Below are 61,431 nucleotides of genomic sequence, written 5' to 3'. Positions count from 1 at the left end.
CACTTTTTTTTTTTACACTAATCATATCAATGCTGAAGTTTTATTTAATTATGCAAACTGTAAATGCTAAGCATGTAGGCTATGTGGGATGTGGTTATGATTAATGAAAATGGTGTATCATTAAAATAGAATAAACTATAAATGTTTACAGTAAGTTGATGTAGTTATTATTATAGTTATGCTTATTTGTTACATATTTATTAACATAGATAATTTTAGGACCTTATTGGGAAAAAAATGTTTAGACAACCTGCATATTTCTTCCTTAGTAAAATGTGCTATTGCAATATGTTTACCAATAACTGTCCTAGTTGTCATACTGTCAAAAAACAAAAACACAAAAACATACAAAAAAAAAAACAACACAATTATCCACTAAAATTATCAACCCATAATGTACACACTAGCAGAATTAATATTTAATGTACACAGTAATCAACTTGTTGTTTATTCTGTTCATATGTGGTTATGTTAGATAGGTTACTAGGCTTTACAGCCATATCTCACCTCAAACAAATAAACTAAGGGTATGTCTATTAATCAATCTCTTTTTATTGCTATCTGACATTTATATGGAAGCTACTTGGGACACTGCTGTAAAAAGTATATTTATTTAGGAATTACGTCACCTGGTGGTGAAAATGAGCTTTAACACCTTTACCAAATTAACTAGAAAAAAAAAATGCTGACGTTTGCTACTGAGTCTATTTGACCCTGATTAGAAATTGACCCAGAAACAGAATTATTTTTCTTCTTCTTCTTCTTCTTCTTCTTCTTCTTCTTCTTTTTAACCATGTATGTAGGCATGTACAAGCAGATAATAAACAGATCAACAGATAAGTGAACTATTTACAGGTATACAGGAAGTTTAAAAAAATAGAAAAGGTGATAAATCAACCCAAAATAAATGAGGATAAATCATACTGAGATATAAGAATATGTATATACAGTATGTGAATTGAATATGATTTGAGGAGACATATACAGTAATATATAGTACAGTACAGTGTCAGTAGATGGACCATTTTTATTAGTTGAGGTTCCATCCATCCATTTTCTGTACCACTTTATCCTACCGAGGATCGCAGGGATCCTGGAGCCTATCCCAGGGAACTCGGGGCACAAGGCGAGGGACACCCTGGATGGGGTGCCAACCCGTCACAGGGCACAGTCGCACACACATTCACACACTATGAACAATTTGGAAATGCCGATCAGCCTACAACGCATGTCTTTGGACTGGGGGAGGAAACCGGAGTACCCGGAGGAAACCCTTGAAGCACGGGGAGAACATGTAAACTCCATGCACGCAGGGCAGAGGTGGGATTTGAACCCCTAACCTCGGAGGTGCGAGGTAAACATGCTAAACACTAAGCCACTGTGCCCCTTCAATAGAGTATGACTTAAAAACACATCCAAAACTGCAAATTTTGCTATATAGTAGATTATACAAAATTATTACATCACCTAGGATAAGGGTCATATAACTACACTATAGGGCCAAAAGTTTGTGGACACCTGAGCATCACACCCAAATGTGGTTCTTCTCCAAACTGTTGCCACAAAGTTGGATGCACACAGTTGTCTAGGATGTCTTTATATGCTGTAGCATTACAATTCCCCTTCACTGGAACTAAGAGGCCCAAACCTGTTCCAGCATGACAATGCCCCTGTGCACAAAGTGAGCTCCATGAGGACATGTTTTGCCAAGGCTGGAGTGGAAGAACTCGAGTGTCCTGTATAGATCCCTGACCTCAACCCCACTATTAGTGGGGCGGTGGAAAAAACAGCCAGGCAGACTGAAAAGAATGCCAGTTCAATGTAGTCTGGTGGTTTGAAAATATTTCAGAGTTGATGAAGTCAATTCTACAGTCAACTGCGCATGAAGATGCTAAAAAAATCTTTCCCTTTTTTCATGGCCCTTTAACACTTTGATATCACTTTGCATGAAGTGGTGAGGTGTGCGCGAGACTCCTGCCCGCTCCTGAAGGAATTCAATTCAATTCAGTTTTATTTAACAATGGACATTGTCACAATGCAGCTTTACAGAAACACATAAATCCAGGATATACATTTTAAATATATGAATTTATCCCTAAAGAGCAAGCCAGAGGCGACAGTGGCAAGAAAAAACTCCCTGAGATGATATGAGGAAGAAACCGTGATAGGAACCAGACTCAAAAGGGAACCCATCCTCATCTGGGTTACACCGGACAGTGCGATTATAAATAATTCCCTTCTATAATTGTGTACTACACGGTCAAAAAGTGCAATTGTGCAACCAGGAAAATTCATTCTAGTTTTCACATGAAGTCTATGTTGAATTCCTGCAGTTATATTTGCTATCCGTTGAAGCTGAATAAACTTGAAATAAAATCTGTGCACTGTGGCAGAGTGAATTCCACTGTGTGAAAGAACGCGTTTGGAGCCGCGGGTTGCACATCACTATCCAATCCAACTCTGAATCAGATCAGAATCAGATCAGCAGTGCATGACAGCACGAAGAGGCTGATCCAGGAAAGCCTTCCCAGAAGAGTTGAGGTTATTATAATAATAATAATAATAATAATAATAATAACAATAACAGCAAAAACACAAAATCCTTCGGTGGGGTGGGGGGACACTAAATCTGAAATGAGATGAGCAAAAAAGCACATATGGGTTTGATGGTTAGGTATCCACAAACATTTAGCCATATAGTGTGTTTCTAATTAAATGCAGGTCCATTTGGATTGAGAGGAAGCCATGTAAATATCCTCCTAACCTCAAGAGGGCGCTACGAAAAAATCTCAGCTACTGGATTGAGCCTGTGAGCTATAGTGGTCACGTGGCCACGTTGCTTGGTGACGAAGAAGCCTGGCTCGACAATTTCCTGTAGCATCGCTGATACAAAAATCAAAGTTTGAACTCGGACATTATCAGTATACAACGATACTTTCTCGTGCATCAAGTGAAATTTAAAGTAAACTTAGGATTAGTTGATTGATTCGCTATGTAAGACTAGGATTAGAGGATTTACAGAGAATTATGGAGAGCTATGTTTTCATGCGAGTAGTGGGCAAGGGGAGTTACGGAGAGGTGAACCTGGTGCAACACAAATCTGACCACAAACAGGTAAGACGAGATCGGATAGCTCCAGTCTAATCACCTCTATTGTGTGGGTTAGACATGATTTCTGTTGTTATGGCTGTTGAACTTGCCTGATGCAGCTCTGATGGAAATGTCAGATGTAAACATATTGACAAATGGTCCAGCTCATAGTGTGTAGCCACTAGTTTATAATTTGTTTCATGCAGTTATACACAGAGTAGAGATCATCTCTATATAATCTATATTCAAATATTTCTTTATTTTATTCTTTTAACCTTTATTTAACTAAGAAGTCTATTGAGATCTGTCCTAAATCTGTTTTTTGAAGGAGACCCTGCCAAGAAGGCATGCTATTACAGAGTAACAAACTTAAAAGTCATATACAGGCACAAACAAGCATAAAAATCTAGAAAAAAAATATATATGAATAGCAATGACACTCTTTAATTACACATTTTTTTTATCAGATCTTTAAACACTGTAATGCGTCCTGAAGATTATTCTATGACCAGGGCGCAAAAGCCGAAGCCTTTCTGCCAAGTTCGGAACAAATCCTGGGTACCCTATAGACAACCCTCTAGAAAAGCGAGAATCATAACTGCTGCTCGTAGTTAATAGAAGGTTACACAAATAAGAAAGGAGTTTTCCCGGTATAGCTTTGTAAATAAAATATGCCAGTGTTGCTGGTACAAGGCCGTGTTTCTTTCATAACCCTGTTTTTTTTTATATAGCATTTTGTTAAGGGCATTCCTGCTACATCCGAGCAGGACTCGCTATCTTGTGCTTCGTTGATATTTACTGCTCCTGGCTGAGTGTCAGTATTTATTATCATGTTATATTACTTATAGTGGTCATCTAATGTGCCGTTTTTTTTCCTCACCCAGTACGTCATCAAGAAGCTGAACCTGAGAACATCGTCGAAGCGAGAGCGCCGGGCGGCTGAACAGGAAGCGCAGCTCCTCTCACAGCTCAAACATCCCAACATCGTCACCTACCGGGAATCATGGGAAGGAGACGACTATCAGCTTTACATAGTTATGGGCTTCTGTGAGGGAGGAGACCTGTATCACAGGCTGAAGCAGCAGAAGGGTGAGCTGCTGCCTGAAAGACAGGTGGTGGAGTGGTTTGTCCAGATCGCCATGGCACTGCAGGTAAGAGAGCGTCCCTAATTATTTTAATACCGTGTTGGAAAGCCTGAAGTCACAGCTTTACCACTGAATGTTTGATGAAAGTTTGTTTTAAATCCACTGAAATGGAGCGTTGACAAAGTCTCAGTGTTACTTGTATCTATAGAAATTATACCATATTAGAACAAGTGCATTAATATAAACCTGTCAGAGATGCTGTTAAGGAAAATGAATCAACACCTAGTGACCAATCAGATTTGAGATTTCAACAGCATGCATTATACAATCAGATCCAATCCAAGCTATTAATGGGTAGCACACTGATTTACAATGTTTCTTTTCTTGGTCTCTTTAGTATTTACACGAGAAACACATCTTGCACCGAGATCTGAAAACGCAGAACATCTTCCTGACCAAGACCAACATAATCAAAGTGGGCGATCTGGGCATCGCGCGGGTTCTGGAGAATCAGAACGACATGGCCAGCACCCTGATCGGAACGCCGTACTACATGAGTCCTGAGCTTTTCTCCAACAAGCCGTACAACTACAAGGTATCACACACAATACACTGAATTACCTGTGTCAGGTAAACCTCCCATATATGTGCACAATTACTGACTGTAGCCTGTTTATCGCTCTGCATAATATATCAGCCTTCCTCTGTCCTGTCAATCAACAGAAATGGATCACTGATAAGCAGGTGTTATATGATCGGTGGTCCTTTTTCAGGACAAATAAATCGACTAATAATATCCAGCCAAGAGCAGAGATGTGGTCAGAATCTGACACTGATGAAGAGTAGATGACGATTAACACACACTTTGTAAAGAAAAATAACCTATAGTCTCTAACCAACAGGATAGAGCATTTAAAGCCCCAGGAACACTCCCAAATAACTAAACATGTATTTCAAAACCTCATTTATTCAGGTAGCCATTTTCTCTTCTATTAAACATAAAGTCGGTTCTCTTTGTGCAGTCGGATGTTTGGGCTCTGGGCTGCTGCGTGTATGAGATGGCGACTCTGAAACACGCCTTCAATGCAAAAGACATGAACTCGCTCGTGTACCGCATCGTAGAGGGAAAGGTAACTTCTGTAACATTCTATAACAATTTGTATTTCTGCTGATGAGACATGTTTCCATGGCTGCACCATTTCTATTTTACTGTACAAGTCTGAATGACTGAGTTCTGTAGTTTGGTCAACACACTAGAATTGTTTTTGTCTAGAATTGTGACCACATAAGATTCTGGTACTGAAAGAATACCATGGGAGGAAAAAACCCAGGAAAACTGACAATGAAAGATAGTATAAAATGTCTAATAAGCAAGGAATAAAACATGACGTGCCATGATGTTATGCTATGATACCCAGAAGTTAATTTTTTTTATATAAATTCACATCCCGAAGTGTTTCCTCTTCTACAACTTTCCTCTTCAGTCTCTTGAACTATAGCCAAAAATATTTAGCTTGTCATGATACTGAGAAACTGCACTTTTGTTGTGTCAGAAAACCTAATCTTACAGCTTTACCTGACAGTTACAAAGTGCTCACACTGGAGACTCCTTCCAGAACTACTAAATAAATAATACTCTTCAGAGAAAACATTTTTAAACTGTTTATGTGGATCATCCCTCAAACAAGTATATAGAAATGATAACATAATAAAATAAGCATTTTAATATCACCAAATTAATATCATAATATATTCTATTATTTAATAATATAATATTCTCCATGGGGAGTTCAGCAGCAGCCTAATTAATCCTGGTACTAATAAGTATGTTTTTAAGTTTTTTAGTACCTCAGTACTTCTTCACTACCAGAATCTCTGCTTCCTGTTCCCCAGTTGCCTCAGATGCCGAGTAAGTATGATCCTCAGCTAGGAGAGTTGATCAAGCGAATGCTGTGTAAGAGGCCAGACGACAGACCTGATGTCAAACACATTCTGCGGCAGCCCTACATCAAACAGCAGATCGCCGTCTTTTTGGAGGCCACCAAAGAGTAAATACATTAATTATGGTTAATAAGCATTAGTCAGAAAAATGTATAGAGTGTGTCCATTTCTTATAAATAGCTGTTTAACAGGAAAACTGCCAGATCCCGAAAGAAGGCAAACAGCAAACCTAACAGAGACACGCCCGAAGTGCCTGTCCTTCAAAAGCAGGAGCCAAAGTGCGCCAACCCTGAGCTGAAAAGCAGAGGAAAAAGGGTAAAAAACACTCCAAAGATTTGTATTTGGGATTCAGTTATTGATTTTGCTACAAATTATAGCTAGCTGATAGAAATAATAGCTAGCATCACACGTCAGACGTGGGTATTAGTCTACTGTTCCAGTCAAATCTAAAAGTTAAGTAAGGAATAAAACACTCAGAGTGGTGTTGTTATAGGAAAATAATCAATGATGTGGTGGTGTGATGTGGCCTGATGTGAAGAGGTGTTATTGTTAACACAGTGAGTTGATTATTTTCCTGCAATAGCACATCCCAAATGTTTTATTCTTCTTATACGACAGCAATTTGCCAATGAGTAAATTTTTTTTTATTTATTAAAGAATTTGCACATTGTACTTTTTGCCCATTTATAGTTACCATTAATGTTGGGGAAGGTTACATTATAGCAGCTATAAATATTCGTTCCATCACTTATTCGTTCCATCACTTTTTCTTGTAGTTAGTAACTCAAAATATGCAAATTACTACCAAGACACCATAATGTCCTGTGTCCTAAAAAAAAATCTAAAGGAACAGTTTTAAGTCTGACTGTAACAAAGCGCTGACACTGGAGATTCCTTCCTTAGAGAAAGCTTTACCAATAACAACGATTATACAGTTTCTTTGTTAAATGTCTACACTGTGAATCAGCTGCTACTGTAATTATTATAGTCAGAGCTGCTGTTATAGAATAATAATCAACACCTTCTGACCAATCAGAATTGAGAATTCAACAGCGCTGGGGTATAAAGGGCAATACATATGATGTATGCGTATAGATGTATCATTATATCGTTGATCTATGATGTATCTTTTGGTCAATTAAATGAGCTGATGATAATGTTTAACAGTCAAGACATAGTGGAACTCATGCTGATAAAGCACTAATAATGTCACATTAAAACCACATTCATCAAACAATCAGCAAACACATAGGTATTGATGTGAAATTTTATTTTTCAGTCGGAGGAAAACCATCAATCCAAACATCACAACGGCATAAAGGATAATATTCTCCCAAACCCACCACTGCTCCCAAAATCCCCAAGTCAGGACGTCCTGAACTCGACAGGTCAGAACGTAGCAACCATCAGCAACATTGATATTGACATCCAGCCTCAGGAACACAGAGACAAACTCCGGAAAGGGAAACCTCCTCGACCGGCAACTTCACCGACCAAACGGACAGAGAGAGAGGAGAAAAAGAAAGAGGACACTGCCGTTCCTCAGCCACACCCCAGAAAACAAGTATCAGGTGTCCTCATCGGAAAGGAAGAACACTCGCTCGTTTCAGACAGTTCGAGTGGAACGGTACCGCCAAAACACACGGAGAGAATCGAACCTGTAAAAGACGGTAGAGCTCCGAACGTTAACATGTCTGTGCAGGAGGACACCATGAAACTGCTGCAGCAGGCAGCGATGGAGGACGTAAAAACTGACAAGCAGGACACTACGGAGGCCAAGGAGGACCATAAAACAGAGGCAGAGCATCATTCAGGAGACAGAGGGGTATGTTATACTCTGTAATGAAATGAAGGTTGCACATTTGCAATGAAAAAAACATTATCACTCTTCTTCACTATGTTTCAGACTAGCTTGGAATCCACCGATAAGCTGCTGGAGCCCTTTCTTCCAGTGGAGCTGATGGTAAGAAGAAATGTTTTGTATTATTTTCTGAAAACGGAATGTTTTATTCTACTTACATCACAGCAATCAGCTAACAATTTCTTTTATTGTTTTATTTTTATTTTATCCATTTATAGCTGTTGTAGAAGTTTGTCCCAGCAGTCACTTGCGTTACATCCCTCTCTTTTTTCTCCGCCTTAAAAGATATTTTGCTGAAAGGCTTTACTGGACAAATACTAGAGTCTCCTTCAAATCTTAGATAAATCTTGACCATAGCGACTTGTCAACGATTATACGTTATTCTTTAAGATCAGCCTGTTTTTTAATTGTTTTATTGTTACATTAGGTGATGTGGAGGGTCCGCCAAGCAAGTCCCTGTACTGAAGCGATAATAAATAACTTATTAGAATGCGCACATTAATCAACACCTTCTGACCAATCAGAATCGAGAATTAAGCAGCACCATGGTATAAGCGTGATAATTTTTTACCATTTTTTTTATTGATTTTTAGCGGTGGAAATTATGTATATTTTAAGCATAATCACAGTGTTTTTCTTTTCAATTCTTTTCAATGTTTTAATTTTCCACCAAAATAAAAGCCCCCTTATGCCATACCAAAATTTTTTTTCTCTTAATTTCTCACTGATGTGTATGTATGTATGTATGTATGTATGTAGTCGCTCATTTGTTTATTTTTATATTATTACAAGTCTAATTTAGTTTATTTAAAATACACGTATGTGAGAGAAGAGGCTATTATACTCATTTTAATGTTCATTTACAATGTTAGAATGGTAAAGATGTTTTAAGTCACTTAATTGTGATGATCAACATTTCAGCAAAATTATCTATCCATTAAGTTCTTTCTTTAATGTTAAATATGATTATGAACAATATGTAGATTTATGTATATATAGGCCAATTCCTTGCTTCTCATCACTTCCTGTATTGTTAGATGTATTCCACTAAATCATTTATAGGACTGTGACATTAGAGTTAATGCTTGCTGCTTCAGCTTTTAAGTTTATACCTGTGCATTTATGCTTGTACATTGATTATTTTCTAATATAGTCTATATATAGTTTAATTGAATTGGCAATTAAAGAAATTCTGATTCTGTAACAGGAACCTCACAACCCAGAGCCGTCTGCAGCTCCTTCAGAAAACAGCAAGGCTCCTCTTCTTCCTCCTTCCTCTTCCTCTGAGCCGTCCATGTCCCGTCAGCGCAGACAGAGAAGGAGAGAAGTGGCCCACGATGAGAGCAAAGTAAGTGATGAGGATGGCAAAATCATTTCCCTTCAATCGTGGCTCATGAATCTTTTTTAACCTATTTTTCCCATTTCTTAGATTAAAGCAGCCAATTCCAGGCCTCTGCCTCCACTTCTGGAAAATCCCCCATCTGTAGGCATAAAAAGGAGAGAAGCAAGTGAAGCTGAGATGCCTAAACACCCTACACACTCCCAACCTGATCACCAGCATGAATCTGCACCACAGGTGGGACTCGCTTCAAGACGAAAAAGAAGAAAACGTGACTTGGAAGGCTACAATAAGTCAGATACTTTAAAATTTAAGACAGTACTTCTTATCCATGTTTTTTTTTTTTTTTTTTTTTTTCCAATGGTGTAAACATTGCCTTGCATAAGTATTCACCCCCTTAAACCTTTCCACAATTTGCAGTGTTACAACCTAGAACTGAAATTGATTAATTGGGATTATATATCGTGAATCTACACTAAAATAGCCCATAATATAAGTGAAAAATCAATATAGTTTTGCAACATTATTTACAAATACAAAAATTAAATGGTGATTGCATAAGTATTCACCTCCATTGCTTTGAAAATCCTGAATGAGTTCTGGTGCAAGTAGCCTTCAAAAGTCACATAATTATTTTATCTTAATTGTAATATAACACATAATTATCTTATGTATTATTATATATTTATTTATAGGAAAACAGCAGATCAGGAAACATTATCATTTGCCCATTTAAATGACATAATAAAATTATTGTCTGATCAAATTTTAATGTTTTCAATACAATTTGAATTTCCATGCAAACGTTTATGATTAACTTTTATTCCCAAGGCTATGAAAACACATGCTTCCTAAACTTCTTGACCAAATATCTCATTAACTGGCAGTAGAAGTCCCCAGAAATCTTAACAGCATTTTTTCCATCAAGGCAGAAGCTTATGCTTAAAATTTGCTGGAAAGTGATAAGATTAACAGTAAAGCATGTCAACCCTTTTCTGATTTCATTCCCACTTTTTTACATTTACTACTGTTGTTCTGGTTTGTTCTTATATTTAATGGGGTGCTGTTTAACAGATTTTTTTTTCATGGGTCATGGGCTGCCTAAGAAATGTCAAAGCTAGCTAAATATCAAAGACAAGAAAATAAATAAATAAAAACAAATCTCTTTTCTGAGTAAATAAAATCAGAATAAATAATTTTAATGTATTTAAATATTAAATTCCTTATGTAAATTAACTACGAATAAAGGGGAGTTAAGGGAATTGGGATTGGGATTGGACTTGGGCCTTTTCTGAGCTTTTTTGTTTAATCTGTTCTGTTTCACTTGTAGAATCGGCTTCTATCAGCCCGAGAGAGGAGGCGGCTGAGGCAGTCACGAGAAAACCAGAGCGAGTCAGGTATATTTCTAAACTGAATTAAAATAATTACAGTTATGTACACAGTCTTTGCCAGGAGAAATGTTACTGTATTCAAACTTATCAGTCTCATGGGTTTAGCTGAAAGTTATACCACAGAACTGCTGTATTCTCAATTCTGATTGGTCAGAGAGTGTTGATTAATTTTCTATAACAGCAGCTCTGACAGTAGTTGTAAGGCACACAGGTTTATATTAATGTGCTCGTTCTAATATGTTATCGCTTCTAAAGTAGCAGCTAAAACAATGACTTGTATAGTGGACACTCTACATAAATGTATTTATAAAATGTCTGTAGTTGTTGATATGGTGGAGCTTTCTGTGAGGAGATGTTCACATTGTTTCAACTTAATTACAAACGGATAAAAAGTTTGACGTGTTATTCATTAACAGATAAAAATTGTTAGTGTTTGTGTAGTGTATTAGAGGAATAAAACCCTCCAGGACATACTATTACTGGAAAATAATCAACTTTCAGGTGGTAACAGTAACTTCACTTCACATCGGGCCGCATCACCTCACCCCATCTTGGATTATTTTCCTATAACAGCATGCCCTGAAGTGTCTTTTTCCTTACTTTAGCACTATAACCTCAGTTTCAATCACTGTAGTATCCAAAACCTGAAAATGTCCCATTTTTTTCTCTGCTCCTCCTGTTGAAAGGCAGATGAAAGCTTTTCTTTAGACACTAACGATATTAATTCATGAATTTAGAGAATGAAAGTGAAAGACAGCAGGTGTACCATGTAGGAGTGTGGATGAAAGGGAATAATGGTTTGGGTATATTTTGTAATGGATGGTCTCTCGTTAAAGCTTCTTGTCTCATTTAAAGCAGCTCCTGCTGTCAGAAGGGCATCGTGTGATGTTGCCTCTTTAAATGCCAAGCACACGGACCAGCCCGATTGCCCGAGACCTGCCAGTGTAGCTGCTGAAACACACAAGGTGCGATGACTAACTGTTAGAAGTGGGTTACAAGTATGTCTAAACAATGCTGACTTCCTGTATTTGCGATTTTCAGTAGTTTACACTGCATTTACACGTAAAAGGTGAGAAGTCACTGATATAATCTTCACTTTGTTTCTTATGGGTAAGCAACGATCATGAATCAATGAATTTCCGGGTTTCATGATCGGAAATAAAAAGATAGCCACCAAAATAGTTTATAGAGTGTGATATAAAATTAACCCAGTGTTACTTTTGTTTAAACGCATTTTGATATATTTATTTTTTTAATCTAGTAATGCCTACTCAAACAAATGCATTCCTGCTTCAAAGTTACATAGCTAATATGTACGAAAAGAAAGTTGAGTCTTTATACAATTGTCAATTTATTTTTTTGTGCGTGGGAAACTGAGCTGAAACAGCATTTCTAACGTACTTTATCTAATTTACTGATAATTTTGCTTCTTTCTAGAAATAAATTCTTAAAGTAAGCAAAACTACTTACCAATCCAAGACCATTTCAAGACTGAAATTCGTAACAATGTATAGAAATGGGGTAATGAGCCTATATTTGTTTTATTGCAATCTCATAATAAGAACTATTGGATAAAATTGACATTTCACTTGATAAGATATAATTTTTTTGCCATGTTGGCTCCAGCCATTGTAATTACATATGGCTTCTATGTAGAGGGTTTCACAAGCTATCGGATTAATAGTGAAACTGGCTTTAGAGTCGTTACCAGAATCCTTTCATGATCTCTGTCCTGGAACAGGAGAGCAAATCGTCATGGCGTCACTCGGATGAGGAGGAGTGCAGCTCATCCACCAGCTCCACAGAGCGCTCTGAGGGAGACTACAGAGAGGGGTGAGGGGGTGTCTAACATCATTTCTATGGATGTAGCAAATCAATCAGTTACTAAATCTGCCATTGTTCCACAGCAAGAGTGAGACCAACGAGATGCAAGACCTGGTCCAGATGATGACGCAGACATTACGAATGGACGCCAGAGACGTCCTGTGCGAGCAGGAGAGCTCACGGCGCAACTCGGCCATACTGCCTGAGTTCAAACTGAATAGGAAGTACCGAGACACACTGATGCTTCATGGGAAAAGCAGAGAGGGAGATCGCGACTTCCATCTCAGTGACTTCCGCTCAGGTTAGGTGCACAAAATGAGCTTTAATTAAAACAGAACTGATCACACAGTGACTTGTGTAAAATGGAAATTTATGTGTTGATCTACGATGAAGATAGAAGGTATCCTAAAAAAAATGTATATATACACATATATATTTCCCAGGATAGCCCTATAGATTTATTTTAGGTTTCCTCCTTTTCTCTTCTAACTAATCAGCAAATCAGATCACTGCTTTGTAAGAAAATTAATTGGTTTGACACAAATCTGGTCCAAGCCCTAAAAACGTTTGTTAGCAGGAAGGAAACAGAACCTCAAATCCACTTTTACTTCAGTATCATTCAGTTTTGCTGATTTTTAGGAAGCTTAATTCTCCACTCCGTATGCAGCGTTTAGCTTATGGATCCCATCCCTCTATCCTTAGATGACTCTTCAGGGCCGGCTAAGATCAGGAGAGCTGTGGAGCACTTGCGCACAGACGTGGTTAAAGGGCTCGGAGTGAAACTGCTAGACAAAGTCCTGGACATCATGCAGGAGGAGGACGAGGACAAGCGAGAGGCAAGTCAGCTGCTGTTACATATGCTGAAAAGATCATTTGGTTCAAACATTAAGCTACAGGATGGAAGATTTTGGAATTTTGCCAGAATTCAAGGCTGTGTCCCAAACAGCATAATGCACAATAATAAGTATTCTATTAGTCACTAATGCAAGTTCTCTAGATCACAACTAACTTCACACCTGGGCAATGACACAAATTCCACAACGAGCATAAACCGGCTAACTCTCTTTACCTTAGCCATTCAGCAAGAAAAAAAAAAAGCTAAAACTTCCCTCGTATTGTGGCACCTGCCAATCACTGTGTAGTTGCACTTCTTTCATGCCGAAACCTGACGACGTTTGATATACGGACCCCAACCTATATCTATTTAGGACATATCTGCAGTAGTCTGAGTGTTTTGCAGTAGTCTTAGCTGTTCATTTTTTTTTTTTAATTAGACCATATATCATGAGATGATGAAAGTGGCTACAGGATTATTCAGTTAATTAAAATCTAATAAACAGTCTGGGATTTTTTTTTTTACCTTTTTATTGCACTTGTAAAGGAGTTCACTTGGATTTAAGTACTTTATCAAAACAAAAGTTTGTTTTCCATCTGCTCTGTTGCCTAACATTATTAATAACTATTTCAGATTACCTTAATGCAGGTCTACCTCTGTATTGGCACTTAATTTATATAACTTTTGATTTCTGCAGGTAAAGTATAAAATGCTAGGGAAGCTAACGTGTTTTCATGATTGTGATTTCTCTTTCAGGTCTTGCTGCGGCAGCAGATGGGGGAAGAGAAGTACAAAACGTATGCTGTGATGGTGCGGCAACTAAAATTCTTCGAGGATGTTGCGTTCAAATGCTGAGCAAATCCAGTGACAAGCAAACACTGATCATGACTCCACTCGTGACAGCGGACGCTCACGCTTATATTTTAATGCCTTTGTAAATATGAACTGATGCACTATCACATGTATTTATGCAACTGAAATGTCCAGCATTTAATTACTGCTGTTCTGCTGATTGTAAACTTCTGATCAGTTCTATATTGAAAGTTAAAGTTTTCTACTGTCTACACAATATATATTATGTTTCTAAATGTCGGATGATTTATAATAAACACTTTGTTTCAGTATAATACAAATAATCTTTTTTATTAAGCATGTGTGGAATTTTACATGAAAACAGTGAAGTGAGTTGTTGAAGCCGTCCATGTCCGCTGCACGTACGTGTCGTCCCGCAGCCCAAACAGAGCAGAGCACGCTTCTACTTGTGTTTCTTCTTCTTTAAGTTCTCCTGAGGCTTTTCACGGGTCTCAGGCGTCTCCTGTACGATAGGCTGCCACGTCAGAGGGTTTCGTCTGTACATGGGCCATGGAGGCAGTGTGAGCTGCAACACAAAAAAGGAATAAGGGGTGTGTGTGTGTGTGTGTGTGTGTGTGTGTGAGTGTGTGTGAGTGTGTGTGAGTCTAAGAAAACAAGAACGAATCAAAAATGTACACAAGAGACAAACTAGAGCCATCTTTAGTACAATATCTTAAATATAATACAAATATTTTAGATTTATCTTATATATATTTTTTATATTTTTATATATTTTTTTTTGTAAAGGAAATATCTTCATGATTAAATGAAACAGACAAAGAATATATACTGATCAGAAACATCAGCATTTACATTTATGGCATTTGGCAGACACCCTTATCCAGAGCGACTTACATTTATCTCATTTTTTATACAACTGAGCAGTTGAGGGTTAAGGGCCTTAGTGCCGCAGTGGCAGCTTGGTGGTGCTGGGATTGAACTCATGACCTTCCGATCAGTAGTCTAACATCTTAACCACTGAGCTACCACTGCCCCTCAGCACACACTAAACCATATAGGAATTTGTTAAAAGGGCCCTTAAACACATAACACCATGTCGTGATATAGTCGAGTGCAAAAGTTTGCATCCCCCGTTGTTTATGAATGAAAAAAAATAGAGACATGTTTCCTTTTTTCAAATTCCAGTAAGTTTAAAAAGATTTAAGTTTTGCCATGAGCCTCTCATCTCCAAACCTGATCTAAAGAAGCTATTTTGTGCAAAGCAGATGCAAACATTTGCACTTCACAGTATCCTGCCATTATTTTTTGTCATATCTCTAATCCACAATATATACGGTCATATTTGATCTACATACTAAATTAAGCAAAAAACTAAATAAATAAATAAAAAATTACTGAAATGAAGCTGCTTACCAAACAGGAGATGGCAAATCCGGCTAACATTATATAAACAGTCCATCCAAACTGCTCAATAATCAGACCGTAAATGAACCCAATGACCTGGAAATGGACAAAACGCATAAGAGATACACTGATGCTGACACACAGAAGTCATTTGTGTGTGTGCGTGTGTGTGTGTGTGTGTGTGTGTGTGTGTGTGTGTGTGTGTGTGTATATATATGTATGAATAGAGTAAAGGATGATGGTATGAATGTTACTTACAGCTGAGACCAGGATGACGCCTTGGAAAATCTGCTCTGCAAGTTTCTGACCTTTATAGTCCTATATAATCCAAAATAACAGAAAAATGAAACACTTCCTGACATCTAGATTAATTTAGATACAGAAGGTAGAAGTGACAATTTTGTGACACGTCAAACATTTTTCAGAATTTTGAATGAACTGGATTTATAATATCTCTTCTGTATCTAAAATATATCTAAACTGTAGCAATAGTAAATCAAAACAAGAGAAAAAAAATGTATGAAAAAAAGTCTTTCTCCTGAGTGTCTTCACAGTGAAATACACATTTTAATTTTTAATTCAACATCAAATGACAAGTTTGTTTTTGTTTCGTGTTTTTGCGTATGTAAATTCATGCATATGCCTCATTTACATAAATAATTATGCAAATTATTGAAACAGTTCCCCTCCAATCAAATCAATCAATCAATCAACACGTCAAAGACACCATGCAAGGTATTTTCTTGATTAAACAATAAAATAATTATTTCCCAGCAAAATTTAAAAAAAAAAAAAAAAAAAAAAAACGTTTTCACGGTGAAATAAATATTTTTATTAGAACAACATCAAATGACTAGGTTTTTTTTGTTTTATTACGTATGCAAATACATGCATATTTAATTAGCCGAGCCCAAAATATGTAATTTCTTGAAAGGCTGCAATATAAAAATGACTTGTAAGAATATCAGCAATGCTGGTAAAGATTAATTGTGATATTTGTTGTTTTTACTGAAATAAAAATCCCCGAATTCACCTGCAGCGACCTGCTTTAAAAGGAAAGATTTGGCAACAGATGTTAGACGTTAGCAGTTAATGTTTGTAAGGCGAATATTAATTACATGTCTTTATATCGCTTTGGTAACATGTGGTACTGTTATCACTGTGTAGAAATAATTTTACGGTAATAAATTTTACGGTAATTAAACTGTACAGTACATTCTGCGTCTCTCCACAAAGCTGCTAACGGCTGCTAGCTAACGGCTGCTAAATAATAACGATGCGATGTGGCATGATAAGCTAGCTAAGTAACAGATATTTATCAAAAGAACAATGCTTACCATGTGAGTTGGGATGGAATTAAACATGGAAAACATTTTGAAATTTAAAAAAAGACAGAAGAAGCCTCTAATAAACAGATTAAACTATGAAAGCAGGATTTCCGGTCACAAAACGGCGTACGTAGATTTGAGAAGGACCCGAGTGTTGAGTGAAAGTGTTGAAGGGGGTTCAAACTGCGCCACGTTTGCGCATCACTAGCGGCACTGCGCCGTTTTATGCACAAGCTTTAATAAAGCCATTCCTTTGAAAATTCTATTTATTTGCTATGTAAATATTTTATTCAAGCTAAAATGTTTACTATACTAGGGGGATTTTTTTTCTAACGAAACAACTCAAGTTAAAAAAAAAAACATTTTTAATCTGGCAGTACGATGGACACCTCGCAGACACTAGGGAACGGGTGAGGATTGGGGATGAGGATTTGTAGATTATATGGATGCTACGGGAGGCATTTGATTCACTGCTCGCGTGTCATGAGATGATGTAAGGATCTGGGGAAGTTGTGTGCGGGATTTGTGTGTTTTCTAGAAGAAAAGCGTCGCGTGCTGCATCGGCTCAGATTTGCTGATGTTGAGTTGGCATTTTGGGTGAAAAGCCCAGAAGGACCCCAAGCACAGGTAAATCAGTGAACAGTGTGTTAATTCTACCTGTAGGTTTGTTTAAGAATGTTTACAGCCAACGAGCATGTTTTCTATAGTAAGTGAGCATTTTGCAGCTGTGCACGCGCACAAAATCTAGCTCTTTTGGCTACATCTGGCTCATTTGCTGCCCCTTACTAATAAAGTCATGAATAATAAATTAAAGGTTCAAAAGTTTTCATAAGAACCAGCCATCTTTTGCACATACAGACAATAACTTGGTGTATTGCACTAGTGCTTTTCTTTGTGCTCTTGCTTGTATTACTGTCCTTCAATAGATTATTTCATGCAACTGTCACTCATTTGTATTTTCTGCATTTGGAGAATGCTCTGATGTACAGCACCAGTGCTCTTCTATTTTAATTTTGCACATGTTCTGATACACCTATTTACTGAATTATATACACTATAGGGCCAAAAGTTTGTGGACACCTGAGCATCACACCCATATGTGGTTCGTCCCCAGAATGTTGTCACAAAGTGTGAAGCACACATTTGTATAGAATGTCTTTGTATGCTGTAGGATTACAGTTTCCCTTCAGTGGAACTAAGAGGCCCAAACTTGTTCCAGCATGACAGTGCCCTTGTGCACAGAGTGAGCTCCATGAAGACATTGTGTGTTAAGGTTGAAGTAGAAGAACTCGAGTGTCCTGCACAGAGCCCTGACCTCAACCCCACTGAACACCTTTGGGATGAACTGGAACGCCGACTGCACCCCAGATCTTCTCGTCCAACATCAGCGCCTGAGCTCACTAATGGTCTTGTAGCTGAATGATCACAAATCCCAACAGCCACGCTCAAAAATCTAGTAAAAAGCCTTCCCAGAAGAGTGGAGCTTATTATAACAGCATAATGGGACTAAATCTGGAATGAGATGCTCAAAAAGCATGTCAGGGGTTCACAAACTTTTGACCATGTAGTGTATTCTCTCTATCATGCTGGTGGAACGTCAATTTCCTCCATGAGAAATTAATAAAAGTTTATCTTATTTTAATGTTATGTTGTTTGTATGGACTGATTTGTCTGATTTCCTTGAATCTAGGTAATATGTTGTTAATTTCATTTTCAGAGCAGAAGTACAGCTGTAGATGTGATGCAGTGTCCTGCTTAATCTTCAGGGTATAAATAAAGCAACATGACACTCAGGCGAGGTAATCAAGAATTCATTTTCACAGTTTCCTTCATATTCGTTTAACCCTCAGGTTTTGTTTATTTCCTCCTGGTTTAGGGTTTTTAAAAGTCAAAATCAGCCAACTTTCCCTTTTTTCTCTTTCCCTCTTCATAAAAAGTCAGTAGAGAGAAATCTTTTGAAGCCCAGCCTCCCAGAGTAGGTGTGTACTAGTGATGTGTATGGAGTTATAATCATGCCATTGCAGATTTGAATTTCTAACATTTTGAATTTGTATCATCTGAAATTGAATTTCGTGGTTCGCAGACGAGCCATCTAAAATCTGAAACTGAATTTCACACTTAAGGGGGTGCGATTGAACGTTTGAAATTCAAAATGAAGTACATTTCTAAAAAAAAATCTATTAAAAAAAACTCTGTCACTATATTAATTTGCATTTTAGATTCACTTTTAGTGTAACATCTGTGTAACTTGAAGGAAATGGAGGATAGAATCCCTCTGTGTTGGGTCAAAATTGATTCAAACTAATGAGATTCAGATTCAGAAATTATATATATATAGTTTGGGATATTTTTTTCTTTCTTTTTTTTATAGGTATAGGCAGCACTTTTACTCTTACTGTGTGTTTGAATCAAAATGCCTCAACCTTTTTTCATCATCTGAGCTGCATTTGAATATTTTTGAGTCCTAATATAGACGAGTCGGCTCTTATTTGTGAACCGAGTCAAATGATGTGACTCACTGAAAAATAGAATGTACATTTGAAAAACGTGATAATTTATATATGACGTAGAACAGTATATATACGTAGAACAGTATTACTATTTCAAATAACTTGCTGTAAGTCAATAAAACAAATCAAAATTCTGGATATACACTTGTTCAAAGTGACTATAGACAAATTTGCTACATGTTGCTAACAAATTTATTAATCTTGTTCTATATCGGGTGTCTCTGAAACCCAAAACTGAGCTTCTGTATAATCTTCATTAATCTTCACCAGTGAATTTCTGAAACACGTTATCAAGTCAGTGTTGGCGCTCTTATAAAATTATGAAAGGTAACTAAGTATAAAGTTGATTGGATGTTTTTTTGTGTGTGTATTTGTTTCATTTCAGTGAATGTGGTGATCCTTGTCCTGCTCTCGATCGCCTTTTTAATCATTGTGCATCGAAATCTGCTGAATCTCAGTGACTTCCTGAAGCAAGATGGTTCAGGTACTAAATCTTAACACCTGTGAGTCGTCTTGTTCTGTTCAAATGCATACGCTTTCCTGCACCGTGCTGTGAAAAGTCATTTCCTCTGTTAGATGCAGCCCCGGGTGCGATCCTGCCCTTTGAAAGTGGATTCTTTGCGGAGCGTAAAGTCAGGACAGGGGAGGAGATCCCGGTGGTGATCACGGCCTCTGAGGAGAGACTGGGTGCCGCCGTGGCTGCCATGAACAGCATCAGCCGAAACAGCAAAGCCAACGTGGTCTTCAGCGTCGTGACGCTCAACGAGTCTGTGGAACATCTCCGGTGAGTGACAACTTTTATTGATATAATATCAGTAACTGTGTTCTACACATTAAGTTTGTTAGTGTGTATCTAATATGTAGCCATCTTGTGTCAGGACTTGGTTGAGCAAAACAGACATCAAGCACAAAATCATCACATTTGAACCAAAAATCCTGGAGGGAAAGATTTCCTTCAATCCTCAGCAACTGGATTTGGAAAAACCGGTAATTACACATATCTCTTCTAACATGTTCTATACATGTCATGGAAATTCTTCATCTTAAACACGTTGCTTTTTCCCCCAGCTCACTTTCGCCAGGTTCTACATGCCGAACTTCTTACCTGACACGGAGAAAGCAATTTACCTGGACGATGACGTTATTGTGCAAGGTAACCATTACGTTCATGACCACTTCATTTGTGTTTAGCGTCTTACTGCTAGGGTAAAAAGGGTCAAATGAAAGTTGTTGTTTTTTTTATCACAGGAGACATCCAGGAACTTTTTGACACGAGTCTGAAGCCTGGGCATGCTGCTGCTTTTTCAGAAGACTGCGACACTGTGTCTTCTAAAGGCATCATTAGAGGAGCAGGAAACCAGGCAAATATCAGTCAGATCATAATTAAACAAAATAAATAAAAAAAAAAAAAACATGAAGCTGCGTGAAATTCTCAAGAGAACTGATGTGGATGGACAAAAAAAAAAGCAAGCCCCCTGTTTTGGTTGCCAGGAAACCTAACTGATGAGACTAAAAATAGGTAGTTAATATAATGTAATTCCATATGATGAAATATTTAGTTTATTAAGTGCATTAAATACAGACTGAGGGAAACAAGCGAGTATATGATCATGTGACGTGTTTGTGACCTCGACAGAAATGACTTGTCAGTGTTTCGGCTATGAGCTGTGGTGTCCTGTCCTTACATCTCATGTAAAAGATTAATAGTTTCTTAGCTTCTTTTATTTTCTCTCATTTAACCACAAGGTAACATATTATACTCGTTTTGCTAACAGAAGAGTTCTATGACTGCTTCGTGCTGGAATTTTTATGTTTCCACATACCTGTGTGCTTCCAATTCTTAAAAAAAATCACGTGTCACGTTAATTAATCTGCCAAGTGAAAACTCGTCAGCCAATGTGTGTGGTGCAGCAGGCAGTGGGGTTTGGAATAAGTAGTGTGTGCTGTAATTACACCATCGAGGTACATTGCACCACCATGAATTGCGTAGTTTTAATGTAACCAATTGTTTTGTGTGAGTAGGGTTTGTTGCTGAATCTACTTGTCTCCCAGGCAGCTATGAAGAAAAAAAAACAGCCTTGACACAAAGGCTGCTTGTACTGGGCTACTGATTTGTCCATCTTAACAGTTACACTTGGAAAACCAAGTTTAAAGACCCTCAGCTGTAACAGCTCTGTCCTGGGATTGTCCTCTGTCCTCAAATTCTTTCTTTTTTTTTTTTATTTTTTATTTTTTTTTAAACAGAACAGTTACATTGGCTTTCTGGACTTTAAAAAGGAAACTGTTAGGAAACTGGGAATGCGAGCAAACACGTGTTCTTTCAATCCCGGGGTCATCGTGGCAAACTTAACCGAATGGAAACACCAAAACATCACCCAGCAGCTTGAAGTGTGGATGGAGCGCAATGTCAAGTGAGTGGCTTATAACTCGGTAACTCGTAGCTGCTATAGTGGAACACTGTAGGACGTCAGGCTTAAGGTCTTAGGGTAAATAGTCCTGAAGAATTAAGTGTATTTTAATCACAGTCATGATTTTTGTCTTGCTCAATTATCAAGCAACATCCACTGAACCCAAATTTATTCATGTGTTTTGCTTTGAAAATTATACTTTGTCTCTAAATTCAGGAATGATTAGTACATGTATCATGTGTAATGACCTACTGTGGTATTTCAAATGTGCAGTTTTAGCATTGTGGAAAAAAGGCTTGGTTATGATTATGGACTAGAAATACACCACAGAAAAAAAGGAGAATTGTGATGAAATGCATTGATTCCATTGCATGGCTGAATAATTTACCATTTTGTACATCCTTAAATAATTATTCTGCACTCCATCAGGGAAGATCTTTACAGCAGCATGCTAGCAGACAGCTTCACTACACCACCGCTACTTATAGTGTTCTACAAGCGCCACTCCAGCATTGAGCCCATGTGGCATGTCAGACATCTCGGTGAGTGTTTCTGATACTGAAATATCTTAAATACTTGAAATTGAGGAGGCTGAAACTGGGGAAACTGCTTCTTCTTGCATATTCCATGTTCAGGCTTGTGACTCTTTTCTAATCAGTGATGTTATTTACAGTTTTAGTTATTTACATTTGAATTCTTGATTCTGCTTGGTCAGCAGGTGTTGATTCATTTTCCGTAACAGCAGCATTGGCAGTAGTTTGGCAGCAAGGCACAACATAACTATCACCAGATAGCTGAACAACAGACTTGTTTTTTTTTATTATTATTATTAACAAGTTAGTGTTGGCAAATTGCTGGACTACAAGAGGAATAAAGAGGCACTTCAGGACATGCTGTTATTGGAAAATAATCAACTTTGGGGTGGTAACAGTAACTCCGTTTTGTGTCAGACCACTTCACGTTACACCGTCATTGATTATATTTTTTATAACAGCACACCTCTCAGTATTTTATTCCCTATTCCATTAGCCAGTGGTATAGAAGAGTGCAATCAGGGCTTGATGGATCCATTTTATTGACTGTGATCTGATCTTTTCAGGAGCCACTGCATCTGGAAATCGCTACTCATCACAGTTCATCAACTCCGCTAAACTCCTCCACTGGAACGGACATTATAAGCCGTGGGGCAGAGCCTCGTCGTACACCAATGTTTGGGACAAGTGGTACATTGCAGATCCCACTGGTAAATTCCATCCAATCAGAAGACACTCGGGGGACCAATAAAGACTTGAATAATCCTAACACTTTGCACAAATATCTAGGTTCTCTAGGACGGCCATTTGTTGCATCAGAATCGTGTACTGAACAGCATTTTGCGATCCTACAAATCCTAAATTATAATGAACGACTTAGGAATTACGCTTATCTTCGCTGCTTTTCCAGCTGCATCACTTTTGCCCGGAATTCTATATCCGGTGGTTTTTAAGCAGGTCCACAACTCAAAAGCAGTTGAAGCTGTTGGCAATTTGGCTTAAAAACTAGTTGACACTAATAATAAAGTATTAATGTGGCATTGGGTGTGATGGATGGAAGTTCAAAACAGGAAATCGGACAGTGTCTTTAAATATACTAAGTATTTTATTTCTTCTGTTTCCATTTTGGCTTCTGGGCACAGTTACAGTGACTTAACACTTCACCTGAGCTAATCAAGTATTAAAAATGCCCTCGATATGGCAATATGAACAACGGCATCTCAAAAAAGTATTAAAGAGGCATCTGTTCAACATTTCATTCCACCAATGCCAGCTCAAAGCTTGTCAAAACTAACTTCATATATATAAGATCATATATAAGACAAGAACACTAAAATGCTACCTCAATCCTTATTGCCTAGATTCAGAAGGTCCAGCATTTTTCATCTTACTTTTACTTTAATCCATTTGGTTAAGTATACACTTGTATTGCAGTGGTAGTCCACGGACATCAAAAAACCTGTTTTTTTTTTCTTGTGACTCTCCAAGCATGAAACAGAACCACTTAATTTTGATTTCCACATGTATAATTTTAAAGCATGTTTTTTTTTTTTTTTGCTGTCTCACAATGATCTTGAGCACATTTCATATCTTGACTAAGAGTCATTTCCATTTCAGCTTCAATGTTACTTGTCTGGAAGCGTGTGCCAACAAATTTGTAAATAGGAAAGCAAATAATTCTATATTTACTTATTAAATAAAGTAACATTGTTAATTTGTTGTGTGGTTATTGTTTAACACTTTGCATGTTGTTACTGTTCTTCAGTTGTAAAGAATCTTCACACAGTACAAAGGTATTAATTATGTAAGTAATAAAACATGAGGGGATGTGTGGAAAACTAGTAAAAAAAAAAAAATAAAGATGATTTTCCAGTAACAGCATGTCCTGAAGTCTTGGATTTCTTTGTTTAAAAAAAAAAAAAAAAAAAAAGTTTAATTTGATTTATTATTAGACTTGCATCACATGGAGCAGCTGCTGTACAATTTCCTTATGAATGTGTTTATTCAAATCCATTAATATAAAGCTGTGTAATTAATCAACACCTTCTGACCAATCAGAATTGAGAATTCAACAGCACTGTGGTAGAAGTTTTATTTTAAGAAGTAACATTCAGTGCAGTTGGTCTTTCAAGCAGTTGTTATGATAATGAGAATGTTTGCTTGCATGGTTGTAGATATATGATACAAGCAGTGGACATTTCAGAAGGTCCCTCAAACTTAAAAATGACAACTGACACTTAAAGTACAGAAAATTAAAAGTTAGTTTAATAATCCGTCATATATACAACTGGTTCTGTCAGACCGACAGAAAATGTGTTTTCAGCCAGATCTTTCAGTCAGTGGATTACATATGCCATAGATATATCACAGTTCACACAGCGGCTGACTCTTCCAGGTGAAATCTGTTCTTTGTGGATGTGACAGCTTATACAAAGTCCGTGCTGAAATCATAGGCGTCATCGTCATTCTTGTGCGCAGACAACAGATCAATGTTGACAGAAGCAGGGTTTGCATTTCCTTTCTTCTGTTTACCTACGAGTGACAAGACGGGAAATTTAGCCGCGTCAGGTTTAAAAAAAAAAGAAAGAAAAAAAAAAAAAAGTCAAATGGCTTATCAAATGCAGAATGTCAGCCCTTACTTGTTAACAATCAAGCCCTTTTGGAATTTAATCAGGTGTGTTAATAGTACGTGATGGAGTAAAAGAAAAACTTTTACTACTTACGTGATTTCTGAGTTTGGGTCTTCTTTAAGTCTGGGGTCTCAATCTAAAATGTGTTTCAAGCATGAGAACGAAAGAAATTAGCTAAGGACAAGACTGCAGAATCCATAAACACGACAGGTTGTATTAAGTACTGCAAGTTAAAGTTGCCAGTGATGCAGAAAAGATCAGTAATGTTGATGAGTTCAGAGTTGGATTAGAAAGTCATCAAGTATATATGACACAATGGACTCATCATGACTCATCACTTGCACTCAGACATGTCTTGCGACTGAAAGTGCATTTAGCTAGCAGTGAAAATTAGGTTATAGTGAATTTTTACACTTTGACCAATCTGTAAACTAAAACTGGGAGAATTAAAAAGATTAGAAATACATTTAACAGACTTTTGATGACTTCCCATTTATTTAACCTTAGATCAGGAATTCACAAACTCAATATGTTGTTTTAGGGTTTTGCTCTAACTATAATACAAAAATGAAAAAATATATTGTTTCATATCAATATAATGTTAACATTTCAATCTAACTAATTCACTTTAAGTGTATTGACACTTTATCTTTGAAAGTTCCCCAATATACCATTTGGAAAGTTACTATAGGCTAACTTTTTTTTAATCCAGAGAAGAGACTAGTTAACACACTAGGGCCTTTCGCACCGCGGGAACCTTTTCATAGTACCTGAACTAATTGTGGAACTACCCACTTTTTGGCGTTTTCGCACCTCCGGAACTGGGTGCGATTTTAGTACCGGACTGCCTTTTTCGAGAACCAAATTAGCTCCTACTCCGGAGCAGGGTCTAACCAGCACAACTGGTACTATCCGTGACGTAAGTAAATGTTGATTGGCCAAACGCGTATGAAAACGCCCTCACCCGCCGTGATTTAAAACGCCATGTAAACATACTGTAGTGTCAACTTATTTCGCAAGTATGGAGAACAGTGATAGATGGACGCGAGACACAACAAAAACACAGCTCCGATCACAGCGTCCTCCATCCTCCGGTTGTTTACGTCGTTCTTCTTTGTTTCCGTTGTTGAACGCCGCGCACAAATGACGTCGCTGTCGACCGGCTTACGTCACTTCCTAGTGCCCACTGTCGGTGCGAATGCAACCCTTTAAACGGTACTGGGAAATAGTTCTTGCAAAATCGCCCAGTACTTTGATACTGTAAATTTAGTTCTGGAACTAAAGCGGTGCGAAAGGCCCTATTGGCAAGAGGAACATAGCATGACTGACATGAAGCTTACCAAGCTAGGATCTATTTAAAAGATTCTTGCATTTCAGGCATTTGATATAATGCTACCTCAAAGCAGTTTACATTTACAGTGAATAATTCTGTTTGATGTCTGTTAAAAATAAAGAAATTAAGCTACAGTCTGGGTTGTTATATTGTGAACAAGCTGCCAGTACCCAGCTCTACTGTTAAATCTGTCCAAGTACCTCCTCACTGTCCTCCATTTCTTCTGTTTCCTCAAAAATGTCCTCTTCTTCATCATCATCATCCTCATCCTCATCATCTTCCTCATCATCATTCTCATCATCATCCTCATCATCATCCTCCTCTTCCTGCTCCTCTTCCTCTTCCTCCTCCTGCTCCTCTTCCTCCCCCGGTGTGTGTTTTTCTTCTGGGATTTCACTGACATTCAGAATTCCAGCAGTCAGGCCCTTCGAGTTGAACACTATAGTGGTCGACAGTTTTGGATTTCGCACACCTAAGGTGAAAAAAATTGAATTAATATCTACAACAAGCAGCTTGACAAATTTGTCATGAAGCAGTAATCTTTGTAAATGAATCACATTCTAATGTTATTGTGCACAGATATCATAACTAAAAAGATAGAGAAAACAGGACATGGAACGTACGTTTAATAATCTGCGCGTTGCCCATTTTCATTCTGTCCAAGTCCACACCTGTCTGCATTTCTGTAACCATGGCTTCAGTGAGGTGCGGAGGGAGGCCGTCTCGCTCTGGTACTTTGCTATAGAAGCTCAGTTTAGCTCTGGCAGATAAACACACACTTCAAATCAGGCAATTATTATTATATACTACATTATGTTACTACGTGTAGTCAGATTTGTCGATTCTCTGTCATTCTTTATACACGAGTGAATATGTGTGACTGACTTTGCTACTTGTCACAGAGCATTTATCTTAATATTGTTTTAAAACTGATCCCTAAACTTTACAGTAAACACAATACTACTAAGAGTGAAATTCAAAGTTAAATATCTAACAACAAAGCATTATTGTGCACTTCTTGGGACACATCCTTGTAAAAAAAATAACCAACTCACCCGGTCCAGTCATTGAGAAACACAGTTGCGGCCTGCTCCGTGTTGGGAAGCGCACCTTTCTGCAGCAAGCCACGCTTCTTGGCGAAGAAGGTTAAAAACTCCAGCGAGTTTCTGTAGTCGGGGACGTTGTACTGTAGCATGATCTGAAGATGAAACGTTCAGGCATAATTTATCTGGATGCAATGATACCATTTAAATCATCCCTAATCCTTCTACTGTCAGAACATTGGAAAGCGTGTATATATCCAAATAGCTGGAGTAGAATAAACCAGGAAAATTCAGTTTCTCTCAGATACTTGGATGTCTGGGAACTGGATTTTGCACAGACAAACAGGCATGTCAATCCTTCGTTTCTACTCACATGCTGCTGGTTGCACTGTTTCAACACAGACTTGACAGCTTCGAGAGGATTCTGCTCTTTATCGTCCAGCTGTAGACTCCTCAGAGCCAGCTTCTCAGCGGAGTTAGACGGAGCTGCCACTATGGCTGGGCTGTCGATCATCTTCACCTTTTTAGAGATATGCACTTCCTGCATACATCTGGATAATAAAGCAATAATACATGCTCAATCCCAGCATTTATTTACCAGTGTGTTTTAAAGATGTATACTTTGAAGCTCAGTGTTGGATTGAATTCAGACTCCATGGTCATGGTCAGATCAATACAGTTCATCATGCTTCATCAGATTCCCACAGATTCCCACAGTGTACAAACAAACAAACAGCAAAGGTTCCCAGTCCAGGCACAGACTCTAAAAAGCTAATTTAGCTCCTAATAAAAGTGATCCAGGAAATTAAAGGCTGTAGAAGACCAGCTCCCTGAATCATGTATTAGAATCTGCAGGGCCAAAACCAACAGTAATTAATTAATTAATGTAATTGAAGAGGTTTAGGAATGTTTACAGGGTCTCCAGTGTCAGCACTTTCTAACAGTCAGACGTAAATCTGTGTGCGTGTACACACACACGCACACACACTATTTTCTGTTCCTTTATAATTATTCATCACTGTTCAGTGATATGGTTTTATTTCTAATTTACATGTCCTAGACTGAATTGGGAATCTCTGAAGTTCAGCTGAGATTACAGTAAATAAACTCACTTGGTCAGTCCTCGCTGTACTCCAGCATTACACGCTCTGATGCCTTTTAAAGTGTTTATGATGCTGCTCTTTCCAACATTAGGGAAACCTGATCAAATGCAGATAATTGCTATTTAAGGAGTGCTTATTCCACTGAAAAGAATTCCACATCAAAACAAAGAATTCAGAGTTGGATTATTTGAGTCATCAATGATTTGTAAGTAACAAAACTCGTAGTGTCCAACTTGATGAATCAAGAATCATAACGAGTTTACAGTGTTAAATTCATGACTTACCGACAACACCGACTTTGAGCATAGTCTCACTGCCTTGGTTGTTGGCCAACTGGTTGAGTATCTGCATGAGAGAATCACAGCCGAAGGCCGCTCCTGGTCTGTTCTGGTCAGCGGTACTGTTGGCAGCTCTCTGCTTCTTCTCAAGCTACAACAATCCAACAAACAAAAGGATTAAGGTTAGAGGAAAAGGATTAAGGATAAAGATCAATGCTCCAAAACTCAAAAAAAAAAAAAAAAAAAAAAAAAAAAAAAAAAAAAAAAAGCGTTGGGAGTTGGTAGTTCGTACGTACCACAGTCCTGTCCTGGAGGTGTGCAGATGATTTGAAGACAAATGTAGGACACTGTGCTTGAAGATATTGTACCCACTTCTCCAGATTGTCTTTGGGCACAAGATCTAATGGCAAAAAGAAAGAAAACTCAGTCATTTTCTTTCTTTCTCGGTTATCTTAAGTCTCAGCAGGAATCATGACAACGCACTGGTTACATACCGATCTTGTTTAGTATAAACAGCAGCCGTTTCTTCCCCTTGTGTTTTAAAACCGCTTCCTCTAGCTGAGTACAGCGGCAGCCCATAGGGTCCCTGGCATCCAGGACTTCCAGTATCACGTCAGAGGCCTCAATAACCTGAGGAGGATATAATATAATGAGCACAAACAGCACACAGATGGCTGTCTTGAAATATAATTTGTTCCCTATATAATAACAATGTTATAATGGCTTTTGAAAGATCAGAGCGCATCTGAGCGAGTTTCACCTTATTCAATTCGCTGCATCGGAACCTCTTTGAGCTTTTCTCTTTTGCGACAGCTGCCCTCGCTTCCCTCTGCGCTTTCACTTTCTCCTCCTGGAAAAGTAACAATGATGTCACAAAAACACCATCACAATCAAAAGTGATCTCTTACATTTACTTGGCAAATGTTTTTTTATCCAAAGTGACTGACAAGTAAGGCAAGTTTTACACAAAGTGACAAAGGGGCTGCAGGAGCACACAAACCCTACATTCATGGCACTAGTGTTGCTTGTTTTTTATCTCTTGTGGACATGTCACTTGTTGCTGTTGCTGAAATTGTGGCTCTGTGTCGTGCATGTACATAGAAAATACATGGTCATCTGTCGCTTGCTACTGGGAACATAGGTGTTGCTACTCCTAAACCTAATTATGGTTATGACAAAGCTGCACTTGCAGAACACATGACCGGTACAAAACAAGTGGCAACATAATGTCGTAATTCGGCTTATTAGAAACTATAGTGTATTGGCTTCATTAATACACTATAGTTTCTAATACTCACAGGAATTGATTAGGAGTAATAAACCTCTCTGAAATTGGGGTGGCAAGAATAAATTTGTGGTTGGTATCTGTCACCCTGTGTGACCCTGTGTGACCACACCCCTTCACATAACCATTAAAGGACCTATTTGCCTTTCAATAATCTTTACCTCTGAACATCACTCACCTTTTTCACTTTCCTTTTCTTTGCCTGCGTGTCCTCACTGCTTTCTTCTTTGCCCTTCTTTCTCTTCTCAGCTCGTTCCTTCTGCTTCGCTAGTCTGTTTTTCTCTTTCAGCTCTTCAAGCTGCACCATGCAAAGAAAAAGAGAGGTCAGTTAGAGGAACGTGTGGAACATATGATTGGTACAAAACGAGTGGCAACTTTATGATACATAACACACACACACACACACACACACACACACAAACACAAGTCTGACATGTCATTCAGGACCACCTCTTGCTTTCTCTGCTCTGCTTCTCTGAGGACTTCCTCCTTAAACGGTGCGCTGTTCGGGACGCCAATGTCCTTCTTGATCTTGCGTCTGATTCCGCTCTTCTTCGCCTCTTTCCTGAGTTTTCTGTGATGTTCTCGAACCTAGCGGAAGAGCAGAGAAAAGATCTGAAATGTCAAAACTGCACTCACGTGGATGTCTAGTGGTCATATGGTCCACAGTGTAAGATAGTAGAAAGTATTATTTCATACTCTAACCCTAAGAAGTGCACTTAGGTAGGGAAAAGGGTGCATTTGTGGTGTGACATAAAGCACAACATGCTGAAACAGTAGCAGAGGCGAATTATCAGTGAAACTAACTACATAACCACATTATATAAGCAGAGTTCTTACCTTTTTCTGGATTTTAAAACGTTTGGCGCAGGTCATGCGCTTACTCGCCTTTTTTAACTCTAAAAAACAAAAGACATCATTTTATGTACTTCATCATTAGCTTCTTAGCTTAGTTAGCTTATACTGCATCCTTGACTCTCAAACTAAAGACGGCAAGAAATAATTAAATATATAACTGATTTATAGATAAACAAAGAAATGTAATAAATATAATTAATTATTAAATCATTCTCAGACATTTAGTTTTGTAATTAAACATTGTATATGTAACCCCACTTACTTGGTCGCTTCATGGTTGTCGTTGCCACGCGCTTTCCTCGCACGCGGAGTCTCCGTGCGAAAGCTCGCTCACTATCTGTTTCCGGTTCCGCTTGCGCTCGCGCTCGTGCTCGCGCTAACTGAGTCCAAATGCGTGTGTTTTTCGCACCTGTATTGCGCCGAACCCCGCCTCTATAGGACCAGGATTGGTCTACAAGCAGCACTGAACATTACTTTAGCTTATTATACAGTCCCTGGTTTATTATTTATTGAAACTTAAATATAAAAAAAAAACAATTATTTATTTACTTTGCATTTCTAGAAATATTTTTTCAAAAGCTTGCATCTCTTTCACTCTCTTTTTTATTTTTTAATTTTTTTTTATTTTTGTCATTTTGAAGACCCGTAGAGAACAATTAGATTTTGTAAAATTTGTTTTAATTTAATAATTTTAAATAATGTTTGATTCCCTCAGTGTTTTGTAATTTTGTGTGTATAACGTCTTGCTGTTTGTTGTGATGGTACTAATATGCCATATTGTTTGTAAATTCCATTTTCATCATCATCATCATCATCATCTTCTTCTTCTTATTCTTCTTCTTTTATTAACGACAACAACAACAACAACAATAATAATAATAATAATAATAATAATAATAATAAGTTGGCATTTTGTCATATTAGGAACTACACATTCATCACTTGTTGTTCCTTATAATCTATTTAATAAAGCCATTTAATAAATAATTACAATTTTTAAAAATAAATACAGAAAAAAGTCAATATAACATGCGTTCCCACTTTATTTATAACCATTGTTTACTTCCTATGGTTGCTATGGTGATAAAGGGTGAACGACTTCCTAACTGCCCAATCACATGCCGGCTTGTCAGTCCGAACTGATTTAGCCAATCCGCGCGCAGGAGGCGGGACGTCTCGGTATACGGGTGCGAAAAAATAACGCACTCCAAATGGTTAATTTTTTTTCCCCGTAATAAATCAATCAGGCTTTTGCGAATGTTTTGCTCACATTCGCAAAGAAGGCTGAAAAGAAACTCCAGGTAAGGCTCGTGTAGCGCGGAGTAGGTTTTTTCCCCGCCACTTCAGCTGTTCACGGTTAGTTAGCATCGCCGGTGTTGAATAGAAAAGCGCCGGTGAAGAACAATCATCGGCTAGCTGCTAGCTCGGGCTACGTCTGAAGATGCATACTAGCCTACTGGAGAGTGTGCGAGTAATAAATAGTACAGAAAAAACGGCGCGTGCTTTGACATGCTATGTAGGACGTTAGTGTGCTGTTTTGGACGTTGCCTTTGTGTTTGTGTACCGTAGCGACGCTGTTGAGGACCTGTCACCCAAACACTTCACCTCAGCCACACATAACGGTGCTGCAGTCCTAATTCTCTCAGCTCTCTGCAAAACCCGGACTTATTAAAAGGTTTATGAAGATTTTCTGTGCATGCATTTATCTTTGCAAAGTAAATATGAATGCACGCATGCATGCATGTGTGCATGCTTGCATATGAGCGGTTATGGCATGCATCACATATAAAATCTAAAAGACTATGTTTAAAAAAAAAAAAAAAAAAAACCTCCTCCAGTTGTGTGTCCAGGAAATGATACAGAGAACCATTCAAATAAAATGGAACAAATAATATTAAACACAACACAATATTTCTATTCACGTGAAAAGACACTGAGCTGCACTTAAAAGCTTAGTGCAATAGTCACACCAGGATTCATGCAAAGCTCAGAGTACCAATATGATACCTAGATCAGATTATCTATACTGATTTGATTGTGGGTACAGACCAAAAGAATAAGGTTGGGGGAACAGAAATGAGTGTCCTCCCCAAAGGAGTTCGACAATTATTGAGAGGCTCGGAAGTAGAGCCATTGCTCTTCCAAATCGAGAGGAGAGAGTTGAGGTGGATGGGGCACCTTACAAAGATACCCCCTGGTCGACTCCTGCTAGAGCTGTATCAGGCACGCCCCACTGGAGATATTATATCTCGCAGTTGACTTGCGAACATCTGGGGATCCCCCCAGGAGAAGCTGGAATCTGGAATCTTTTCAGCATCTTGCCACCTCGAGCCACACCAGGATAAGTGGAAGGAAAACGAAAGAGTACTTGAGCTGATTCTTTGCAAGCTTCTAATTTTAGTGTCTGAAAGTTTCATTTGCTTTTCTTCTAGGAACCTGAACCTTCACCTTCACCATGGGCTCTAAGCGGAGGAGGGCCACCTCCCCGTCCAGCAGCGTGAGCGGTGGAGACTTTGAAGACAGCCAGCCGGCGCCGACCTCCTCGTCAAGCCGCAAGAGAAGAAGAACAGCAAACATTCCTACGGTTGATCCTGTGAGAAGCTCAGTCTTGGGCTGGTTTTCCTTATGCAAAGAGGAAATGGAAAATTCCACCATTTTTCCTTTATTTTATGAACACCTTACTGAGTCTCCACCTATTTACATTGCACCATTTAATGATTCGAACGAAAAATTTTAAAAAGAAAAAACTTTTTTTTAAATTTGATCTACTTGATCTTCATCTCAGATTGAAAGTGATGCAGACTACAGTTTTATTTTTCATCAAAAGGATTTGGTAAAGATATCCACAAGCCTGTGTAAAAACCTGATCGTGAAAGTTAACATGTTGTACTTCTTATCCGTTTATAGTTACATTCCATTAGTTAGTTCCCATTATGACGTTCTCTCAAAGTTATTAAGACACAAAAAATCACAGCTTATGTTACCGAGAAACCGGAGGTCGCAAACTCCTCTGTCCTGAAGACTTTTCCGTGGCGGAAATCATATTGTTACAAAATGCTGACACTGGAGACTCCTTCCATGAAAGCCATCCAAGTCTCAGTGTTAGTTGTTAGTATAAAAATAATAACAAGTTAGATTGAGTGCTTTTATTTAAACTGGACATTTGAACTACTGTCAGAAAATTAAGCAACACCTAACCAATCAGAATCAAGAATTCAACAATGTTGTGGTATTTATTATTATACGTGATTGTGAACCATCAGAGGTATCTGCATTTGAGAGTGTAACAGCTTATAGAGTATATAGATGAAATGGAAAAGCAGGTACGAGTAGTACATGAGTGCAGGAAGGAAGGGCTTTTAAGCCTTGTGTGTTCAGGAGCTGTTCAGGGAGTTTTAAGGGTAAATGTGGCAGTCTTTCTACAATCTGTACATTTTTTCCCAATATAACTCTGTCCTTTTGCTCTGACTGGTTTTATTTTGGCAGATAGATACTCGTTTCCTTTGTCTTACACATGCTGCCTGTCTTTCACCCCATAGATTGCAGTGTGTCATGAACTTTACAACACGATCAGAGACTATAAGGATGACCAGGGCAGGATGCTGTGTGAACTCTTCATCAGAGCGCCAAAGAGGAGGTGAGAGGCACAAAAACAAACGAACAAAAAAAATTTTAGATCAAGTCAGTCTGGTCGAGCTGAAACATTAAACTGTGTCAGACACAGACTGAAACTGTACCCTCAGGATACTTTACACTGTACTGGAAAGAGTGAACAGTAATCCTCAGCAATTTCTTCCCCTCAGGAACCAGCCTGATTACTACGATGTAGTGTCGCAGCCTATCGACATGATGAAGATCCAGCAGAAGCTGAAAATGGAGGAGTACGACGATGTGGAGCAGCTCACACTCGATTTCCAGCTCCTCTTTAACAACACTAAGACCTACTACAAAGTAAGCTGTCGTTCTATAGAGGGTCTGTTAGCTACACTAAAAAAATTTATATCACATAAAAAAGGCTTAATATTGTGGTTCTTGTCTTTTTTAATTTTTGATTATTACAGTTTAAATAGTTATTTAAATAGAGTACAATTAATTATGTTTTAATCATAATCAATATATATAAAATAAACGTAATTTAAACATAACACTATGGGTAAGCTCACCTAAAGTAAAACCTGGCTACTGTAAGATATCATGTATACACATATGGCCAAATCCCAAATTATTGGCACCTTTCATGAAAAATATATGAAATGATTAACACTTGCACCATAAACCACAATGGTACAAAATCTTAAGTAATCATTTTTTTCCCAGAAAACACGAAATTTCAAATTTATTCATATTTGAATAAACAAACTGTAATAAGATTGTTTTGCCTTTACATTGGTTTAATTATTTCAGTTTTAAGCAAAATAATTGTGATTATTATTTGAAATAATTGTTAATATTATTTATTATTATTTGATTATTTTATATTATATTAATTTGATATTATTTTTAAATAACTGCATCTATTATTTAATCATTATTGTGCACCCCAGGTTGGCAGAGTGAGTGCTAGATATATTTTCTTCTTATTTTGAATATGGGACATAAAACGATGTGCTATGACTAAATAAAAAAGCCAACCCTCTCCTTTCTGTCCAGCCTGAAACCCCAGAATACCGAGCTGCGTGTAAGTTATGGGACCTTTACATTCGCACCAAGAACGAGTTTGTGCAGCGAGGAGACTATGACGAAGATGATGATGACGGTGATGATGCGCGAGAAACTCCAGGAGGCGCCATGGAGGACGAGGCGAGACTGGACAGAGAATATTTTCAAACTGTGTTTGTGATTATGTGAATAAAACAGAGCTGTTTGAGCTCGAGTAATGAATTGTGTTCGGTTCTTCCTCAGGCTGCAGCTAGTCTTAAGGAGGTTTTGGAGCAGCTGCTCGACACGGTGTTGAGACACAGCGAACACGGACGACTCGTCAGCGAACTCTTCCAGAGACTTCCTTCTAAAATAGTAGGAATATAATATAATATAATATAATATAATATGATATAATATAATATGATATAATATAATATAACATAACATAACATAACATAACATAACATAATATATTTTCACTGTTTTGCTTGATTCATTTGCAGCAATATCCGGATTATTACGCTATTATCAAAGAGCCAATAGATCTCAAGGCCATTGCACAAAGGATACAGGTATCTGTAATATAAATTTCCTGTAACATATTTAACAACATGTAATTTCCACTGATATGATATGTATTTCTCTTCTAGATCAGTTACTACAAAAGCGTGAATCATATGTCCAAAGACATTGACCTGCTAGTCAAAAATGCTAAAACATACAATGAGCCTGGTTCACAAGTGTTCAAGGTAATGTATATGTATGAATACATTATAAACAAGCAATAAAACAATAAAGTGCTGTGCAATAAAGTGCTGTGGTATAAGAGGAATAAAACGTTTTTTTTTTTTTTATTCAACACCGTTTTATTCCTCTTATACCACAGCACTTTACCACATAATTTATCAGTTATAGTTTTATATTCATTAAAAGAATGGCATTGTACTTTCTATCCATTTATAATTACATTTAATAATGATATTAATGTCTGTAAAACAAGTTAGTTCCTGTTATCTCTTATGTTACAGCAGCTATAAACAGTTGTTCCTTCACCAGCCTCTCTTTTTATCTGTTGTAATTAATATGACAAAAAATGCAGCTTGTTATGTTAACGTGAAACCAGAAAACGCAAAGACCTCTGTCCTGAAGATTTTCCCTTTATGGAAAACTTACTGTTACAAAGCGCAGGCACTGGAGACTCCTTCCATAAATGTTAAATAAATGTCTCCTTAGAGAAGACGTCACCACATCAATGATTATTTGTTTTTCTTTGTTAAATAACATCTATTTTTAATCCATTTATTTATAGGCTTAGTTTGTGACTGTTTGCCATACAAGACCCTATAAATTAATTGTTAATATAGAAATAATACCATATCAGAATGAGTACATTAACACAAACCTACGATTTAAAACTTGCAAAAGTTTTTCTAATTTCTGTTATAGAAAATTAATCAACAGTGCTGTGATATAATGTATAATAATGAATCAGATACTTTGATTGCTAAATTGTTCTTTGGGCGAAGCAGAATAATCTGTCATAATGAACCTACAGGATGCAAACACGATCAAAAAGATCTTTTCCCAGAGGAAGATGGAGCTCGAGCACATGGAGCCTATAAAAAGCAGCATCCGTATCAGGTTAGTCCCTCCATGTGTTTCTATTCTCCCTGTAAAGTAAGAAGCAGACAGAGATTGACTAATGCAGTAAAACTTTGTTTTGGCTTAATTAGGAACAGAAAATCTGTGCATGGAGACAGACTCTCCTCAATTACGATGGCTTTACAGTACGGCTCAGAGAGTGATGAAGACGGCATCCTCACAGGTACCAGCCTCCTGATTACTGGTTATTATTGGTTTATAATTACAGCAGGGCATCTTCCTACAAAGGATGTCTTTGGATTGAAACACATATTTACTTATAATTCAGTTTCATACATTACACATACAGCTGTATGATTTCTACAGCTTGTAAAGGACCCTTTCACATTTCACATTTAGCTGTCTAGCACAGTATATTGGAAATTAACAATTGGAAAGAGAATTAGAAATTAAACAATACGAGCTTAAAGTGCAGACTTTCAGTTTTCATTTGAGGGTATTTACATCCAAATTGGGCAGATGATGTAGGAATTACAGCACTTTTTATGTGTGCCACCACCATGAGTAACTGGACAATTGGCTGCCCAGTTGTTCCATGGCCAGATGTGTGTTATTCCGTCATTATTTCACTTACAAGTAAACATACAAAAGGTCTAGAGATGATTGCAAGTGCGGAATTTGTATTTGGAATCTGTTGCTGTTTACTCTCAGTATGAAGTCCGAAGAGCTGTCACTGCCAGTGAACCAAGCCATCATGAGGCTGTAAAATCAAAACAGACCCATCAGAGAGAAAGCCAAAACCTTATGTGTGACCAAATCAACTGTTTGGTACATTCTCAAAAAGAAAGAATGCACCGGTGAGCTCAGGAACACCAAAAGGCCCAGACTGTGGTGGATGACAGAAGAATTCTTTCCCTCTTGAAGAAACCCTTCACAACAGCTGGCCCTCCAGAACACACTCCAGGAAGTAGGGGTATCTGTGTTAAAGTCAACAATCAAGAGAAGACTTCACCAGAGTAAATACAGAGGGTTTACCATGAGATAAAATCCATTGATAAGCCTCCGAAGAGCAGATTAGAGTTTGCCAAAAATTTTTAAAAAGCCTGTACAGTTCTGGAAAACATCCTATGGACAGATGAGACAAAAATTACTTTCTCCTGACAGAAAACATTAGCTTATCAACAATTAGACATTTCTATTTTAAATTACAACACGTTAATACACATCTGTGATTATGTGGACCACAGCATTATTTTTAGCATTAGAATGAGTGCATTAATATAAACCTATGATTTGCCATGCAGCCGGAACTACTGTCAAAGCTTCTGTTTTAGAAAATTAATCAACACCTTCTGACCAATCAGAATGGAGAATTCTACAGCACTGTGGTATAAATATCTATATGTACATTATGAACTTTTTCAAAATATTTATTTGCATTCTGTCTAAAAGGTCAGATGACCAAATTGTCCTCTCTTAATTACTGTAAATTTCTGCATGCAGTGAGACAAGGCAAGTCAGTATGAATTCAAATGTCACATCCACAAGGTTGTAATTGCGGTTGTAAAAGAGTTTCTTAAGCTTTTGAAACCTTTCCGATTATAAGCTCACATCAGCCACCGCTGAGTTCACTCTCTGTGTGATGAATACTTTTCCTGTACCTCTCATCCCAGGCTCGGTGCATTATGACGAGGGAGAATCAGAGGCTGAGAGCATCCACTCCAACATGGACATGTCCAATCCCATCTTCCAGATGTACGAGGCTATACGAGGAGGCAGGAACAGTCAAGGGCAGCTCATTGCTGAACCTTTTCTTCAGCTGCCGTCCAGGAAGGACTACCCGGACTACTACCAGCAGATTAGCCAGCCCATCTCCCTCCAGCAGATTCGGTATGGTAGGGCTGAAGATGGAGAATATAAATAACACAGCATAAAGTAGGAATCATAATTACACTACCCACATTAATTTGCATTAGCTTGAATAGGAACTCATATATATTACTTATTATAGTTGACGCCTGTTATTCAGGGATGTATTATCATGCATAGCTGTTGATTGTTCCTATTACCTCTTTATAGTAATGCTGTTGTAAGCAGAAAGCAACCAGAAGCATTGCTAGACCAGCTTCTGCCATCAGAGGGAGCCAGAGGGAACCGTCTTAATTATAATCAATTGCAATCAGCTCAACCTGTGCCTTTGTCTGTTTAAGGAGATCTCTCTACTTGTTCAGTGCTTATTGTTAAGTCAACCTTGCTACATGCTGGTGCTCAGTTTCCAGCTGGTAAACTCTGGTAATATTTTCCTGGGTACATCTTGGTAATTTCTCTGGCTTTTCTGGCCAACTTTCAAGTACCCTAAGCTCTCAGCTTTATAGAAATCCAGATTTAGATTTAGATGAGCAAACCAGGGAAAAACTCCCTGGGATAACACGAGGAAGAAATCTTGAGAGGAACTCACCCTCTTCTGGGAGATGCTGGCTAGTGGGCTAGTGCAATTATTCCTCACCCATCATCAAATATATGAAATCAGTGCCAAGTATGTTGAAAGGATCTTCAGTATGAGTCATTTTTAATTTCATTAGAGTTTTTAACTATAAATCTCTAGTACTCAAGTCATTTACTGGGTAATGAATAAGACTTGAATGTAAACCTTTAAGCAAACCTCCAGATCTGAGTATTTATCTAAAAGAAAATCCATTACCAAAAGACATGAAGCAAATAGGTTTTACACCTAAAGATTGAGACTGGGTCTGCATCCTGAACGCTAACTTAAAAAAAAAAAAAAAGAAAAAACCCAAGGAACAACAAGAAGGAACTCAGATATTGTTTGCTCAGATACTGAGATGCAAGACCAGTCAGTGCTTTGTATGTTATTAGCAGTATTTTTTAATCAATGAGAAATTTTACTAGGAGCCAGTGCAGTGTAAATAAGATAAGGGTAATATAATCAAATTTTCTGGTTCTAGTAAGGACTCTGGCTGCTTGCAGTCTGGAAACTGGAGCTTGTTTATGCATCTCCTGGAACATCCATACAGCAATACATTACAATAGTTTAACCTAGAATTAACAAAATAATGAACTACTTTTGCTGCATCATGTAGTGTCATATTTCTTATCTTAGCATTAGTTTTGAGATGAAAAAAAAGGCTAGCTTAGTATTATTATCCACATGAACTTCAAATGAGTGGGATAAAGAAGGGATGAGGAAAACCCATAACATCCCCCCACCAAAAAAATTCAGGAAACCACGGAACATGTGGAAAAACTGAACCAGCAATGCTGACCGCATTAAACGCTGATTTTTATTACCCATCTGAGAAAGAAAAACAAGAGGATTGTGATCAGTGTAAACCACAGTAGGACAGGAATGGGAATTGAGAAAGACTTCAAAATGTAGCAGTGCTAAAAGTAATGCCAAAGTTTCTTTCTCAATAGTGCTATAATGCATCTGAGAGTTATTGAACTTTTTGGAGTAAAAACACACCTGGGAGTCTTCTTTGATCAACACAGCACCAGCCCCAGTGTCACATGCATCAACCTCTGGTTTGACCAAAAAAAAAAACGACTCATAAAGTCAGGAGCAGCAAGAATAGGAGCACTACACAATAAAGCTTTCACATTGTCAAAAGCTTTCTGACAGTTGCTAGTCCAGTCATATTCAACATGAATTTTTAAACAGTGCCATAGATTCTCAATGAGATTCAGATCTGGACTTTGACTTGGCAGCTGTAGAACATTCACCTTTTGAAAGCACTCCTGCTTTGCTTTGGCCTTGTGTTTGCCATCATTGTCCTTCTGAAGGGTGAAGTTTCTCCCAGACTTTATGGTTAGTGTACTGAAACAGGTTTTCTTATAATAGCCCCCATTTTGCTTCATCCATTCTCCTTTCAATTTTGACAAGAAGCTCAGGTTCTGAGGATCAAAAGCGTACCCAGAGCATGATGCTACCACCACCACATTTTACTGTAGGGAAAGTGTTAATTGAAGTTAGGATTACATTAGGTTTGCAACACACAATAGTGCTCTGAAACCTGCCCAAATACAGTATCTCTATCTTGGTCTTATCACACCAAAAAAACACATCTTAACTTGGTCACACTGGTGCTTTCATATGGCTCTTCTTGAGCAATGGTTTCGTTTTAGCCACCCTCCCCATACAGCCAAGTCATTGACTGGTGGAGCTTCACACCAGTCTCATCCACTGTACTCTGTAAGTCATTCAGAGTTACTGTTGGACCCACTGTGGGGTTATGCAAGCAGCATTTTTCAGTTTTTGATTTTTTTTTTATATATATACTTGCTAACCAATAATTAATTTAGACTTTGGCATTACAACTGTTCTTCCTCTTTTTCAGTGATAAGATGAAGAATAACGAATACGAGAGTGTGGAGCAGATAGACGCTGATCTAAATGTGATGTTTGAAAACGCAAAGCGATACAATGTCTCCAACTCCCACATCTACAAACGGGCTCTGAAGCTGCAGCACATTCTTCAGGTTCTCTCCCTAAAATTTTTCCATTTCTTTTGGGTGTGGACTGTTTGCTATCAGTCTTGGCTCAGCATCAACCTGACTGACTCAGAGTTAGTTTTCACTATTAATTTAAATTTAGATACATGTTTGTGTGTTTTTAGCTGAAAAGGAAAGAGCTAGGAAGGAGAGAAGATGAGGACGGTGACAGTATGCTGTCCTCCACTCTGTCAGATGGCAGCACCACCAAACGTAAGAGGTACGATCCTTCAGAATATATACAAATCTCACTAAACCCTTTTAGTGTCTTTATTAGTCCTTGCATACTAGTTAAAAAAATCTGGTTAAACAATACATTTCCATAACGCAGTTCAAGCTTTCTTTGTAAAAGTTTGAGGTTCAAACTACTGGAATTCTGTTTTTTTTTTCCTTCACATTCTTATCCTACATTAAATGTCATGCAGTTATAAAAAGAACACGAAGAAGAACCGGTTGAAGTCTCTTTACCAGGCCGTGACAGAGGCTCGAGAGCTGGGCACCGGTCGTAGACTCTGTGACTTATTCATGGTTAAACCTTCTAAGAAAGACTATCCAGACTACTATAAGATCATACTCGAGCCCATGGACCTGCGCACTATAGACCACAAGATCCGCGCAGACAGATACGCCAACGAGGATGCCATGGTGGAGGACATGAAGCTGATGTTCCGCAATGCGAGACACTACAATGAAGAGGGCTCACAGGTGGACTATAAATGAATTGCAATGACAAGGCAGTGGTGGCCATAAAGACTAGACACTAGTCTCAATGTAATCAGCTATGCTAGGAATAGGATTGTGAAAATTAAGGTATAAAACACGACAGGGCGTGCTGTTTTAGAAAAATAATCATTGACAAGTTTGTGTGATGCGGCCTTACAAGAAGCAGCGTTACTGTTACCACTCTGCAGTTGATTCGTTTTCTATAAGTGTTTTTTTCATTTAATACCACAGCAATTTGCCAATGATTACTATTTTTATTTATTAAAGAACAAAACATTGTAGTTATTATCCATTTATAATTACATCACTTACTCACTAGCCTCTTTTTTTTCTCAAGAGAAAAAAACACAGCTTGTCAGAAAGCACAGAAACCAGAAAGCACAAAGTCCTCTCTCCTGAAGACTTTTGCAAGTCATAAAGCTTAGTGATATTTACAAAGCTCTGACACTGGAGACTCCTTCACTAAATGTTAAATGAACGCCTCCTTTCCAAAAAACGTCACCATATCAAAGATTATACTTTATGTTTTAAAATATCCTACTGTCAGAGCTGCTGTTATAGAAAACGAGTCAATACTTTCTGACCAATCAGAACTGAGAATTCAACAGTGCTGTGATTATGCACACTGAATAAAATGTTAGTAACTATACACTTTAAAGCAGTAAACTTAAATTATTTTAAGAGCATAAAACAGAGTAGTGTCTGGTCTTTAATCTGTGTGTATGTATAATGTAGTGTAGAAGCGAAATGTTGTGGTCACTAATAAATGATTTAAAGCACAAAAAAGACGGCTAAATAGTAATGCAGTGTTATTAATATTAATATTCTTGGTTGGTTTATCTCTAGGTGTACAATGACGCTAACACTCTGGAAAAGATTATGAGGGAGAAAAAGCGAGAACTCGGCCCTGCGCCAGAAGACGATGACATCATCTCACCAAAACTCAAAATAAGTATGTTACACTGATGTGCAAAAAAGAGAAGCCAGGCTCTTTATAGTACCTTTTTTGTTTCTCTATGTATTGTTACAAGTCTACAGTTTTGTAATAGAAGTAGATCAACTACAAACCACCACAGATAAACAGAAGAAAAAAGAGAGGAAGGGTTTGACTTTATCGGAGGAGCTGAGTATGACACCAGAAATATAACAAAGAGTTTGTTATTTGCAGTTTGTTATTTTTAAAAGTGTTTCTAGACCTATAATAATTTGCAACAATTCCTTAGAATTGTTGTGATTTGCAATCTATGCAATGGAACTGGCTAATTTCTTCATTTCAGTTCTCTGTTTGAATTTTTCTTGCCCAGAAATAGACTTCAACAATAGCTGATATCTACTTAATCTCATACCACTCTTAATAATTTGTGAAATTTAGTTGATATTATTATAGTCGAGATTATACTATCTAGTCTTCAAGAAATAATACACAAATAGCCATGATAGTAAAGATTTGAAGGCTTGAATAGTCATCCTTTATGTAATTCTAGGAAAAAGTGGCATCTCCCCAAAGAAGTCCAAATACCTGACGCCTCTGCAGCAAAAGCTTAATGAGCTCTATGAGGCGGTGAAAAACTACACAGACAAGCGAGGCCGTCGCCTCAGCACCATCTTCCTGCGCCTGCCGTCCCGAGCTGAACTGCCGGACTACTACCTGGCCATCAAGAGGCCTATAGACATGGAGCGGGTCAAAAGCCACATGCTGGCCAACAAGTACCAGGACGTGGACGCTCTAGTGGAAGACCTTGTGCTGATGTTTAACAATGCGTGTACCTATAACGAGCCTGAGTCACTCATCTACAAAGATGCTCTGGTGCTTCACAAGGTCCTTCTGGAGACCAGGAGGGACTTGGAAGGAGGCGACGACTCCAACGTTCCAGACGTACCTCGCCTCATCCAGGACTTGATTCGCAGCCTCTTCGTTTCAGTTCTGGGTCACCAGGATGATGAAGGTCGTTGCTATAGTGACTCGCTGGCCGAGGTCTCGGCCGAGGACCCGGCCAATCCTGACAAGCCTCGGTTGAACTTCGAGATCATACGGGCTAATGTGGAGAAAGGGCGCTATAAGAGGTTGGACGTCTTCCAGGATCACATGTTTGAAGTGCTAGAGAAGGCCAGGAGAATGCATAGGTAAAGTTCTGTAATCACTAGAGCCTTTATTTATACCTGTAGGTTTGTTCGGAGTGCTGATAAAGAAATGCATTCTGTCACAGGACGGACTCTGAGATCTTTGAGGATGCGGTAGAGCTGCAGCACTTCTTCATCCGGATCAGAGATGAACTGTGTAAGAACGGAGAGATCCTGCTCACCCCGGCACTCAGCTACACCTCCAAACACCTGCACAGTGATGTGGAGAAGGAGAAGAAAGAGAAGCTGCCCAAAGAGTTTGAGGAAGACAAGCTCAAAAGGGAGGAGGAGAAAAAAGGTATGACAATCCTTTGCCTTACAAGGAACTATAATTTGTGTAGTTAAATATATTTTAAAAAGTGTCTGCAGCTTTCTTGTGGCTTAGTACCGATTTGTCCTTTTCACTATTTGTGGATGTTTCATCCACATAATGAAATGCTGTTAATGATTAAGGATGTATAGTCTATGTTAATTTTATTAACATCATTCAGTAAGGGGTCACTATTTCTCTCAAATTTCCCGCACCAGAAGCGGAGAAAAGTGAGGAATCATCTGCCGGGACTTGGCAGGGAGGCCTCCAGCGCACATACAGTCAGGACTGCAGTTTTCGTGACAGAATGTATCACGTAGGGGACTATGTCTACGTAGAGCCTGCTGAGGCGAACCTCCAGCCTCACATCGTCTGTATAGAGCGCCTCTGGCAGGACGACACAGGTACTACACTCACTGGACGTGGATTACTTCAGGAAAACAATAGGAAAGGGTGTGAAATACTGTGAATAGGTGAATAGGTTGGTATAGATTAAAGCTAGTTTAAAGACACTGATTATTAATATGAAGTAGGATATCAACAGGATTGAAGTGAGATCTCTTTACGGAATCTTTTTTTTTTCTGTAGGAGAGAAATGGCTATATGGCTGCTGGTTTTACAGGCCCAATGAGACTTTCCATCTTGCCACACGCAAATTTCTGGAGAAGGAAGTCTTTAAAAGTGACTACTACAACAAAATTCCTGTTAACAAAATTCTGGGCAAATGTGTTGTCATGTTTGTTAAGGTAGGGTCTTTGACTGGGTTGTATAACCTTGCTGAAAACTAAATAGCAGAATGGTTGTCACTTTGAACATTTTCTCTATCTGTTTATATTTCCTGCTGTTCTATTTATTATTATTATTCAGGAATACTTCAAGCTCAGCCCCGAGGGCTTTAGACCAGAGGACGTGTTTGTCTGTGAGTCCCGTTACTCGGCCAAAACCAAGTCGTTCAAAAAGATCAAGATGTGGACCATGCCTCTGAGCTCGGTCAAGTTTGTCCCTCGTGACGTGCCTTTGCCGGTGGTCCGAGTGGCCTCTATGTTTGCTCCAAAACCAGAAAGCGAGAAAGCTGCCGAGCCGACAGAGGACAACAAAATTGCAGCCTCGGTTATCGATAAGGTGAGAATCAGAAATGAGATACAACAGAACTGAATATCAGTGATTGTGCCGTGATCAGAAGGTGATTTGCCATCTCAAGGAGTTTTTTTTTTCTTGCTACTGTCGCCTCTGGATTACTCATTAGGGATCTAAATCTGTATCTAGAGGGCAAGACAAAATTTTAACAAATGAACAAACAAAATAAAACCTTGAAGTACAACAATTACATTTGATACAACTAGGCTCATAAGCAGTCACTTAAATAGTGTCCGATTTCAAGGAAGTTTATTACAAAAGCATGGAGAGCAATACAGAAGGAATATAAAACACAATTGACTGCATTGTGAATAATAGAAATTTTGATTTGTGTGCAGGAGAGGGAGGACGTTCCCGTGGAGATGAGTAACGGTGAGCCGGGCTGTCAGTATTACGATCAGCTCTGCTACAATGCCATGTGGCTCAAAGTGGGAGACTGCGTCTACATCCGCTCTCACGGCCTAGTGCGCCACCGTGTGGGCAGGTAGAGCATTAACACTCTTGCTGTTTTGCTTTCTTGGCTCTCTTTGTGGCTTCTTCTATACCTCGTGCTATCACTGGCAGAATTTGGGTTTTGAAATTGCTGGAAGTCTTTGTGCTTGTGTGTGATTCAACAGGATTGAGAAAATGTGGGTGCGGGATGGGGCCGCCTACTTTTTCGGGCCCATCTTCATCTATCCTGAGGAGACTGAACACGAGCCCACCAAGATGTTCTATAAAAAGGAGGTGTTTCTAAGCAATCTGGAGGAGTCCTGCCCTATGACCTGCATTACTGGTATCCTTTGCTGCTCTGTCTATGATCTATAAAAGTCAACCTTTGGATTATTTCAGTAAATTAGAGCTGTTCAGTGAAACGATCCTTTAGTTTGCCCAATAATGCTTCCATTCTAGTATAAAACGTTGTCGCATACCTGGCTTGTCTGTTCCTCAGGGAAGTGCGCAGTGTCCTCATTTAAAGATTACCTGTCGTGCCGTCCGACCGAAGTGCCTGAAGATGACGTGTTGCTGTGTGAGAGCCGCTACATTGAGAGCGAGAAGCAGATGAAGAAGTTTAAAGGGCTGAAGCGATTCTCCCTCTCTGCCAAAGTAGTGGAGGATGAAATCTATTATTTTAGGTGAGTTCTCTTTGTTATATAAGGAATAAAACATGCCAATGATTGCAATTTTTAATTATTAAAGAACAACATACTTTTTATCTGTTTATAGTTTAATTTTGTGAAACGTCCACAAAACAAATTATTTACTATTATCACTTAAAACAGCTATAAACAGTCTTTCCCTCATGAGCCTCTCTCTTTTTTAATCTCTTCTTGAAGCTAGTATGACATATAAATGCAGCTTGTCATGTTCCTGAGAAACCTCAAAGCCCTCCAACACTCCTGTACCAAAAAACCTAAAATGGCAGCTTTAACCCTGACTGTCCCTGTAAATTAGCTGTTACTACAGAAATGCCATCTTATTATTACAAGTGCATTAATACAAGAGAAAATTAATCAGTACCTGATCATATTGAGAACTCCATTCTTAATGTTGCAATTAATGCTAATGGTGTAATTAATGCTATAATTGTAAAAATCAGTCACTTCACATCTGTTTATACAACAGGAAGCTGATCGTGCCTCAGAAGGAACCGTCTCCACTGCTGGACAAGAAGATCGAGGAGCTGGAGGCCAAGTTTGCTGACATGACAGACGAAGAGCTGGAAGACCTGGGTGATGACGATGGGGACGGCTTGGACGGCCAGGGAATGTCTCAGCTCCAGACGCAGCTACACAGCGATCTGGAAATGTTGTCATACACACCGATACAGGTCACTGGACGATGTTCTAAACAAATCAAGAAAGATTACACAGAATGCAAATCCGTGAATGAATAAATTAAATATATAAGTATATACATCATTAAACTTTTTTGTCCTGTAGTCCACACCAAAATCCTTTAAGGGCTTGTCGAAGAAGGAAGGCGCGAAGAGGAAGATCAACATGAGCGGCTACATCCTGTTCAGCAGCGAGATGCGGGCGGTGATCAAGGCCCAGCACCCGGACTTCTCTTTCGGCGAGCTCAGCCGTCTCGTGGGCACCGAGTGGAGAAATCTGGAGTCGGCCAAGAAAGCTGAGTATGAAGGTGAGATGGCATTGGAATGATACTTCTGCTGAAAAAAGCAGTGTATGTGTACAAGAAGCTGAAACTAGTCTCCAACACTATGGCTATTATGCTACTATACTAAATAGGTTGTATAATGGTATAATTATTATCATTGATTAGATGATATTTTCAGATTTTATACAGGCTTGTTTACAGATCTTAACCTGCCTTAATTAATCTGTGTGTTTCTTCACCCCGTATGTTCTGTTCACATCAAAATGGACCATTTATATTTACTAAAAATGAAACAATACTGAACAGCTATATATATGCATTTTACAATTTTACAGAACATGAAGATTAAACATTCAGGGTCAATTGTGTGTGTGTTTCAGAGAGGGCAGCCAAAGTGGCGGAGCAGCAGGAGCGCGAGAGGGCAGCTCAGCAGCAGAACTCCCCGAGAGCAGGTACCCCAGTAGGGGCGCTCATGGGGGTGGTGCCCCCTCCGAGCCCTATGGGGATGCTTAACCACAGCATGACGCCTATGGCAGGTAACCCCTCTCAGCTGCGCTGGTGGAAACACCACACTGGTGCCACACAGAGCTGCAATGAGAAGCCTAACTGCTAACACACTTCCTTTTCTCCAGTCATTCCAGTCCCCATTTTCTCTAATTCATCCTTAATAATTTGCCTCGGATTGACTATTATACTGAATGCAGCATCATACTTCCACTGTATTAAAAATCTCCAAAGCTTTCAGTTAATCTGTTGCATGCGCATGAGCTGTATCAATAGACATAACCCTTAGCTGTTTTATTTTAACCTCCCTGAGACAATTTGCTTTAATTTGTTAGACACAGTGCATGATTTCCTTTTCCATAGTTAGCTGCATGTCTTACTGATGCATGGATTTTTTTTGTGTTGCCATCTTTTTTCCTTTCACTCCCCAAAGGCATGGTGGGTAGCTTTCTTCGGCCACCCATGCTGCCGCTGCCAGGTCCAGTTGATGGCATTGTTAGCATGGCTGGCATACCGCCGCATTTCCTGCCTGTCTTACACCGCCATCTCCCACCGGGCATGTATGGCTTCCCTGGCATGCCGTACCCGGGTAAGGACAGCCACATGCCCACTCCACCTGTGCAGTTGCTTCCTGTCTGCCTCTCGATCTCAAACTGGAGGGGCTACCTGTACCATAGGCTCAGGGGCTTGAACTAACCAACCTGAGCTGGCCATGAGAAATAGCTTCTGTTGAGAGTAACACTACGGAAGAGTGCTTTAGTAGCTAGTAGCAACAATATATCACAATCTAGTGTGATAGTCAGATATTTTCCAGTAGCACACTTTAAGCAAACTTTTTGTAAATCAGTGCTGCAACTGCCACCAGGTTTTTAACCTAATTTCTTTAAGAGCACTGATAGAGTTCACTTTTGTAGGTAAAGTTAATCGCAGAAATACACTGACTCAGTGCTTTTATTCAGTTTGTGTGTCTGTTACGACTGCTTTCTCAGGTATGAATGGAATGGGCCCTGGATCTGCAGGAAACCCCTATGGAGCCCAGGTAAAGTATAAAGAGGTATAAGACGTGCATAAAGAGCTGAATGAAACTATAGGTGTATATATATATATATATATATGTAGGATAATATAATAAGGACTTTGTTAGCAATATATAAAGTTTCATTTTATGCTCCATTAAAGCCACTTCTAAGAGAGGGAGAGAAAAGAAGAGAAGGCAAGAAAGGAAGAAAAACAGAAAGCAGAATAAAAAATTAAACAGAACAACAGATCAAAAACAATGAACAGATTGATGGTAAAATAGGAACAAGTATACATGGGAGGGGAAAAAATTACAATATGAGATAAATACAAAGAGAGAACTTCCGACTTTATTATTTAGTTGATATGTTCGTGGAGTTGATATCCTTTTATAGCTTATTCTCCAACTCCACTTGATTTGCACTTCATGGATTGTTCTTATAAAGGTCTTATTTTAAATCATTGTATATTTATGGAGTCGGGCTTCATATTAAGCTATTAATTTTCATATTAATGTAAATTCATATTCAGTTTAATTGTGGAAAATTCACAGCTCGGTGCACAGCACAGACACGACTTTTCACATGGTGCAACAAATAACTCATAGGTCCACATGCAGGGTCATGTAAAAGGTCAAATCCCCACAGAACCAGTAGGAGAGAAGTGAGTGAGTGTGTGCAGTAGTTTGTTCTCATTTTTTACTTTTTTAGCACTACTTAAAAGAATTTTAAAAGAATTTAAAAGAATGCTTTAAAAGAATTAAAATATTAATTCTTTTAAAGCATTGCTTTAAAAGAATTAAAATATTAGTAGTAGTCATTTATTATAAATAACACCTACTTCGTAGTACTATTTATGAATGAATGATTGGCCTACGTAGTCCAGTGTAAAAATTGAGATATATATTTTTCCAAGGTATTGGCTAATGAGGATTTTCACTCCATATTTTGATTCTAAGCATTAGCAGTGAATTACAGTGAAGTATCTTCCACTTTACCATGCACCTTTGTCTAGTACACATTTCAGGGCCTGTGTGTCTCTATAGACAGGCATGATTGGTGCCAATCAACAGGCCCCGCCCCCTTACCCAGGACAAGGCCAGGTAGGCCAGCCCTCCCTTCAACAGCCCTCCACCCCGATATTCGTGGCTCCTCCTCCAAAACCACAGCGACTCCTCCACTCTGAGGCCTACCTGAGGTACATAGAGGGGCTCAATGCAGAGTCGTCTACTGTCAGCAAATGGGACCAGACGTTGTCAGGTGAGGGCACGCAATATTTTCTGCCATCAGCCTACAACATATATATATATATATATATATATATATATATATGTATATATATATATATATATATATATAGCCTAAATCATACTGTATGTATCACACCAGGAACAGTTATGTGGGTTGTTTTCCATCTCAATTCAAATCCGGATGTAGATTTAGATCCCTAATGAGCAAGTCAGAGGAGACAGTGGTGAGGAAAAAAACTCCCTGAGATGACAAGAGGAATCAAACTCGAAATGGAACCCATAAGACACCGGATAGTGGGATGATAAATCATTAAAATATACAGATCTAGAAAGTGTGTTGAAATGTTCAGTATGAGCAGAGAGTGATTAAGAGTCCTGTGATGAGCATAGGAAAATCTTTATGATTCCAGCAGCAGTTCCTAGGTCCAAATCTGCAAACAGTTGCTGCTGTTGTTCTTTCGGCTGCTCCCGTTAGGGTTGCCACACCGGATAATATTTATTGGTCCGCATATTTGATTTGGCACAGGTTTTACACTGGATGCCCTTCCTGACACAACCCTTCCATTTTATACGGGCTTGGGACTGGCACTGAGAGTACACTTCCAGTGGCTGGGTTGGTTCCCTGCCCAGGAATCGAACCTAGGATCCTTAGCTGGTAGACCACCAGGGACAGGTCTAAATCTACAGTACTGAAGTGAAATTATCCATCAAAACCAGGGTGACATTTGGGGATAAGCCAGAACATTTGCAACATCATTGTTTAAATGAAAAAAATTAAAGTGTCCTGCATATTTTATTTATGAACTTAAATCACAAGCATTACAGTGTGTGCAGAACATGTTTTTCGTGTGTCTGTGCATTACCTCAGCTCGAAGGAAAGACGTACGCCTCACGAAAGAACAGGAGAGCAGACTTCCGTCTCACTGGCTGAAGAGCAAAGGGGCGCACACCACCATGGCCGACGCCCTGTGGCGCCTGAGAGACCTCATGTTAAGAGACACACTAAACATCAGACAAACATACAACATCCAAAACATCTAAACCAGTACTGGAGTGCCACAGCGGCATTGCACATATCGTTGTCCTAACACATCTGATTCGACTCATCAGGTTTAACATTGACCTGGATGAGTTAAATCAGGGGGCTTCACATGAAGAAAACACTAAACTGTGGCACTCTTAGATCCGACATGATAAAATTGAAACCATTCCTGTTCATTTGCTAACACAAGAGTCACCTTTCGAGTTTGAATGTGCTGTTTTGTAAAATGTCCACAGTAGTCCTTTGTGTTCGTGTCTAATTTGACTCCTAGCACTTTGAATGAATTTGTGTTTTAGTTTGATATTAACTGTTGCTCTAAGATAGAGAGTTTCATTAAATCTTCTACGATTGTTGATGCCTTCATTTCCATGCGCCATTTATAAGATAGAGACTTTCATACAGTGTTGTGAACCAGTTGTCGATGACTTTATTTGTTTTAAGACTTTATGTCTTTGGTTAGGAAAGTTAAATTGTCTTAATATTGCCTGAGCATTTCGAAAGCTTTAGTTCAGTAAAGTGGTTCCCTACCAGATGTAGGTGTTTTTTTGTTTGTTTGTCTTTGTTTTTTTCACAAGAAGGTGTGGCCTTCTTATATTTTCATTTAGATTAACTTTAAAGAATTTCATAAAGCGAATATCGTTTGCTGCTGAGCCAGTTCTTCAATAAAACTGCCATTCACAGTGCTTTTTGCCCGTTCATTTTTGTTTTTCAGTTAATATTTTAAATAAAAAAATAAATAGTTCTACTTTTTAAAGTTTTAAGAGGGGTCATAAGCAGTACATCTTTTCTGTTTATTGTTAGGGGAATGGACAGACTATAATTTGGATCCAAAAATGAAATGATAAAATTGTTCTTTTAATTTATTTTTTTATTCCTCCTGCTCAACATTATTTATTCAGTTAGAGTAGATAGAGATAGATTTTTCTTCTTATGTCTATAATTGTTGTGCAAAAAGGATGAAAAATAAATAATTGTTAAAAAAAAAAAAGAAAATTAAATTGTGATAATCTTGGACTCACAAAATATTATAATTTTTATTTTTAAAAAAATTACAGGAGAGTCATATACATTACAACCTGGAATAGAGTACATCAATGAATCTATTATGTTATCATTTTTTTATTTTATTTATTTATTTGTTTGTTCGATGTTACGTCACTGACTGCAGGAATGAATGAAGCGTCATCCTTCCAGCAGTCCTACCCGTATTCCGATAGGTCCCGCCCCCTGGGCCATGATTGGTTAGCATTTCAGACTTTCAGTGGAATTGTCCAATCAGTGGCGTGCATGTGGGCGCTTACTACTAGCCAATCCTAGGACTGTTTGTCGGAGTACGGGTGGGAAAACAACAGCTGGCTGCGGGAGCGAAGGACGGACGGGGCCTTTCTGCAGCGCGCCGTCTCATTCATATTGTTTTTCTTAAGAAAATTGGTAACATAAGCATCCAGACACGCAGAGAAGAGGGATGGCGCTGCGTTCGTGCCGCTGGTTCTTGTTTTTCGGCGGGTTGTTGTGTGCAGTTTGGGCTGACGGCTTGGTGAATGAGGAGGTGAAGCGGACGCTGGATCTCAGCACGCACCTCGCCAAAATATCCGCCGAGATCCTGCTGGCGAACCCCGGAGAGTCCGCGGCGCAGAGCTTTATCCTGGCTCTGGAGCCTGAGCTCGCCCCACACCTCGCCTACATCGGAGCGTCTGTGAGTAGCTAAACATACTGCCGTGAAGCTGCAACCTTACAGCGTGTCCAGTCCCAAATGTCTCCTTATCACACATAAAGTCCACTACATAGGGCATGAATGGTGCTATTACTTACCTTACCTATGTAGGGAATACGAAGATATTTGGAGCTCAGCCGAAGTCATTTCGCTAGCTTGCTAACTTGCTAACCGGCGCTAACTCGACTAACTTAGCTCGTACACTGTTTTACAAATTACTGATTCTTACCACAAATTAATTTAACAACTTAATTAAGAGTGTGTAATAATTAAACAGTGCCAAATTAGCTATTAACTAGCTAGCTTCGGCTAGTAAGTAGCGCTAGCTAATAACTTAGCAAAGCTAGCTTAACATTTAAAGCCTGGTGAAGCACTTGCCGAAGCTTAAATAATAGTGTGACTGGACAGAAAGTGCAAAATTATAATGATATAAAATGCTTTATTAACTGTAATATGTAAGCATTGTTTAATCCATGTGTATGAAAATGTTAGCATTAGCGCGTGCGTTTGCAGAGCGCCACTGTCTGCGTGACACGTAAGCGCTGTGTGAAGCAGACACTTCCGGGTTGTTCTGACTCGCGCGCTGCACTTTTACAACCTATACAGGGCAAATAATATATCATAACCACAATGCAAATTAAACTACCGCATTCTTAAAACCATTTTTTTCTTCAAATGCATGTGCTGCATTTGCAGAGCTTTTGTTAACGTCTTGTTCACTTGGGCTGAGTCCCAAATGACTTCCTGTCTCAGTACACTACAAAGTACACTAACTTTTACACTCTGGTCTCTTATTATAACCAGGTAAAAGGTGAAGAGGAGGAAGATGAAGCTTTGGAATTGAAGGAGACGTCCATAAAAGGACAGAGGTGAGTGATGAAGCCAGTATTGCCAGATCTTTTTAGGGAAAATTTGGAAATGCAGCCTCAAAAACTCAGTAGAAGGCACCAAATGACATCATAAACTAATTTGCACATTGGTTGAGTTATGACTGTTTGCATATAGAGTCTCATCACAGAAAGTTGTTGTCTTTGGTCACAGCACCACAGACCAACTATTGGCATATTTCAAAAATACTGCAAAGAACATCAAGAACGTGGACAATGAGAGGCCGTGGTAGTGAGCAATCAGGAAATAGACACGAAAGAAATGGTTATGGACAGAACAGCTCCTTATTTATGCCTGTCTGAGTTCAGTGCTGATGTAAAGAGCACTTTAACTCCATATGCATAACTGAGTTTCACTCCTGTTGCAAAAACACACTTATCCTTCTCACTCACTGTGTTTCGTTCTCTTGCAGTGGGACGTTCTTCCAGGCACAGCTGCCCTCGGTCCTGGCAGCTGGCGCCAAGCTGCGTGTGAAGGTGGAGACTGTGTTCAGCCACGTGCTCACGCCTTTCCCCACTCACGTCACGCAGGCCGAGAGGCAGCTGGTGGTGTTCCAGGGCAATCATTACCTGTATTCTCCCTACCCCACCCGTAGCCAGACCACCCGCGTGCGCCTCGCCTCCAAAACCGTCGAGAGCTACACCAAGCTGGGCAACCCGAGCAAAAACGAGGAGGTGATCGAGTATGGCCCATTCAAGGACGTCCCTGCGTTCAGTCAGGTAAACAAGATGTCATGGCGTCATGGAGCTTCCCATTTCTTTAATTGCACCTTGTCGTTTCCTTTCCTTGCTCTCCTTTGCTTCTTAGGAAGTGATGAAAGGATGCAAAAAGAGGACACGAGGACAGGAGGAAACATAACATATCAGGAACAAACATAATGACTTCTATATCTACATCACACACTTAAAATTTTATATTTTAACCCAAACAAAATTGTAATCATCAACTAACCTGTCTGTTGTTAAAGCTAGGAATATTAATATATTTTTATGCAAGGGTTTCATTCATTCCCATTTTTCTATTTAATTAAACATATGAATTTTTTATTCGTGCTTCTTATTTGTTTTTTGGGAGTGGTGAAGAATTTATCTTAGACTTACGCGACTCATCTGCTTAAAAAATGTGAAGCATCTGTGTGTTCTTGATCCTCTCTCCTCATTCCTTGATTCCTCTGGACATGTTTTAAGAATTGATATTTCCTAAAGATGGCAGACTGTGATCGATTTCACAGGCTGAAGGACGTAGGATTGAGGAATCAAGAATGCATCGGTTAATTTTGGGATGCGCCCATGGCGAAATGGTCTAATTTAACTAGATTTAGTTGCAATATATTTGTTTTTTTGGCACCAACACACCATACAGTGTATTATGAATCTGCATTGAATAAACAATCCAGCACTAAATGCTGTCTGGGAATCCTCAGTAATTTTGGTTGAAGTATGCTAAGTTTTTGTCATTTTTAGATTTAGTTAAGATTTTAGATTACTTTTTAGACTTGTGACTCAGAATGTGCACTTTATTCTTGTAGGACACCATGAAGATCCACTATGAGAATAACACACCATTCCTCACCATCAGCAGCATCACACGCACCATCGAGGTTTCCCACTGGGGCAACATCGCCGTGGAGGAAACCATCGACCTGAGACACACAGGGGCATACCTGAAGGGGCCGTTCTCCCGCTACGACTATCAGAGGCAGTCTGACAGTGGCATCTCCTCCATCAAATCCTTCAAGGTGTGATCTGCTTTCTCACACTGCCAGAATGGTTTCTTATCATCTTAAATCACACTACATTACATTATGTTCTCAGAGAGGATTGGTTTCACTTGTCCTGTTTTTTCACTCATACACTCAATTTCCTCTTCTTACAGACGATCCTCCCCGCTTCTGCTCAAGACGTGTACTACCGGGACGAGATCGGGAACATCTCCACCTCTCACCTGCAGGTCCTGGAAGACTCCGTCGAGGTTGAAGTGCGCCCCCGCTTCCCCCTGTTTGGAGGGTGGAAGACGCACTACATCATCGGATACAATCTGCCCAGCTACGAGTATCTCTACACCTTGGGTGCGTCTTTCCTTATGAAAGCTTCAAGTTGCTGATATTACATCACGTTACATTTAATTAAAATAGTACAAATAAATCATTTTAAGTAGCTTTTATTCCTTGTAATAATTGTTAGCTGTACTTGTAATATTTGAGAGCTCATTAATAATTAGTGTCTGAATATTTAATGCATATTTTTTCTCCACAGGTGATCAGTATGCTTTGAAAATGCGCCTGGTTGATCACGTGTATGATGATCAGGTTATCGACCAACTTACCGTCAAACTGATTCTCCCAGAAGGAGCAAGGTATCACATATTTGTATTTCAGCTCAGGAATTTGAAGCCAGTCTATATTTTTATCTGTGTAACTGTATATTAGCTGCTGAAGTGTTTAGAAATCGTAAAGAGACTAATAATTAGTTGGAAGAACTTTGCTTTTAGGGTGTATTATAACGCTATCATTTAGTAAATTAACCACATAATCTGCTACTTTTATCAGGAATGTACATTTGGAAACTCCATACCCCATCGAGCGAAGCCCTGACCAGCTGCACTACACCTATCTGGACACTTTTGGCAGGCCTGTTCTGGTGGCCACTAAGGAGAACCTGGTGGAGCAGCACATTCAGGACATGGTGGTAAGACTCACTGTTTAAATTCAAGGAGACGCATGACCAAACTTTTCACGTAAACAGGATACAGTGGTGGTGAAAGTCTTGTATTCAGTACAGCAGGGTGGTGCGTAATGGTTATTTTATATACGATCGTACCAAAGCACTCCTGAAGTCTTGAATCTTATTAGTCAGAGGGTGTTGATTAATTTTCTATAACAGTAGTTCAGGCAGTCGTTTCAGCTGTGATGCCAAAAAACGTCCGATAGCGGATATGTTAGTTTCCTATAAGGATTATTTAACGTTTATGGAAGCAGTCTCCAGTGTCAGCACTTTGCAGAGAGAAAAAGAAAGGAACTAACTTGTCTCATGGCTGTTTCATGACATTGGATGCAACTATAAATAAATAAAAATTGCAGTAATTGGCAAATTGCTGTGGTTTACAAAGAAGAAAACACTTAGGGACCTTTAGAATAATCAGCATCAGCCACAACATTGGGCCACATCACACCTGTTTTAATGCAATCAAATCATATTATTATTATTATTATTTTAATTTCTTACTGTTTTTTCCATCTTCATGGACATTTCGTTTTGTAGTCAGAGCCACTCGCTACATCTCTCAATTTGTGTGGCTATGCGGTTTTGCATCACTGTGACCATGATTCTAATATAAACTGTGGGGTTATGTGTTGTTTACTTTTGTGGGTTTGTATGTCTTTCCAGGTTCACTACACCTTCAATAAGATCCTGATGCTGCAGGAGCCGTTGCTGGTGGTCGGTGCATTCTACATCTTATTCTTCACAGTCATCGTTTACGTTCGTATGGACTTCTCCATCACCAAGGTGTGCATGGTTCCATCTGCTGCCAAGTTACTACAGGCATATAACAAATGCTGTCTCATCAGTTGTTAGCGATCCCATCATGTGATCATGTGGCATTACACGAAACACACATTTGTCTCATTGAACACACTAGCAGTTTCCAGCGCTCAGGCCATAACAGAGAAAACACAAATGTTTATTAGGCTACACAACTCAGGAATCTCTTGTGATTTTAAAAAAAAAAAAAAAAAAAAAAAAAAAAGCCCATCCAGGTATCACATTGGTGAAAATCTGTCTTCTTTGATATGCGGCTTTCCCTAAACATACACATTTATCTTTCCATCTCTTTCTCTCATTTCTTTCCTCTAGGACCCTGCAGCAGAGGTGCGGATGAAGGTTGCCTCCATCACAGAGCAGGTCCTGACTCTGGTCAATAAGAGGCTTGGTCTGTACAGACACATGGATGAGGTGGTGAACCGCTACAAGCAGTCACGTGACACCGGTGCCCTGAATGGGGGCCGTAAGAATTTGGAGGCTGAGCACCGCACCCTCACTAACGACATCACGGGCCTGCAGGCTCGCCTTAAAGCTGAAGGATCTGACCTTGCTGAGAAGGTACAAATTACAGTGGTGTTTTTAAAGACCAAAAATGAAGTTTAAACCCAACTCAGAATTTCATTACTTCTAACTATTAGGTGCCACTCAAGATAATTCTAAAGATTAATATGCAAGTCACTCAGGGTGGTGTCTTTTTTTTTTTTTTTTTTTTTTTTTGCTGTACAGGCAGTAACTTTTCTAAACATTTTCCCTCAGGTGGGAGAGATCCAGAAGCTGGACGGCCAGGTGAAGGACTTGGTATTGCAGTCCTGTCAGGATGCTGAGCGCCTCGTAACCGGGAAGGTGAAGAAGGAGGCGTACATCTCGTCAGAGAAATCACTGACCGGCAAGAGACAGGAGCTGATTTCTCGCATCGACGGCCTCCTCGACGCTCTCTAAAGCACACGACGCACACACAGTGCCGTTATGCGCAGAAATACACCCCAAACCCTCTCATCCACACACTTTGTCACGTTTATCCACGTGAGCACTTTCAGCCACCTCAATGTGTGTTATGCCTTTTTCATCCTGTAGGCTGTGTGAGAGGGGTGTGCACCTCCACATTTACTCATCCCTCAAGATTTCCTTTGTTTTTTTCTGATCACCAGGGAAATGCCTCAAGTCGTGGGTTTTATATGAATTTTTGTCCATTTCATGCTTGTTTTTTGTTTGAGGCGATCACTTTAGGTGAGGGCAAGTTGATGTGTTTCAGCTATGTCATCACCTGCTGAAACATTTCTTTCCTTCTGTGTTCTTGGCACTTAATCTCTAAACTATGTTTTTTTTCCTCTGCCCTGAAACAAATGCAAAAATACAGAAGCTCTGACCACGATGGATGGCATGTTATTGAAAATTTCTCCCCCAAATTTTGTTGGCTTGTCTCTTAGATTTTTTTTTTTTTTAAATAATTTTCCATTTTTGTAAATGATGTGCTTTCATATCATGAATTTAGTGGACGAACAGAAGAGATATGTGTGTGTGTTGGGGGATGAAGGAAATGCTGAATGTTAAGTTCCTTAAGTGTCAAAATTTGAAAAGTGAAAATAAACACGTTGTTATAAATTTCAGTCTGGTTTCTTTTTTGTTCTGTTTGCTGTTTATGCTCATTTGAATTTGTAATCCAAAGCTGTGGAATTTTTGGAATGACCGACATTAAGTAATTAAGTAAATAATAAAACACCACTTGGGTGGCATGCTGTTAGAGGAGATTAATCAGTGATGATGTGAACCATCAGGAAGCAGAGTTACTGTTAGCACACCAAAGTTGTGCTTATTAATTTGTTGGTAGTTATATTTAATGTATGGCAGACACTCCACATAAACAGATTAAAAAAAAAAAGGATTTCTTCACTGACATGGTCAAGCTTTCTGTAAGGAGATTTTGGAAGGAGTCTCCAGTGTCAGCACTCAACAGTCATGACACTGGAAAGCCTTCAGGACAGAGGAACAGGCCTTTGTGCATTGTGGGTTCTTCAGTAACATAAGCTGTGTTTTTTTTGTTTGTTTGTTTGTTTGTTTGTTTTTGTCTTATCTTATTAACAGGACCTAATTTATCTCATAGATGTTCCACAACATTAAATGCATTTATTTATAAAAGTTGCCTTTTTTGTTCTTTAATAAATTTAAAATGGTAATAGTCAGCAAATTCGTGTGGTATGAGAGGAATACACCACTACTGGATGTTCTGGTTTTAGAAAATAATCACCTTAAGGGTAGTGACCATAACTTACACCACATCATGTCACCCTGTAGTTATCTTCCTATAAGAGTATCATCATGTTTTATTCCTTACTTATTGAGAATTTTTTCTTCTCTATAATCAGTTTTTGTGTTCATATATGTATAAGTGGTATTTGTCATTTAGGGGATTCCATGCAGTTTCACGCATCACTTTTCTGTAATATTATTGGACACTTTTTTGTTCAAAGTAGCAGTTTTAAGGTTAATGCTCGTACGGGTGGCTCGTACCAAGATCACAAAATTCCCTGGTTTTGAGACCAATTCCTCTACCTGCAAACCTTTGTAAATAATATTGGCACAGCATATGGAAAGAACATAACATTTATAGTAGGATTTGCTGACACAACAAAAAATTTACTGGGAATCATTGAATCATTTATATGAAGTTGCAGATGATCACCACAGGGTGGCGCTAATCAGCCACATAAATGTCCCCAAACTATTGATGAAGACACTGAAAGAAATGTCTCATAAAATTATAAGGAAAGTTGGTGCAACTTTATCCTACTCTGCCTCAGTAGTTTCTGCTCTGTACATTGTCTTTCAAGCAGTAGGAAGACATTGTTTAAACTAAAATATATATGAAATTGTACATAATTAACGTGAGAAGAGAAATCTAGAGTTCTGTCTGGAAATAATCCCTAATATTTGTGTTATAGTGATAACCATCAGCGCTGTGATTTAGTCGAGAGCTGTGTTTAATCCCAGTGCAGCCAATTCACCTTTAGGTAATAAAAGAGTCTGATTTTCCTGATTTCTGCCACTTTGCCTTCCACATGCATGTGTGATGGTAATTCCTTGCTGTGTTTGTCTCTGTGTCTACAGTTACACTTCCAAAAAGCAGGTCTAATGAAGGCAGAGGCCAGACTGAGGTCATCGCTTCCCCCAAGAGGTCACGCTGAAGTCATTTCCTGGGCCGAAATAACAATATCCCCTCTCGGCTCTGTTATTAACACGTACGTATTGTATACGTGCAGTACAATAATCATTCTGCAAAATACACACTGGATGGAAACCAAGCACTGATGCCTTGGGATGCTGAAAGCACACAATAGTGTAGAAAGTGGTTTTTTTTCTTTCATCCTGAAGGCTGAGAAACTGTCTAAAACCTTCCTTTTTACACATCAGCAGGCATGTTATGATTATGTCAGAATAGCTTG

The 61,431-nt window shown here is 38.7% G+C and overlaps 6 protein-coding genes across 12 annotated transcripts; 4 read left to right on the top strand and 2 right to left on the bottom strand.

Annotated features, from left to right (window-relative positions):
- Positions 1-2,816: 2,816 nt before the first annotated feature.
- nek4 (NIMA-related kinase 4) lies at positions 2,817-14,490 on the top strand. Of its 2 annotated transcripts, none has more exons than XM_026935453.3 (16): positions 2,817-3,114; positions 3,975-4,241; positions 4,573-4,770; positions 5,198-5,305; positions 6,069-6,223; positions 6,308-6,431; positions 7,396-7,941; positions 8,023-8,079; positions 9,185-9,325; positions 9,407-9,553; positions 10,647-10,713; positions 11,566-11,672; positions 12,449-12,540; positions 12,615-12,832; positions 13,234-13,367; positions 14,123-14,490. In XM_026935453.3, the coding sequence occupies exons 1-16, from the start codon at positions 3,028-3,030 to the stop codon at positions 14,219-14,221; spliced, it is 2,547 nt and encodes an 848-aa protein (XP_026791254.3). In that variant the 5' UTR covers positions 2,817-3,027; the 3' UTR covers positions 14,222-14,490. The 2 variants fall into 2 exon arrangements, with proteins under 2 accessions (XP_026791254.3, XP_026791253.3); XM_026935452.3 differs by having other exon boundaries at positions 11,563-11,672.
- Positions 14,489-17,078, bottom strand: spcs1 (signal peptidase complex subunit 1). Its single transcript, XM_026935468.3, has 4 exons — positions 16,921-17,078; positions 15,842-15,901; positions 15,593-15,679; positions 14,489-14,744 (listed from the first exon to the last, which is right to left on the bottom strand). Exons 1-4 carry the CDS (start codon positions 16,954-16,956, stop codon positions 14,622-14,624), a joined length of 306 nt encoding a protein of 101 aa, XP_026791269.1. The 5' UTR covers positions 16,957-17,078; the 3' UTR covers positions 14,489-14,621.
- A 230-nt stretch (positions 17,079-17,308) lies between these two features.
- Positions 17,309-24,243, top strand: glt8d1 (glycosyltransferase 8 domain containing 1). 2 transcript variants are annotated; one of them, XM_034314319.2, is made up of 10 exons: positions 17,309-17,538; positions 18,634-18,710; positions 19,807-19,905; positions 19,998-20,205; positions 20,300-20,408; positions 20,490-20,574; positions 20,670-20,782; positions 21,666-21,832; positions 22,259-22,371; positions 22,929-24,243. In XM_034314319.2, exons 2-10 carry the CDS (start codon positions 18,695-18,697, stop codon positions 23,111-23,113), a joined length of 1,095 nt encoding a protein of 364 aa, XP_034170210.1. In that variant the 5' UTR covers positions 17,309-17,538; positions 18,634-18,694; the 3' UTR covers positions 23,114-24,243. The 2 variants fall into 2 exon arrangements, with proteins under 2 accessions (XP_034170210.1, XP_026791261.1); XM_026935460.3 differs by having other exon boundaries at positions 18,629-18,710.
- Positions 24,244-24,605: 362 nt separating this feature from the next.
- On the bottom strand, positions 24,606-31,276 carry gnl3 (guanine nucleotide binding protein-like 3 (nucleolar)). Its single transcript, XM_026935455.3, has 15 exons — positions 31,155-31,276; positions 30,875-30,933; positions 30,485-30,625; positions 30,213-30,332; positions 29,510-29,599; positions 29,244-29,379; positions 29,046-29,149; positions 28,756-28,900; positions 28,481-28,568; positions 27,742-27,919; positions 27,381-27,523; positions 26,949-27,085; positions 26,526-26,797; positions 25,086-25,128; positions 24,606-24,894 (listed from the first exon to the last, which is right to left on the bottom strand). The coding sequence occupies exons 1-15, from the start codon at positions 31,165-31,167 to the stop codon at positions 24,788-24,790; spliced, it is 1,776 nt and encodes a 591-aa protein (XP_026791256.3). The 5' UTR covers positions 31,168-31,276; the 3' UTR covers positions 24,606-24,787.
- A 770-nt stretch (positions 31,277-32,046) lies between these two features.
- pbrm1 (polybromo 1) lies at positions 32,047-52,527 on the top strand. 5 transcript variants are annotated; one of them, XM_053227086.1, is made up of 31 exons: positions 32,073-32,193; positions 32,462-32,567; positions 33,325-33,485; positions 34,432-34,529; positions 34,696-34,843; positions 35,543-35,692; positions 35,795-35,905; positions 36,037-36,105; positions 36,184-36,282; positions 37,089-37,174; positions 37,267-37,358; positions 38,809-39,025; positions 41,491-41,632; positions 41,770-41,864; positions 42,070-42,349; positions 43,214-43,319; positions 43,852-44,491; positions 44,575-44,786; positions 45,017-45,202; positions 45,387-45,544; positions 45,666-45,920; positions 46,274-46,419; positions 46,553-46,710; positions 46,867-47,050; positions 47,541-47,745; positions 47,858-48,059; positions 48,416-48,571; positions 48,973-49,128; positions 49,529-49,578; positions 50,602-50,815; positions 51,674-52,527. In XM_053227086.1, the coding sequence occupies exons 3-31, from the start codon at positions 33,348-33,350 to the stop codon at positions 51,844-51,846; spliced, it is 4,926 nt and encodes a 1,641-aa protein (XP_053083061.1). In that variant the 5' UTR covers positions 32,073-32,193; positions 32,462-32,567; positions 33,325-33,347; the 3' UTR covers positions 51,847-52,527. The 5 variants fall into 5 exon arrangements, with proteins under 5 accessions (XP_026791244.3, XP_053083063.1, XP_053083062.1 ...); XM_026935443.3 differs by lacking the exon at positions 32,462-32,567 and having other exon boundaries at positions 32,047-32,193; XM_053227085.1 differs by lacking the exon at positions 32,073-32,193 and having other exon boundaries at positions 32,202-32,567.
- A 640-nt stretch (positions 52,528-53,167) lies between these two features.
- On the top strand, positions 53,168-59,598 carry rpn1 (ribophorin I). The gene is made up of 10 exons (XM_026935454.3): positions 53,168-53,543; positions 54,366-54,430; positions 54,862-55,168; positions 55,978-56,187; positions 56,325-56,517; positions 56,705-56,804; positions 56,998-57,136; positions 57,836-57,955; positions 58,304-58,549; positions 58,748-59,598. Exons 1-10 carry the CDS (start codon positions 53,313-53,315, stop codon positions 58,928-58,930), a joined length of 1,794 nt encoding a protein of 597 aa, XP_026791255.1. The 5' UTR covers positions 53,168-53,312; the 3' UTR covers positions 58,931-59,598.
- Positions 59,599-61,431: the final 1,833 nt, after the last annotated feature.

This window comes from Pangasianodon hypophthalmus, chromosome 20 (genome assembly GCF_027358585.1).
Source record: "Pangasianodon hypophthalmus isolate fPanHyp1 chromosome 20, fPanHyp1.pri, whole genome shotgun sequence".
Taxonomy (NCBI): domain Eukaryota; kingdom Metazoa; phylum Chordata; class Actinopteri; order Siluriformes; family Pangasiidae; genus Pangasianodon; species Pangasianodon hypophthalmus.
The sequence above is the reverse complement of the archived record's forward strand: the minus strand, read 5'-3'. Positions and strand labels throughout refer to the sequence as shown.

What these genes read in the sequence shown, in the direction of transcription:
- glt8d1 (XM_034314319.2), top strand. An exon ending in CGATGACGTTATTGTGCAAG is followed by an intron (nt 20,575 to 20,669) that starts GTAACCATTACG and finishes TTTTTATCACAG; the next exon opens with GAGACATCCAGGAACTTTTT. An exon ending in TGGATGGAGCGCAATGTCAA is followed by an intron (nt 21,833 to 22,258) that starts GTGAGTGGCTTA and finishes GCACTCCATCAG; the next exon opens with GGAAGATCTTTACAGCAGCA.
- nek4 (XM_026935452.3), top strand. Translation starts at nt 3,028, where the DNA reads ATGGAGAGCTATGTTTTCATGCGAGTAGTGGGCAAGGGGAGTTACGGA. An exon ending in ACCGCATCGTAGAGGGAAAG is followed by an intron (nt 5,306 to 6,068) that starts GTAACTTCTGTA and finishes CCTGTTCCCCAG; the next exon opens with TTGCCTCAGATGCCGAGTAA. An exon ending in AGAAAACCAGAGCGAGTCAG is followed by an intron (nt 10,714 to 11,562) that starts GTATATTTCTAA and finishes TCTCATTTAAAG; the next exon opens with CAGCTCCTGCTGTCAGAAGG.
- pbrm1 (XM_026935443.3), top strand. Translation starts at nt 33,348, where the DNA reads ATGGGCTCTAAGCGGAGGAGGGCCACCTCCCCGTCCAGCAGCGTGAGC. An exon ending in ACAATGAAGAGGGCTCACAG is followed by an intron (nt 42,350 to 43,213) that starts GTGGACTATAAA and finishes GTTTATCTCTAG; the next exon opens with GTGTACAATGACGCTAACAC. An exon ending in CAGCATGACGCCTATGGCAG is followed by an intron (nt 48,572 to 48,972) that starts GTAACCCCTCTC and finishes CACTCCCCAAAG; the next exon opens with GCATGGTGGGTAGCTTTCTT.
- rpn1 (XM_026935454.3), top strand. Translation starts at nt 53,313, where the DNA reads ATGGCGCTGCGTTCGTGCCGCTGGTTCTTGTTTTTCGGCGGGTTGTTG. An exon ending in CCTCCATCAAATCCTTCAAG is followed by an intron (nt 56,188 to 56,324) that starts GTGTGATCTGCT and finishes CTCTTCTTACAG; the next exon opens with ACGATCCTCCCCGCTTCTGC. An exon ending in AGCACATTCAGGACATGGTG is followed by an intron (nt 57,137 to 57,835) that starts GTAAGACTCACT and finishes ATGTCTTTCCAG; the next exon opens with GTTCACTACACCTTCAATAA.
- gnl3 (XM_026935455.3), bottom strand. An exon ending in TTTCTCAATGACTGGACCGG is followed by an intron (nt 27,086 to 27,380) that starts GTGAGTTGGTTA and finishes TTTATCTGCCAG; the next exon opens with AGCTAAACTGAGCTTCTATA. An exon ending in AAATGGAGGACAGTGAGGAG is followed by an intron (nt 25,129 to 26,525) that starts GTACTTGGACAG and finishes AACACATTTTAG; the next exon opens with ATTGAGACCCCAGACTTAAA.
- spcs1 (XM_026935468.3), bottom strand. Translation starts at nt 16,956, where the DNA reads ATGTTTTCCATGTTTAATTCCATCCCAACTCACATG. An exon ending in GCGTCATCCTGGTCTCAGCT is followed by an intron (nt 15,680 to 15,841) that starts GTAAGTAACATT and finishes GTCCATTTCCAG; the next exon opens with GTCATTGGGTTCATTTACGG. An exon ending in GATTTGCCATCTCCTGTTTG is followed by an intron (nt 14,745 to 15,592) that starts GTAAGCAGCTTC and finishes TTTGTGTTGCAG; the next exon opens with CTCACACTGCCTCCATGGCC.